Source organism: Salvelinus namaycush, chromosome 13 (assembly GCF_016432855.1).
Source record: "Salvelinus namaycush isolate Seneca chromosome 13, SaNama_1.0, whole genome shotgun sequence".
NCBI classification, from domain to species: Eukaryota; Metazoa; Chordata; class Actinopteri; order Salmoniformes; family Salmonidae; genus Salvelinus; species Salvelinus namaycush.
In genome coordinates, this window is record NC_052319.1 from 26,375,218 (window position 1) to 26,444,262 (window position 69,045).

The window sequence follows — 69,045 nt, forward strand, 5'->3', positions numbered from 1 at the left end:
TTGGATTCTTTACATACAATAAAAATAAGCTGAAACATAAACAAAAAAAAGAAGAAAAAATAAAGAAAAATAAAGAAACTGGTTCTGGTCTGCTGAGTTTATTGACTTGTATATGAACCAGAAATAAAACAGCGAGTGGGATGTCTCGCTTCCTCTTCCGTCTCTGACACGAATTTTTTTGAAGTGCTTTTCCGAAACAATTAATCAATTACATCACATTTTTAAGTAATGTGCTATCTGTAATTTGTAGATAATGTTTGTTGTAGTCACGAGAAGTCCAGAGCAAGCAGAAATAAACGCATAATCTTCTTTACTACATCTCCCGTAATGCACGGTGTTACCGGGGTCGAGTCAAAGGTCAAAACTCAACGCTGCAATGTTGTGAACGAAGTGGAAACTGATGGGAAAACAGCTGAGAAACGCTAACTTACTTCTTATTAAACATTTGATAATAATTAGATTCATGCTTTTACGACAGTAAGTCTGGTATGCATTTTTTTAGTTGATCAAGGTCGAATTTGTTTAGCTGTATAACTTACTTTTACAATGACTTTGGTGACAAGCTAGCTCGTAAGCTAACTAGCATTTTCTAATTTATCTAGCTGCCCATATCTGCACTCCTGTGGAGTTTGTGGAAATGTATCTAGCTTCGTTTTAAGTATGAACTGAATAACGCGACCTACGTACAATTATAAAAGACTACTTGCAAGCAGTGATTTATCATTTTGGTCACATAGCTAAAAGCTAGCTATCAACAACATAGGTACAATGACACTTGCCCCGAAGGAGCTCTCCAACCTCTTGGGAATCATCTCAGAGGAAGCTTGCACCAACACTTTCGAAAGTCTATCATCCGCCTTTCATCATTACTTCGCGAAGGCCGAACATTTCCGAGTAGGATCGGTTTTGGTGATGCTACTGCAACAGCCGGACCTTCTGCCAAGCTCTGCACAGCGCCTGACTGCCCTCTACCTCCTCTGGGAGATGTACCGCACAGAGCCACTGGCCGCCAATCCCTTTGCCGCTGTCTTTGCGCACTTGCTGAACCCCTCCCCAGTTGGGGATGAGCAGGAAAAACAACTGTCTGGTGAGTGTCTGCTAAAATATCAAATGTAATCCATTTGGATAGTAAGAAGTATTGTCCAAAGTTTTTATCAGCAGTGTGTTGCTTTCATCATATCAACTCAAGTATATCCTGATCATGTGACTGTTCATAGGATTCCTGCCACCCATTACACAGCCCGAGAAGTTCTTCCTCTCCCAGCTAATGCTGGCGCCTCCAAGGGAACTCTTCAAGAAGACCCCCAGACAGGTGTCCTGCATGGACGTGGGGAACATGCCACAGTCCATAGACATTAGTGGGCTGCAGTTGGCATTGGCAGGTACAGTACCTGAATGTATGCACTTCGCATGTATCTTGTATGGAGGATGGTTACAGAATCTCAGGAATTTTAGACAACTCAAAAATAGTTACGTATGATGGGGAATTGTACATTTCTTGGTTAGAAATCCACCTATTGAGATGTGCTTGTGTTGAGACATAAAACCTCTCATATCCATACTGTAGTACAACAGACAGTTCTTTACACTTTACTATGCAGCAATTCTAACACTTCATATATAAACTTTCTTATTCCTCTCTCTCCCCTTTAACCTGCAGAGCGCCAGTCAGAACTACCCACCCAGAGTAAGGCCAGCTTCCCCAGCATCCTCAACGACCCGGATCCAGATTCTTCCAATTCTGGGTTCGACAGCTCAGTGGCCAATCAGATCACAGAGTCTCTGGTCACTGGGCCTCGACCTCCACTGGAGAGTAAGTGGAGCATTTCATCATTCAGTTTGTTATTAGTCTGTCTGTTATGTTTATGGATGACATAAGTAAGGTGTATGTTGACACAAAAACATGCACTATATACAGTTGAAGTAGGAAGTTTACATACACTTAGGTTGGAGTTATTAAAACTAGTTTTTCAATCACTCCACAAATTTCTTGTTAATAACAAGCTATAGTTTTGGCAAGTCGGTTAGGACATCTACTTTGTGCAATTTTTCCACCAATTGTTTACAGACTGAATTATAAGTGAAATAATCTCTGTGTCACAATTCCAGTGGGTCAGAAGTTTACATGCACTAAGTTGACTGTGCTTTTAAACAGCTTGGAAAATTCCAGAAAATGATGTCATGGCTTTAGAAGCTTTTGATAGGCTAATTCATAATTTGAGTATATTAGAGGTGTACCTGCGGATGTATTTCAAGGCCTACCTTTAAACTCCGTGCCTCTTTTCTTGACATCATGGGAAAATCAAAAGAAATCAGTTAAGACTTCAGAGCTTTTTTTTTTTAGACCTCCACAAGTCTGGTTCATCCTTGGGATCAATTTCCAAACGCCTGAAGGTACCACGTTCATCTGTACAAACAATAGTACGCAAGTATAAACACCATGGGACCACGCAGCCGTCACACTGCTCAGGAAGGAGACACGTTCTGTCTCCTAGAGATGAACTTACTTTGGTGCGAAAAGTGCAAATCAATCCCAGAACAACAGCAAAGGACCTTGTGAAGATGCTGGAGGACACAGGTACAAAAGTATCTATATCCACAGTAAAACAAGTCCTAAATCGACATAACCTGAAAGGTTGCTCAGCAAGGAAGAAGCCACTGCTCCAAAATTGCCCCAAAAAAGCCAGACTACGGTTTGCAACTGCACATGGGGATAATGACATCTGGTCTGATGAAACAAAAATTGAACTGTTTGGCCATAATGACCATCATTATGTTTGGAGGAAAAAGGAGGAGGCTTGCAAGCTGAAGAACATCATCCCAACTGTGATGCACAGGGTGGCAGCATCAAGTTGTGGGGGTGCTTTGCTGCAGGAGGGACTGGTGCACTTTACAAAATAGATGGCATCATGAGGTAGGAAAATTATGTGGATATATTGAAGCAACATCTCAAGACGTTAGTCAGGAAGTTACAGCTTGGTCGCAAATGGACAATGACCCCAAGCATACTTCCAAAGTTGTGGCAAAATGGCTTAAGGACAACAAAGTCAAGGTATTGGAGTGGCCATCACAAAGCCCTGACCTCAATCCCATAGAACATTTGTGGGCAGAACTGAAAAAGCGTGTGCGAGCAAGGAGGCCTACAAACCTGACTCAGTTACACCAGCTCTGTCAGGAGGAATGGGCCACAATTCACCCAACTTATTGTGGGAAGCTTGTGGAAGGCTACCTGAAACGTTTGACCCAAGTTAAACAATTTGAAGGCAATGCTACCAAGTACTAATTGAGTGTATGTAAACTTCTGACCCACTGGGAATGTGATGAAGGAAATACAAGCTGAAATAAATCATTCTCTCTACTATTATTCTGACATTACACATTCTTAAAATAAAGTGGTGATCCTAACTGGCCTAAGACAGGGAATTTTTACTCTGATTAAATGTCAGGAATTGTGAAAAACTGAGTTTAAATGTATTTGGCTAAGGTGTATGTAAACTTCCGACTTCAACTGTATACAAAAGTATGTGAACACCACACCCCTTCAAATTAGTGGATTTGGCTATTTCAGCCACACCCATTGCTGACAGGTGTATACAATTGAGCACACAGCCATGCAATCTCCATAGACAAACATTGGCAGTAGAATGGCCTTACTGAAGATCTCAGTGACTTTTAACGTGGCATAGGATGTCACCATTCCAACAAGTCAGTTCGACAAATTTCTGCCCTGCTAGAGCTGCCCCCTTCAACTGTAAGTGCTGTTATTGTGAAGTGGAAACATCTAGGAGCAGCAACGGCTCAGCCGTGAAGTGGTAGGCCACACAAACTCACAGAACGGGACTGCCAAGTGCTGAAGCACGTAGCGTGTAAAAATCGTCTGTCCTCGGTTGCAACACTCACTACCGAGTTCCAAACTGCCTCTGGACGCAACGTCAGCACAATAACTGTTTGTTGGGAGCTTCATGAAATGGGTTTCCATGGCTGAGCAGCCGCACACAAGCCTAAGATCACCATGTGCAATGTCAAGCGGAGGATGGATGGAGCAATGGAAGCGCGTTCTCTGGAGTGATGAATCACGCTTCACCATTTGGCAGTCCGATGGACAAATCCGTCTTTGGCCGCTGCTAGGAGAACGCTACCTGCTCGAATGCATAGAGCCAACTGTAAAGTTTGGTGGAGGAGGAATAGGCCCCTTAGTTCCAGTGAAGTGAAATCTTAATGCTACATACAATGACATTTTAGACAATTCTGTGCTTCCAACTTTGTGAAAACAGTTTGGGGAAGGCCCTTTCCTGTTTCAGCATGACAATGCACCCTCTTGTAGTAGCAAAGGGAGGGGACCAACTCCATATTAATGCCCATGATTTTGGAATGAGATGCTCAACGAGCAGGTGTCCACATACCTCTGGTCATGTGGTGTAGTTTAGTTTTATTAATATGACCATTTTAAAAAAACAAGCACACATAAAACTTAAAAGCCATACATGCACATGAATAAAATCATCGAGGATAACACACAATAAAGTCTGGGACTTATTTCCATTGTGGTCCTCTTGAGACAAGATGGCTATACAAGATCGAACACAGTATGGCAGTGAAATAATAAAACAAAAACATAAAAGAAGAACAGCTATCTCATCATTCCAGTTACATCATAGGGGTTATTCATATGGGCACAGAGGACATCAAACATATTTTTACTTTATTTTTAAAGCTGTCCAGAGAGGATGTTGTTTTTATAGGCAGAGGCAACTCATTCCATTCTGAGGCTCCAGTATACAAGAAAGTACCTTTCCCAGCATTACTCCTGAACCTGTATAAGCACACATCAATCAGCAACATCTGATCTGGTGCTGTGATTGTGTGCATCCCTAACACGAGGAAAGTAATCACTTAAATATCTGGGCGCAGGACCATAAATACTCCTGTAAACCAAACCTAGTCTAATCTGGGACACCCTAGCCTCAACAGGCAGCCAGTTTAGTTCCTGAAAGCAGCTCCTGCCTATGTGAGTACGTGGACTCACCTTCAATACTATCCTGATCAACTTATTCTGGGCTATCTGGAGCTTCCCCTTCATAAGTTTAGATAAGCCCCCAAACCAGGAAGTACTAGCATAGTCAAAATGGCATTGAATGAGGGCAGTAGCTAGCACTTTCATGGAGTCCTTATCAAGAAACTTGGACTTTCTAGCCAAAATCTTAATCCTGGCATTAACCTTCCCTAGCACCTTATTGGCCATGCTCACACCTCCCAAGCTTCCATCAAGGATACATCCCAAGTAGCTAACAGAGGTTTTAGTAGTCAGCACCTCACCCCCTAACTCCACTCTGATTTCAGACAACCTACACAATTTAGGTCTGGATCCAAAAATAATTGCTTCAGTTTTCCCTAAGTGCAGAGATAGCTTATTATCTCCAAGCCATTTGCTAATGTTAGTAAGCTCTGTGCTAAGTATGCTTTCCAACAGTTTTACTTTTGTGAGACACCAGAAGTGTAGAGTCATCTGCATAAAGAAAAAGACGGCAAGAACAAGCATCTTTCATACCATTAATATACAATAAAAACAGCAGAGGCCCAAGCACGCTCCCCTGCGGAACGCCACAACTCATTGGTTTTGCCTGAGACCGTGAACCATTAACCTCTACTACTTGCTCCCTTCTTGATAAATAGGACTTTACACAGCCTAGAGGGATACTTAACCCCAGTGCCTCCAGTTTGGAGATTAGGAGACAGTGGTTAACTGTATCAAAGGCCTTCTGTAGGTCAAGCAGTACCATTCCACACAGATTTCCCTCATCAATCTCTTTCCTGATGAAGTCTGTCAAGTAAAGTAGACATGAATCAGTGGAGTATGTTTTTCTAAAACCCGACTGAAAATCATACATTAGACCCTGTTTGTTAACATATTCATACATTTGCTCATGTACAATTCTCTCCAGGATCTTTGATGTTACACAGAGGATAGATACAGGCCTATAATTCCCAGGGTCAGACTTTATCCCCTTCTTATACAGAGGTATAACTTTAACTTGTTTCATGTCCCTGGGAAAGGTGCCTTGTTCAAGAGAGAGATTAACAATATGCGTAATACAAGGGCCAATTTGCTCAGCAGAATCTATTAGAAACCTTGCAGGAATATTATCCAGGCCTCTGGCTTTGGAGCATTTAAGCTCTGCCAGCATACTGACTATTTTGGCTGTTGCCACCTTTGCAAAAGAAAAAGAGTTTGGCTGAACCCCTAACTCTACCTAATACTTCTTGACTTGGTTGCTTCCATACAAACCAGAACTGGTGGGCAGCTTGCTAACCAGCTTGCTGGCAACAGAAGTAAAAAGAGTTGAATTCATTGGCAACCTCTGCCTTTTCATATACCATCTCCCCTTTGATGTTCAGTCCAATACGGTTTAGTTTGTTTTTAGTACTACTACAGCCTAGTTCCTTAAATGATTTCCAAAGCTTTTGTATGTCTTTTCATTAGCTTGGTATTGTAATGACACAGGAATGATACTGTGAAGTATATACCATGTCCCAAGTATCATGTAAGACAAGCCATATATCCAGCCTGTAATGCCTCCCTGTGACCCTACCTCCCCCAGGTCACTTTCGTCCAGAGTTCATCCGGCCGCCTCCTCCCTTGCACGTGTGTGAGGATGAGCTGGCTTGGCTAAACCCCACGGAGCCCGACCACCGTGTGCAGTGGGACCGCTCCATGTGTGTGAAGAACAGCACGGGTGTGGAGATCAAACGCATCATGGCCAAGGCATTCAAGAGCCCACTGTCTGCCCAGCAGCAGTCACAGGTGAGTAGACAGGTACACTGTCTACTCAACTGTATTTTATATATTTCAAACATGACATTCGCTTGGGAGTTCAACCTGAATGTCTCTCTAAATATTGCTCTCTCCCTACAGCTCCTGAGTGAGCTGGAGAAGGATCCGAAGCTGGTGTACCACATCGGTCTGACCCCGGCCAAGCTGCCTGACTTGGTGGAAAACAACCCTCTGGTGGCCATCGAGATGCTTCTCAAACTGATGCAGTCCAGCCAGATCACGGAGTACTTCTCCGTCCTGGTCAACATGGACATGTCCCTGCACTCCATGGAGGTGGTCAATAGGTGTGGACTTTGGATAGAATTTGATTTATACAATTCAGTTGTCTACAATCTGTTTTAAAATGTGTTTATTTTTCTGTTTATTTATGTGAGGTTATTCTTTGTGTGCACAGGCTGACAACTGCTGTGGACCTCCCTCCAGAGTTCATTCACCTGTACATCTCCAACTGTATCTCCACGTGTGAACAGATCAAAGACAAGTACATGCAGGTAAGGAGGACTGTGGAAGGGCCTTGACAGGAGCCTGATGTTTGGCCTTTCAGTAACATTGAAATGCTTGTCTTACCAGAGGATGCATGCCACTTTCTCAGAAATTTGTAACAGGAAGTTCATTTGTGGGTTCTCCCTGCTCAAGATGACTGTTTATTTTACTAAAGTTAGTCAGTGCTCCACTGTGTTAGTCAGTGGTCCAGATGTGTATGTAAAACCTCTGTTTCCATTTGCAGAACCGCCTGGTGCGCCTGGTGTGTGTGTTCCTTCAGTCTCTGATCCGGAACAAGATCATCAACGTGCAGGACCTGTTCATCGAGGTGCAGGCCTTTTGCATTGAGTTCAGCCGCATACGGGAAGCAGCTGGCCTCTTCCGCCTCCTCAAGACCCTGGATACAGGAGAAATCCCCCCAGAGGTCAAACCTGCCAAATAACGGTTTCATAGTACATAGAACGTGGCAAGTAGCCTGTTGTGCCAAATAACACCCCCCAGGTAGTAAGCCCACAGAGGCACAACCCGCTAAATAGCGTCCCAACCAAGAGAAACTGACCAAGGCTGTATAACCACCCAGACAATCCTCACGATCTCACCAGTACCCGCCTGGAGTCCAGCTTTGAACTCAGTTACTGTTTTTCATCTCTCTTTTCTGGACAAAGATGGACATATTTTGAAAATAGATTTTGAAACTGTTTTTTCCTCCATAGATTGATGCTTGTTGCTTTTGTTTCATTAAATGGATATGTAATGAACCATCTGGGTTGTTGGATTGTATTTTCTACTGAACATGGTGAGACATACAGTACATGCAGATACAGGAATGTTGGATTCTCTTTTGAATGAGGGAACTAGATGATTTATGACATGAATAGGTTCTCAATGCAGAACAACTATTTGTAAGGGAACTGCTCATACTGATGTACAGGTGTAGTGCATGTGCATTATAATACATGTGAACAAAACCAAGACGCACAACATTTGTTTTAAATTATTTTATAAAATCTGTTTCCTTGATATCTTTTCACAAATGTTAGTCTGAAAGCAAAATGGTCACAATTTGAAATTAATAGCATCAAGTAAAGAAGTTTCTATGTAAAAAAGAGCTAAATCTTATCAAAATAAGATGCTACATTAAATTAAAAAAATATATATATTTCCAGTATAACTCCAGGTACAGTATTATTATTTGTTTTCTGCTCTTCATTATCAGCCCTGAGTTTTGAATCACTGATTTCCAGACATACTAGCTACATTACTGAATTAGTATTGACCTAGTGAGCTGATATCTTCTGTAACCTGATTCTGGTTGTTCTACTGATCACCTCTTCATGTGATGTGTTCTGTGGGGTTGTGACCACTACACCCTCTTCATGCCCCGGGCCATCAGGCAGGCGAACACTGTCATCACCATCTTAGGTTTCACCTCCACTAGGTCCTCAGGCAGGGCGTACACCCGCGCTCCGATTTTCCTGGCCATGGAGATGGCATACCTGACAATAGGCAGGATTTAGGGGACATCTTAGCTGTTGTCCTGAACATTTAATTTCATCAAGCTAGTACTCAAATGTTATCATCACATGGTACGTACTTGGCATTATTGAGCTTCTCTTCCTCAGTCAGGTCCTCCACCTTGATTAGATCATAGCGGATGGAGCCTGGCTGGATGGCATCAATCAGGTCCAGGACTGGCATACTGGTGGTTATGGACCCATCCTACAGAGGTACACACACACTGAGCTATTGCTGTGGTTGATGCTTTATTTTTTACTTATTCTACTTGGAAAAGTAGAATGAAGTCTAGTACTTCAAAAAAGGTACCATGGTCAGGAAAATGTTAAACAGCAGAGTTACAGCCTACCTTGAATCCAGAGATGGTGCCTTTGCCAGCCTGTGTGAGTGTGTCGTTGACCCAGGTGACGATGGTGTCGTCATTCACCTTCTGCCCGTCACCAAGCTCCTCCAGAATGTTCAGCGTGTACCTGAGAGAAAGAGATGGATCCTTCTAAATGTGGAATTATGGAGTTGGCACTGGGCCTGCTTATGAGTTTTTCCTGATCACATGACCTGAACAGGGGAAAAAATATCTAAGGCATTTTTAATAATGTTCTGTTGCATTACCTTCTCATCAGCTGCCACAGCAGGGCCTGGGTGAGTTTTCGGTTGCCCTCGTTCAGGTCCTGTCCAGCAATGCCCACCAGGGAGAACTTAGCCTCATTCTTCCCCAGCTCCACTGCATAGTTACAGTTCTCCAACTGGCACAGACAAACGCATAATAAATCAATGAATAATAATTCAATCAATTGATCAGTTTAATCATGATCGCACTGTGGGAGAACACTTATTGTTTGTAGTCTCACCTTCTTCATGTTGCTGCCCAGTTTGGAGTAAGGGGGTTTGTTTACTCTGTCCCAATCCACTGGCACATTGATCTTCTCATAGAGCTGGAAGATGACCAAAGCATCATCTATGTCCCTGTAAAACATGCACACACATTACATTAGTGTGGTTTCCAAATTATTGTAAATGGTTGGAAATGGTGTATAATAAGATGGAGTGACCTGTACTGTACTTACACATAGAGGTGGTTGACACGAGGGTTGACCCCCAGGGAATTCATCCAGTTCCTGAAGGTGCGCTCCTCTCTGGTCTCACCTGTAAGTGACAGATAACATTACACACTGGTTCAGGCCTTGTACTGTATATATGGTTTATATTATTTAATCAGGAAGAGGGGATGCTCAGGAACTAGGTTATGGTTTGGGATGGTCCCAACCCTGACCCTCGATGGAGCTCCAGTCAATGTCCTGGTTCTCTGGCTTCTTCAGGGCAGGATACTTATTAAACAGGTTGGCAATGTATGCCAAGTTCAGCTTGGGGTTGCCGCGGACTACGTCGGTTGCTGTGACGAACTGTCGGCAGCCAAGACGGTCAGCCTGCTCCAACATGCACTCTGCTCTCTTTATGTCCTCTTTCTCCTGCAGGGGGCGGTAGGGAGAGATTTAACAGCAACATCTACTGTATCTATGATGCATCACTCATTGATAATATGGTCACTTTTAGGCACTTTTAACCAAAAAAGAAGAACAGCACTGTCTGTTGATCAGGTTGCCTAAAATGGAATTGTAATGGATGATGTTTTCTAGGGTGGGATGACCATGTACCCTTATCCCTGAAATGTCGATGGCAATCAGAGGGATTCCCTCCTCATCTCCCTTAGGGGCCACTTGGTTCAGGATGTTGTAGTAGGCCTTAGAATCCTGTAATGCAAAACAGAAAATGTATACAATCACAAATGCACAAAAAGATCCCGGACCGACACAGTCATATGACGATCCAGGACTGACACAGTCATTATGACGATCCAGGACTGACACAGTCATATGATAATCCAGGACAGACATGGTGCGTATGACCCACCTTGATGTCAGAGCTGAAGTTGTTGATCTTGGAGCAGCCGGCCTCCTCCAGGTGGTAGTTGGCCCAGCGCAGCAGCAGCTCCTCTGGGGAAAGCTTCATCAGGTCCTCCAGGCTCTCCCCATCCCTCAGCAGGGCTATCAGAGCTGCACACACACATCATTGAAATAACACACTCATTAACATACATAGCTACAGAGATCAAGTGATGTACAGTACTATAGATATACATACACACTCACATGTTATAAAGTTATAAAACACACCAAAACATTGAAAATCCATATTCAAATAAACATTTAACACACACACCTTCGTTTCTGCTGATCTCAATGTCTGCAAACAAGCCGATCTTGATGACCTGCCAGAGCAGGCCTAGGACCAGATGCTGCCTGCCTTCCTTCAGGTCCTCTGCTCCGATGTTTACCACGTGGCAGCCGATGGCCGACGCAGAGTTAAGAGCCAGGTTCAGATTCTCCTGTTAGAGCACACAAAACAGTATAGATACCTGTGCATGGCATACAGTATATACTGTATATAATGACAAAGAAATGACTGTCAATGGGTTATACAAAGCTGCAGTCCTCTGAGTCAGCTGGTGTTGAACAGTCTGTAAAAGGTTACCTGGATGGTGAAGGGTGTGAGCTTCTTCTTGTTGATGGTTCTCTCATCGATGGTGTCCGGAACAGACTGATTGATCATCTTACTACCAGGTGAAGGAGAGGTGCATAGGTTGATATCAATGGAATATTTCTGTAGGGATTGATTTATATCATCAAGGTTGCACATACTCTAAAGTAAGTCCATGAGACCAGTTAGAAAGTACCATAGAACGATCCCATCTCCGACAGCGGTGAACAGGTCGTTAGTGGTGGGGTCCATGGGGAGGACGTGCTTGCAGTCTGGGTCTTTCTCCAATGCCTTATTCACCCAGTTCACAAAAGCCACCTTCTCCTCCTCTGTCAGTGGAGAAATGTGTGGGCATGGGGGGAATGCACAACATTATACATGTAGGAGTATTTGTATTTATGGAGAAATATTTGTATATATTGGCCAATCAGAGACGTATAGATGTGTAACTTCACAGACCAGGAAGTCTTGTTGTACTGATGGATTGTTCCACATATAGAGATAGATATGGTTCTGTATGCCTCATTTGAATGATAAGTGCTTCCTGTGTGATGTTGGCTACAGATGTATCTAGACAGACTGAAGTAGATATCTTGGGGGTATTCTCAGCCAGTGAAACAAGTAGGGACAGTCACCTGAGTAGGAGTGCTGTGTGCCTGAGCTAGACTGCTCTGAGGTTCCTGCTACAGCATAGATGCCCTCCTTCTTGTTGATAGCTTTCTTGAAGGTCTTAGCCACCTCTGTGCTCTTCAGTCCATGGACCACCTTAGTGAATGAGAAGAGATGAGACCATGTATCTCTGGTGTCATGTCAAGATGTCTCAAAGTATGGTCTGCTCTTCTTTGACATTGACTTTCTGTAACTGCCATTGATTTTGACCTATTGACCTCTGAACTTACATTGGCAAACTCGTTGAAGGTGACTTTGCCGTCATGCAGGTCTCCTGTCTTGGTAAGATCCTGGATGATCTCTCGGACTCTGTATCCTGGCAATGGCAGGTTGGCAGCTTTGAACAGGTCATTGAGCTCATCTGTGCCAATGTGGCCGTGAGAATCAACATCTGGAATAAGAAATATAGGTCAAAGGTCACATAGAATGTAGCCTTGTTGAATGCAAAAATAATCAGGGACCCAGGATAAGAGTGAAGTGAGTCTACAAAGAATTTCCCTGTCAGGCTCTCACCGATCTTAGCAAAGGCTTCTCTCAGTTCCTCCAACTCATCCTGAGAGATCTGTGCTGGAGCAGCCATCTTGTGGAATCTGAAACCAGTTACACATAACTTCACCTTTTTTCACTAAAACCATACGGTACTGAACATACTCAACAGGGAGGAACTAGAATAAATATTCAATTTCAGCATTTTGTCATTGTGATAATTTCAAAAAAATGTGCTCTACCCAGATGTTCTGGGCTCTGATGTCTATTTCTTTGTGAAACATCCTGCTTCTAGCGAGCTACTTCCTTCCTACTTCTGCTAAGGTGGTGAGGTCATTCACACGATTCATATCTTTATTCATGTCTTTATTTCATCTGCCTTAGGACTGAGTATACATTTCAGGCCCCAGTCTGAGTTGAGAGGGGAGTAGATGTAGTTGTAGTGATAACAGACAGGAAGAATGGCTGCCATTCACTGTGTGGTTTCAATGAGGCCGCTAAAGCTGTATACCACAGATACAGCGAGAGATATAAGGTCATGTTAGAGACAGAGACCTACTTCAAACTAGGTCTGCTCTGCTTGCCTCAGAGGTGTGAAGTTTGGAGATGAGTAACAAATGTTTCTCTTTCCATTGTCACCCATCGCATCAGGACAAATCAGCTTGGCTCCTTGAGATTGCATCGATGGTTTTCTAAACATATAGTGTGGAGAAGGGTCTAGAGACCATTATTCATCTATATTCAACAATGTACCCACTGGACACAGATATCATTTCAACGTCTAGTTTTGATTTAATTTCAGTTGAGTTTCTGTGACTTCAATGTGAAATCAACAAAAATGTCATCATGTCATTGGATTTAGGTTAAAAGTTGGGTAAAAACATTTTTTTATATCCCTTATGTTGATGACTTTTTGCAAATCCAATTAGTTTTCCACGTTGATTCAACATAACATTACAATTTTTTGTTGAAATGATGTGTAAAAAAGTTGATTCAACCACTTTTTGCCCAGTGGGTATGTAGTAGCACAGTTTTGAATGCTCAAATAAGTAAAAACAAGGAAATCCGGGTTTTGTTCCCTTTCTCACACTATAGCTATAGAGGTCAGAAACAGAAGTGAAACTGATGTCTTTACACACCATGGCTCAAAATTACCAGCTTTGTCACTTTGTAAGCATTACATTCCAATCAGCACTGAAACACACTCTGATTATTCAATAAACCACACACTGGATGGCACAGTGTAATGTTCACTAATCTAACTATAGGATATTACTGCCTTTTTAGGGCTGACATTTACCCAGACTTTACTTTAAAAAAAAAATAATAATAATGAACCTTTATTTAACTAGGCAAGTCAGTTAAGAACAAATTCTTATTTACAATGACGGCCTACCGGAGAACAGTAGGTTAACTGCCTTGCTAAGGGGCAGAACTACAGAGACTCGATCCAGCTACCTTTCAGTTACTGGCCCAACGCTCTAACCACTAGGCTACCTGCCTTTTAGATGATGAAGTAAATGTGTCTTTGCAATTTGATCATGAGGGGTGTTATCTTTCCTCAAGCAAATCCAGTTCCTTGATTTGAAATCCTTAAAACCATCATCAATCATCAAGGATTACCTGTGGTCTCAGCCACTAAAATCATCAAGGGCCTTTATGGAAGTAAAACTGCAATACCCACAAACATCAGTCATGGTACCGCGGATTTCACATGCAAATCTTGGTCATTACTGTTTATTTAATGAAAATAACCTCCTTTGGCCCTTGAAATGCTCAGTCTGATCATGTGGATGTTAGGAAACAAATGTTAAGATATTTACATGCACAGCCCTGATCGGCTGATAGGATGGTCTAGAGCCCACCACCTTACCCAGATGAACAGTCATTGGTCTATTATAATCAAGATGTGGGCCAAAAGATTTGCACCACCTAAACAGGCTGAAATTTCAGGCATAAAAAAAAAACAGCTCTTACACAAAAAGGGCATTATCACCTTTTGCACAATTTAAGAGTGTTATTTCGACCTCATAGTTTGTAAATATCGTTAAAAAAAGGAAAATTAAGTTAACTGCACTGCCCCTTTAAGTGTAGTGTGTTATTAATTATTCAAGCACTATTGAAAGACAACATACAGTATGTATTATTTATTGTTCATAATTTCTAAATGAATACAGCAGTGGTGAGTTGAAGATTACAGATGTGTATGTGCCAGCAAATTCCGCATGCTTAACATGTAAGCACACGTTATTGGATGACTAGTGATGATATGTTGGAAACTTTTAGAAAATGTAAATGTTTAACTATGTTACTGTTGGCTTTCACATGTTAGAATTTTCAGCAGTTGCAGCAAGGCTAACCACAACCCAACTAACTTCCTGTTTAAACACTATGCAATGATTTAGACTACTTCTGCTCTCTGCCACCATGCTGATACTAAAACTAAAGTCATGACATGGCAATGCTTCTCCTGTGAACATCAGAATTCACTATAGGGCTATATAACAATTTTTGTAATACTGTATCAATGTATTATGTGACTGTGTAACAACAATCCTTGGATGATAAAGTAGCAAGAGGATACTTTATGATTATTAAGCATATTGTTAGGCTACTGTAAATCAATGCAAACTACAGATGCTGCCCTCAGATCCAGGAAGACACCATCTATTAACACACAGGACCATCTGTGAACACTTGTGGACTGTTAAAGCAACAGAAACTCATCATCCTTATCATCATCATTCATCTTCATCCTCATCCAAATCAACATGCAGTCACAGACCATCTTCCCAGTAGATTCAATGAAATACTGACACATGCAGAGGCACACACAGACACTGACACAGAGAGGCCCCAAGGTCAGGAGATTGAATTACCTTAGGGAGGTGAGTTGACTGGAAGGCCTGTCTTTGTGGTCTCTGACTCACTCTCCTTCCTTCAGTGTGTCTGCTGCTCTCACTGCTTGACAGGCAGTGCACTGTCTCTCCCTCAGAATCAACTGACAACGAATCTATTCAAATGTACTAGGAAGGAAGTGACATGCAACCTAGGACAACTTCACTAAGAGAAATGAAAGACGTTGTGTCTTTATATGGCAATCTGCTGCCTGCCACGGAGTTATCAAGGTGGGAGCAAGCTGGGCCTGCTCTGAGGTTGCCCCAATGAAAAATAAAAATAAAAAAAACTGCAAAATATTCCAGTAGCCTAAAACTGATTTATTTGGTTCCTCCACATTGCTTAAGTGAAAGATAGATAATTTATGGCATTTATGGCAGTCGTGCAAGTTGAGCCTGCTCTGAGAATTTATTTGACTCATAACTACCTAAAACTGATCTTTCTGGTTCCTCCCCATTGTTTAAGTGAAAAAATGACAAATTATGGCATTTATGGCAGTTGGGCAAGTTGAGCAACTCCAGCACCTGCAAAAATGTACCTGGATGTGCATATGTTCTTCAGATTTTGTCAGGCAAGTTGAGCTGAGAATATATTTTACTGATAAAAGCCAATACTTATTTTTCACACTTCATATAACATTGTCATACTGTCACGGCCGTCGTAAGAAGTGGATCAAAGCGCAGCGTTGTGAGCGTACATATTCCTTTTATTAGAAATGACGCCGACAAAAACAATAAACAATACAAACACAACCGTGAAGCTTAAGGGCTATGTGCCACAAACAAAGTTAACTTCCCACACTGAAAGGAGGGAAAAGGGCTACCTAAGTATGGTTCCCAATCAGAGACAACGATAGACAGCTGTCCCTGATTGAGAACCATACCCAGCCAAAACATAGAAATACAAAATCATAGCAAACAAAAACATAGAATGCCCACCCCAAATCACACTCTGACCAAACCAAATAGAGACATAAAAAGGCTCTCTAAGGTCAGGGCGTGACACATACATACCTTTTCTGCCATATTTGCATTGGCATACTCTCAGGGTTGGGGAGTAACGGATTACATGTAATCCGTTTCATGTTACGAAAAACAGTAACTGTAATCCGTTAAGTTACCAGCAAAAATCTTGTAATCAGATTACAGATACTTTTGAAAAACTATATGATTACTTTGAGGATTACTTTTAAATTCAGAAAGGATGCTTGCGAAAAAAAATCTTTGACACTTCTCGGTTTTCTCAAAGACATTCATATCAGCATTGACAAAAAGGGCAAGTTTAAGTTTGTTCCACCTGAATGAGTCTGACCACAAGTCAGAGACCACTATGATGACACACCAAATGTGTTTGATGGATCGCGGGAAAAGAGCAGGAATAGGCTTTTGTAGGCTACAGTCCAAGCTATGGCTTCCAATGGTGCAACGGCTGTCGGCATCCAAAGATTATCCAACTTGAATAAACGCTTGGAGGTAAGGATGACAGCGGTGTAGTCAACGGTGATACGGATATCACTTATTATTTATATCTACATAGCGCATTGATGTGAATCACACTGCTGCTCTCACATCAACACGCCAGAAACCCTAGATCCACTCCAATTCGCATACTACCCCAAAAGATCCACAGATGACGCAATCTCAATCGCACTCCACACTGCCCTTTCCCACCTGGAGAAAAGGAACACCTATGTGAGAAGGCTGTTCATTGACTACAGCTCAGCGTTCAACACCCTAGTGCCCACAAAGCTCATCACTAAGATAAGGACCCTGGGACTAAACACCTCCCTCTGCAACTGGATCCTGGACTTCCTGACGGGCCGCCCCCAGGTGGTAAGGGTAGGCAACAACACATCTGCCACGCTGATCCTCAACACTGGGGCCCCTCAAGGGTGGGGCTTAGTCCCCTCCTGTACTCCCTGTTCACCCACGACTGTGTGGCCAAGCACGACTCCAATACCATCATTAAGTTTGCTGATGACACAACAGTGGTAGGTAGGCCTGATCACTGACAACGATGAGACAGCCTACAGGGAGGAGGTCAGAGACCTGGCAGTGTTGTGCCAGGACAACAACCTCTCTCTCAATGTGAGCAAGACAAAGGAGCTGATCATGGACTATTGGAAAAGGAGGGCCGTACAGGCCACCATTAACATCGACAGGACTGAAGTGGAGCGGGTCGAGAGCTTCAAGTTCCTTAGTGTCCACATCACAATCAAACTATCATGGTCCAAACACACCAAGACAGTTGTGAAGAGGGCACAACAACACCTTTTCCCCCTCAGGAGACTGAAAAGATTTGGCATGAGTCCCCAGATCCTCAAAAAGTTCTACAGCTGCACCATCGAGAGCATCCCGACTGGTTGCAATACCGCCTGGTATGGCATCTGACCGGAAGGCGCTACAGAGGGTAGTGCGTACGGCCCAGTACATCACTGGGGCCAAGCTTCCTGACATCCAGGACCTATATACTAGGCGGTGTTAGAGAAAATCCCCAAAAATTGTCAAAAACTCCAGTCACCCAAGTCATAGACTGTTCCCAAGTCATGGACTGTTCTCTCTGCTACCGCACGGCAAGCAGTACCGGAGCGCCAAGTCTGGGACCAAAAGGCTCCTTAACAGCTTCTACCCCCAAGCCATAAGACTGCTGAACAACTAAACTAATCAAGTAGCCACACGGACTATTTACATTGCTGCTACTCGCTGTTTATTATCTATGCATAGTCACTTTACAAATTACCTCCATTAACCTGTACCCCAGCACATTAACTCGGTACCCGTACCCCCTGTATATAGTCTTGTTATTGTTATGTACATTTCTTGTGTTGCCTATTGATCGATTCGATTTTTTTACTTTAGTTTATTTAGTAAATATTTTATTAAATGTATCAAATTTTATTGGTCACATACACACGTTTAGCAGATGTTATTGCGAGTGTAGTGAAATGCTTGTGCTTCTAGTTCCGACAGTGCAGCAATATTTAACAAGTAATCTAACAATTCCACAACAACTACCTAATCCACACAAATCTAAGTAAAGTGATGGAATAAGAATATGTACATATAAATATATGGATGAGCAATGACAGAGTGGCATAGGCAAAATGCAATAGATTGTATAAAATACAGTATATACATAAGGGATGAGTAATGCAAGATATGTAAACATTATTAAAGTGGCATTATTAAAGTAACTAGTGATCTATTTATTAAAGTAGCCAATGATTTCAAGTCCGTGTGTAGGCAGCAGCCTCTCTGTGTTAGTGATGGCTGTTTAACAGTCTGATGGCCTTGAGATAGAAGCTATTTTTCAGTCTCTCGGTCCCAGCTTTGATGCCTCTGTACTGACCTCGCTTTCTGGATGGTAACGGGGTGAACAGGCAGTGGCTCGGGTGGTTGTTGTCCTTGATGATCTTTTTGGCCTTCCTGTGACATCGGGTGCTGTAGGTGTGCTGGAGGGCAGGTAGTTTGCCCCCAGTGATGAGTTGTGCAGACTGCAAAACCCTCTGGAGAGGCCTGCGGTTGCGGGCGGTGCAGTTGCCGTACCAGGCGGTGATACAGCCCGACAGGATGCTCTCAATTGTGCATCTGTAAAAGTTTGTGAGGGTTTTAGGTGACAAGCCACATTTCTTCAGCCTCCTGAGGTTGAAGAGGCGCTGTTGCGCCTTCTTCACCACACTGTCTGTGTGGGTGGGTGGACCATTTCAGTTTGTCTGTGATGTGCACGCCAAGGAACTTAAAACTTTCCACCTTCTCCACTGCTGTCCCGTCGATGTGGATAGGGGGGTTCTCCCTCTGCTGTTTCCTGAAGTCCACGATCATCCCCTTTGTTTTGTTGACTTTGAGTGAGAGGTATTTTCCTGACACCACACACCGAGTGCCCTCACCTCCTCCCTGTAAGCTGTCTTGTCGTTGTTGGTGATCAAGCCTACTACTGTTGTGTCATCTGCGAACTTGATGATCGAGTTGGAGACGTGCATGGCCACGCAGTCATGGGTGAACAGAGAGTACAGGAGGGGGCTGAGCATGCACCATTGTGGGGTCCCAGTGTTGAGAATCAGCGAAGTGGAGATGTTGTTTCCTACCTTCACCATCTGGGGGCGGCCTGTCAGGAAGTCCAGGACCCAATTGCACAGGGTGGGGTTGAGACCCAGGGCCTCAAGCTTAATGATGAACTTGGAGGGTACTATGGTGTTGAATGCTGAGCTGTAGTCAATGAACAGCATTCTTACTTTGGTATTCCTCTTGTCCAGTTGGGATAGGGCAGTGTGCAGTGTGATGTCGATTGCATTGTATGTGGACCTATTGGGGCGGTATGCAAATTACAGTGGGTCAAGGGTGACAGGTAAGAGGGAGGTGATATGATCCTTGACTAGTCTCTCAAAGCACTTCATGATGACAGAAGTGAGTGCTTCGGGGCGATAGTCATTTAGTTCAGTTACCTTTTCCTTCTTGGGAACAGGAACAATGGTGGCCATCTTGAAGCATGTGGGGACAGCAGAATGGAATAGGGAGAGATTGAATATGTCCGTAAATACACCAGCCAGCTGGTCTGTGCATGGTCTGAGGACGCGGCTAGGGATGCCGTCTGGGCTGCAGCCTTGCGAGGGTTAACACATTTAAATGTCTTACTCACGTCGGCCACGGAGAAGGAGAGCCCACAGTCCTTGGTAGTGGGCCGCGTTGGTGGCACTGTATTATCCTCAAAGCGGGCAAAGAATGTGTTAAGTTTGTCTGGAAGCAAGACGTCTGTGTCCGTGACGTGGCTGGTTTCTTTTTGTAGTCCGTGATTGTCTGTAGACCCTGCCACATTCGTCCACATACACCTGTTGTATTCGGTGCATGTGAGAAATAAAAATTTATTTGATTTGATTTAGCTATTTGCGCCTTACGGATTTGGGTTGTTACGGGTGACTGTTCACAAATCTAAATGTGTATTTGAATTCAATAATGGTTGAATTCAAGAAGTTTAAGCTGCCTATCAATCATAGTTTTTGAAACCAGTGGACAGCCAGTGAAATATGTGCTCTTGCAACAAATGCATAGTGCAGATCCCAGCCTATGGAATAAAAGTGGGGCTTTTATTGGTTACATTTCTCCAGGCCCATCCCTCAGCTTTTTACTAAAACAGGCGTGGCAACTGTTTTGTTATTGTTTCATCTGTAGATTTGCCATTTAAACAGCTGCCCGCAAGATGTCAAAGTGTCACAAACAAAAAGGTAAACAATAGGCCTATAGCAAATACAGCACATGGCATTAATTTTTCACATGTAAATAGCACTTTTCAGTAGTGCTCAAACATGCCATTCCATGAGCACAGCATTTATTTTTCAACTCGAATCAATGAGCCCAATCAGTCCTCCATGACAACAAAATCATAAACAACAGAGTAGGGCTGGCTAATAAGTCCTTCGTTTTCTGGTTATGCTCAGGTAAAACAATTTGGCTAATCTATACTTCCATATTTCCAAGTCCTATTCTTGAAGATCAAGGGGTATCATATTTATTGGAATGACTGGAATTCTGATAGACTTTTGTTTTTAATGTAAAATTACAATTTAATCGTATTATTATTATTAAAAAGCGATGGGTTAGAAGAAGCCTACATAACCATAAAGTAAAATTTAACATCCATATATTGCCAGCTATGTAAACTTTAACATAGATTTATCCTGCAATAGATGTCGTTCAATTGGTAACATACATTGTTGTCTTCTTCTAATGCCTCTTAATGGGAAAGTAATCTAAAAGTAACTGAATGTAATTCGATTACATTACTGAGTTTGGGTAATCCAAAAATTACGTTATTGATTACAATTTTGGACAGGTAAGTAGTAACTGTAACGGATTACATTGAGAAAGTAACCTACCCAACCCTGCATACTCTAGTGTAGTAGACAATCAAGCATACATAGAGATCCTATTAAATTACTATTTTCATTCTTAACTGATTTATATGCACGCACCCAATTTGACTCAGACTCTTGATTTGTTTGACGGTTGTTATGGCGGTTGCCAAGGGCTCTGCTGAATCGGGAGGTCGACTCTCCACCATTTACATAGAGGCCAGGGAATCTCAGCGGTAAGTTTGCCTCCAAAAAGGGACAATATGATGTAGCTAAGCTAGCTAGCTAACTAAATGTGAAATTAAGAATGTGATGTTTATATTGAACGTGTTTCAAATGTCATTATTTGGTAGATTCATAGCTACTGGTTGCTATTATTATATGACTGGTTGTTTGTGGTTGGTTAGCTTAGCTCTCTGCTTTCTTAATGTTGCCAACAACTAGGCTTGCCAGTTTTGCTCCCTGTGATTAGCCTGCAGCCTCCTCATGAAGATCGGTGTCATTGTCAGACATTTATGCAACTGTAAATGTATACAGCAAACTTAGCTACTGTACTTTTTGCCAGGAAATAGAAGTTTTCACCGTGGAGTCGCTATGCCATCAGAACGTGCAAGGCTTCTTCGGAGGCCTTTGCCCCCTAAAAAGATTCCCCCCATTGTGAAATCACTTCCTTCGCCTATACTTTCAGGTAGGTTACAGGGATTGAATACAGGGATTGCCCTATTGCCTGGGACAAGTGAATTGAGCAGTCCCGCAAATTCAGCCGGCTCGCAGGTTGCCCCATTGAACGATACAAAAAAGTGAAACTGAAAAGTCATTCCAGCAGTTTAAAACCGATCTTTCTGCCCAGTTGACAATTCTAGGGAGAGGGAACGTATTTGTAATGTTACCCCCAATGTTCCCCTAATGTTTGAGTGTCCAGTTTTCTGTTAGTTAGGGGAACAGCATTCAATCTATGTTAGCACAAAACTTCTGAGAACCGTTTTAGAATGTTTTGGTGTTAAAGTTAGGAGAATGTTCCTTTAATGTCAAGCAGAATTGATCTAGAACGTGGTTACAATGTTCTCAGAATATACACTGAACAAAAATCTAAAAGCAACATGCAACATTTTCGGGATTTTACTGAGTTAGAGTTCATATACGTCAATTTAAATAAATTCATTAGCCCCTAATCTATGGATTATCATATGCTTGGGAATACGGATATGTATGTGTTGGTCACAGATACTTTGGGTCAGAAAACCAGTCAGTGTCTGGTGTGACCACTATTTGCCTCATGCATCGCAACACATTTCCTTCACATAGAGTTGATCAGGCTGTTGATTGTGGCCTGTGGAATGTTGTCCCACTTCTCTTCAATCTCTGTGCGAAATTGTTGAATATTGGCGGAACTGGAACATGCTGTCATACACGTCGATCCAGAACATCACAAACATGCTCAATGGGTGACATTTCTGGTGAGTATGCAGGCCATGGAAGAACTGGGACATTTTCAGCTTCCAGGAATTGTGTACAGATCCTTGCGACATGGGGCTGTGCATTATCATGCTGAAACATGAGGTAATTGTGGTGGATGAATGGCATGACAATGGCCCTCAGGATCTTGTGATGGTATCTCTGTGCATTGAAATTGCCATCAATAAAATGCAATATGTTCGTTGTTCGTAGCTTATGCCTGCCCATACCATAACCCCACCGCCACCATGGAGCACTCTGTTCATGAGCGTTGACATCAGAAAACCGCTCGCCCACACAACTGCCCAGTACAGTTGAAACCGGATTAATCCATGAAGAGCACACTTCTCCAGCGTGCCAGAGGCCATCGAAGGTGAGCATTTGCCCACTGAAGTCGGTTACGACGCCAAACTGCAGTCAGGTAAAGACCCTGGTGAGGATGACAAGCACGCAGATGAGCTTCCTTTAGACGGTTTCTGACAGTTTGTGCAGACATTCTTCGGTTGTGCAATTCCACAGTTTCATCAGCTGTCCGGGTGGCTGGTCTCAGATGATCCCGCAGGTGAAGAAGCCAGATGTAGAGGTCCTGGGTTGGCGTGGTTACACATGGTCTGCGGTTGAGGCCTGTTGGATGTACTGCCAAATTCTCTAAAACGACATGCTAGAGAAATAAACATTAAATTCTCTGGTAACAGCTTTAGTGGACATTCCTTCAGTCACCTCACATTTTAGAGTGGCCTTTTATTGTCCCCAGCACAAGATGCATCTGTGTAATAATCATGCTGTTTAATCAGCTTCTTGGTATACCACACCTAACAGGTGGATGGATTATCTTGGCAAAGGAGAAAATTCTCATGAACAGGGATGTAAACAAATTTGTGCACAACATTTAAGAGAAATTTGCTTTTTGTGCGTGTGGAACATTTCTGGGATCTTTTATTTCAGCCCACATGAAACATGGGACCAACACTTTACATGTTGCGTTTATATTTTTGTTCAGTATACAACATTAATGTTCTTGATGCATTTCATGGAACGTTGCAAGAACATTCATGTGCCCAGTTTTTTTCAGGGTAGGAGAATATTCCATTAACGTCCCACCAAACATACACAGGACATGGTTGCCATGTTCTCAGAATATACAATATTAATGTTCTAGACACGTTTTATGAAAAAATTGCAAGAACATTCCGAAAGACAGACAATTTATGTCAATCGGGCAAATTGCGCATCCTCTGAGAACAACCAAAATACAAAGAATTACAGTACTGATCTTTCTTATTTCTCCCCTATGTGTAGGTGAAAGGCAGGCAATATATGACACTTATGCATGTAAAAAGCGAATTAACATTTTCGGGCAAGTGATAATAATCTTCGGGCAACCAAAAAATATTCCTGATTTGATGGGCAAGTGCTTGTCAATCCCTGGGTTATATTACCTTCATTTAGCATGTCTCATTGCACTTGATAACTATAGAAATTATATAGACAATTAGCAGGAAGCATGCCATTCTTATCCTCCTTCATCTATGTTTTGTGCTGAGCGATTAGTGCTTTTTGAGGTCGGTTCGGTTTCGGGTTTGATTATTAAAAAATAATCATGTTTTTGATTCCGATTAATTGGGTTGAATGCTGTAACAGCACAGAATAAAACAATTAATAAAAGTCCCATGATGGTAGTGACTGCCCATTACTGCTTATCACTTATTAACCATTTGTTCACATTACTTTATTTTAATAAAATATTTAAGTTGTGTAAATCACATTTGTTCTCACTGCTGCCTATGCTTTCTGACAAAATCACAATTTTGTAGTTCTTCAAAGTAAATAAGGCATACTTTTATGTCTGCTGAATACCAACTATTAATCACTTAGATCATGTATTTTCAGGTAGAGATACCTTGCGTACAACTGCTCTCTTATATCCCCTCACAATTGCGCATTTGTAAAAGAAACACAGACTGGACAAGCAGATGCGCAATGGATTATGGTCATTGTAGTTTATTACCACGTTTTATGAGCTAAACTATGGAGAATATTGGCCTGTTGGAAACTACAACTCCGTACAACATCACACAGTTCAGGCTGGATCTGATTTATCTCTAGAGAGACTGTGCAATGTGTGCATTGAGCTCACAGAATAAAAATGAATGAAATGGAATTCAAATAATTGAATCGTTGGTCAATTAGTTGTTTAAAAAATGAAAAATAACAAAAATATTGGTCAGCACTATCTACGTTTGATCCAACTGTTATCCCAATTTGCCATGGGAAATTTGTTTCTTCCAGGTACAATCATAGACTCATTGCCCTCAACAGAGAGAAGGGATCTGAAGGACAGTGCCACCGAGCGGAGTGAGTCAAGCTGCCACATGCTTCCTCTTTGGGACTATGACCCTGCAGCCTTTAGGGCGGCTCCCACTCCCCTGACCTCGGTCCCATCCATGCTAATACCTAAAATAATTGAGGGCTTCCCCTGTAAACCGCCACGCACTCTCCCCAAAATCCCCCTCCTTGACCTCCTCAAGACAGACCCCAGATACATCCCCTTTCCCCCTAGCTTTAGCTTCAATGACTTTCTGCGGGACCCTAATGGCGGCTGTGGGGCTCAGTCACTAGAGGGCCTGAAGAAAGTGGCCCTGTCTCGCTGCAACTACAGGAAGCTGGTTGGGCTTTTCCTGATGGAGCTGCACAAAGGGCAGCAGACTGAGGTGTCCAAGCAGCTGATGTCCACTGAGAAATTGCCAGAGGCCAAGACCAGGATCCCACAGAAGCAAATCATATGCGGTACATACTGCATATAATATGTTAAAAGATTATCTACCATTGTAGTAGGCTATAATCCAGATTGTGGTGTGTTCATTATGCACCAGTACTAGTGTATTATTTAGTGAGTATTGTGTGACAAGGATGCTTGCTTGTGTAAGTTACAGTGGTGTACTGTTTCTTCATGCGTATTGTGTGTGTTGTTAGCATTTGTTGTGTGTTATCTGATAAGAGCTGGCAGCATTGATCCGTATGGAGGTGCAAACTCAGATGATGTGTCGGCGGAGCTGTTTGGGAGATGGGACCTGCAGGTCTGAACAGAAGTCTGTGGAGATCTGGGTACCCCCAGGGGAAAGACAAGCTGTTCAGAAGCAGGAAAATCTATACCTAGGCAAGAACATGTTTGCCTTCTAACTTACTATGACAAAACTAACACTATTGAGTTGTTTGTACAAAGCCAAGTTCTGTTTTTCTTGTAGCAAATAAATCAACTTTTCCTTTGAGCAGGAACGGAGGTGATCCTGAACTCTGTGACTACCAAGCACTTCCAGGGCTCTCGGCGGACCCACTCCCCGTTCAGGCACTCTGGAGAGGCCATCAACCCATCTGAGCTGGCCATACTGGACTGTCTGACAGAGGGGGGCAAGGCACTCACCCTGAAGGTGCTGTGTGTTGCTTACTGTGTGTGTGTTTGTGTGGGTGTGTGTCAAATTCTACAAGTCTCTTTGCCAATTATTTATATATCATTTTCTTATTGTTTTATAAGTTATTCCTTATGTATTGAAAACCTTTGTTCTCAGACTCTTTGCAGCATTCTTGAGAGCGACAGAAACACAGACATCACTTATTCTGACTAACATTAAAAGGAAATGAAACAACTGTCTCTCAAATTTAGCATAACAGGAAGTTGAAGAGGAATATGTAAGCTAGAGCTTCCCTTTTTCTCTGAACCTTGACTGAGGAATTTACTGTGTGTTTTCTCAGGCCCACTTCATTGCCCTGCTTCCTGATCTGACTCCTCTGGCCCAGAGCCTGCTCTACCTCAACCTGTCCTTCAATGACTTCACTATCTTCCCAGTGGAGGTGAGATGCCTTATGAACTGAGGCAAACCATGAGCATGTCTTTCCAATATACTGGGGTAATTTTAGAGCAGTGATCATCAACTAGATATTTGACCTAAACGAATAATTTCAAACCTTGCTTACATTTGTATGCGATCACATACAGTATATCTCTCTATTATGTTTTGGAATACTTTGAAACAGATTTCCAAAATTAAAATCACTTGGAGCTGATTTGCTGGTGTTGTTACAGTCTTTTATGTCCAACAATAAAATAAAAAAATAAAATGCTCGGAAAAGTTGGGGGGCCAAATAAAATCACCCGTGGGCCAAATTAGGCCCGCAGGCCGCCAGTTGGGGAACCCTGTTTTAGAGCCTATTTATCTGAAAAGGGGGTTCTGAAAGCATGTTGCAAAATGTCATTGCAATTCCATGGCAAGACAACTTCCAAATATCTCTTCTCCTCTCTCTCTTTAAACAGGTGTATGAGCTCATGCAGTTGGAGGTGCTGAAGATGAGAGACAACCCCATAGAGGAGATACCCACCGGCATCCACAGACTCACCAGGCTCAAAACCTTTGTCATCTCCTTCTGCAAGATCACCTCCCTGCCGTCAGAGTAAGCCACAAGGGAGCGCTACAGGGTTGGGAACTTGTTATACACAGTGTTATAAACCTACCCTGCTGTTAGAAGTCTCTGTCGGTCTCCCAGATCTGAGTCCTGTGCTGTTGGTCCTACCTACAGGCTGTACCAGCTGCCCACCCTGCAGTTTCTAGATGTATCCTACAACCTTCTCTCATCCCTATCAAATGACATCAGAAAACTCAGGTACAGTCTAGAGTAGGCAGTAAGCCTGCAAAGACCATGATATGGAGCTTTTTCCAAGGTCTTATATTGTATGGGGGTAACTCACCTACCACCACCACCTTTGTATAGTACCCACCTTGTGTTGTTATTTAAATGTAACAGAACACCTCTGTCTGCAGGACTCTGGAGTACCTGAATGTGGAGGGGAACCAGCTGCCTGGCCTGCCCTGTGGGGCCCTGCGCCTCTCCCTCACCCAGCTCAGGATCTCCAACAACTACATGCACCCCTACTTTTGGAAGGGCTGCAGCTGGAACTCTCCCCAGGATCTGCAACACTCAGCCACTATGACCCTCTCTCTCACAGACACCTGTCTGCGCTACGCCAGCCTTCCCCCTGAGGCACAGTTGGCCCTTAGCAGGTAGCCTATTTACACGACCCTGATCAGATTCAACTAAATAAATACACAGTATAAAGGATGAACTCCATGTTTTTTTTTTTAAGGTAAAAGAGATGACTGTTTCATTGATAGTGTGTGTGTTTTTTTTTGTCCCCAGGGTGGGTGTGTGTGACTGCTGTAGGGGTCCTATGTACGGACCTGGACTCAAGGTGATCCGGCCCTGCTACAATATCTTCGGACTACACAGGGTGCCCTTCATCTTCTATGCCTGCACCCCAGCATGCCACTGGAACTTCAAGAACCAGACCAAGAGTCTCTCCAGTCTTCTGTATGGAGAAGACACAACTCACAATAGTGAACGACTAACATGACTATGAAGGAACCAATACTGAGGCTACTGTATCTTGGCCTTAATAGCCAAAGACCTCTGAATATCTATCTCATCAGCTCTACTAATCTTGTGGCAAATTGTAACCTTACCATAATGTCTACTGATGTCACTGTCTTTATATAGCCTTGAGTAGTTGTCTGCAAAACATGTAATTTGCACAGCAAGCGCATGTGAAAACTCCCATAATTATGGCACTTTTAATGTCTTTAAATTTTCCATTGACCTCCAATTAAAATAAAGTATTTCTGAATACTAGTTGTGTCGCTTTAAGTCTGACTTGTTATTTAAACAAACAAAATATGGACCAATCACAGACATGCACCTCAACAGATAGCTTGACAAATTATTTTTTGAATGACTGAAGGAGTGAGACGAGTTTTGTAACTCTTTTTTATTAGTAGTGTAATGGCATTTAAATTTTTTTTTTTTTTTACCCCCGTCCAGGTGGTGGCGGCAATACAACATTAGTTGTAGTACGCTATAAAACCTTAGAAGAAAAAGAGAAGAAGATGTATGGTTGAGAGGGATGAGGCCAAAGTAATGGCAAATAAGTGGCTGCACAACTGATTGGCAAACACTGAAAATTGAGAAATCATCTAACTAAACTGAATAAAAAGAAGAAACTACACTATGAAACAAAGATAAATGACAAAGAATGATAGGGAAAAGTTTTGGAGCACCTTCAATGAAATTTTGGGCAAAAAGGCAAACTCTGCTCCATCATTCATTGAATCAGATGGCTCATTCATCACAAAACCCACTGGTATTGCCAAGTACTTTAATGATTTTTTCATTGGCAAGATTAGCAAACTTAGGCATGACATGCCAGAAACAAACGCTGACTACCCATCCAAGTATATCTGACCAAATTATGAGAGACAAGTATTGTGATTTTGAATTCCGTAAAGTGAGTGTGGAAGAGGTGAAAAAATTATTGTTGTCTATCAACAATGACAAGCCACCGGGGTCTGACAACTTGGATGGAAAACTACTGCGGATCATATTGCCACTCCTATTTACCATATCTTCAATTTAAGCCTACTAGAAAGTGTGAGTCCTCAGACCTGGAGGGAAGCAAAAGTAATTCCTGTACCTAAGAATAGTAAAGCCCCCTTTACTGGCTCAAATGGCCAACCTGTTACCAACCCCTAGAAAACTTTAGGAAAAAAATTGTGTTTGACCAGATACAATGCTATTTTATAGTAAACAAATTGACAACAGACTTTCAGCATGCTTATAGGGAAGGACATTCAACAAGCACAACACTTACACAAATGACTGATGATTGGCTGAGAGAAATTGATAATAAAAAGATTGTGGGGGCTGTCTTGTTAGACTTCAGGGCAGCTTTTGACATTATCGATCATAGTCTGCCGCTGGAAAAACGTATGTACTATGGCATTACACCCCACTGCAATATTTTGGATAAAGAGTTACTTGTCTAACAGAACACAGAGGGTGTTCTTTAATGGAAGCCTATCCTACATAATCCAGGTAGAATCAGGAATTCCCCAGGGCAGCTGTCTAGGCCCCTTACTTTTTAAAATCTTTACTAACAACATGCCACTGGCTTTGAGTAAAGCCAGTGTGTCTATGTATGAGGATGACTCAACACTAAACACCTCAGCTACTACAGCGACTGAAATGACTGCAACACTCAACAAAGAGCTGCAGTTAGTTTCAGAATGGGTGGCAAGGAATAAGTTAGTCATACATTTCAAAAACTAAAAGCATTCACTAAACCTAAACTAAATCTTGTCATGAATTCGTCACCAATTTGTAAGTCGCTCTGGATAAGAGCGTCTGCTAAATGACTTAAATGTAAATGTAAATAATGTGGAAATTGAGCACATTGAGGTGACTAAACTGCTTGGAGTAACCCTTGATTGTAAATTGGCATGGTCAAAACATGTTGATACAACAGTAGCTAAGATAGGGAGGTCTGTCCATAATAAAGCACTTATCTGCCTTCTTAACAGCAAGGCAGGTCTTACAGGCCCTAGTTTTGTCGCACCTGGACTACTGTTCAATCGTGTGGTCAGGTACCACAAAGAGGGACTTAGGAAAATTGCAATTGGCTCAGAACAGGGCAGCAAGGCTGGCCCTTAGATGTACACAGAGAGCTAACATTAATACTATGCGTGTAAATCTCTCCCGGATCAAAGTGGAGGAGAGATTGACTTCATCACTACTTGTATTTGTGAGAGGTATTGACATGTTGAATGCACCGAGCTGTCTGTTTGAACTACTGGCACACAGCTCAGACACCCATGCATACCCCACAAGACATGCCACCAGAGGTCTCTTCACAGTCCCCAAGTCCAGAACAGACTATGGGAGGCGCACAGTGCTACATAGAGCCACGACTACATGGAACTCTATTCCACATCAAGTAACTCATGCAAGCAGTAAAATTAGATTTAATAAAACAGATAACAATGCACCTTATGGAACAGCGAGGACTGTGAAGCAACACAAACATAGGCACAGACACATGCATACAAACACACGATAACATACGCACTATACACACACGTTCACATGGGTTTTGTAGATATTTTGTAGATATGTGGTAATAGAGTAGTGGCCTGAGGGCACACACTTAATGTGTTGTGAAATCTGTTGTGAATGTATTGTAATGTTTTTAAAATTGTATACCTGTCTTAATTTTGCTGGACCCCAGGAATCCATGACAAATACAAATAGCTAGTGAATTCACACTCCAGAACAGTATGCAGACACAGCCCACACAGTAGGTGGAGGCATGCACCGCTAACTTAGAGTATGTTTGCAGACCGCCATAATACCATAGAAGAGGAGGGGGAGCAGACAGCTACAGGAAAAGGCGAACATCTTCGGCTATCACTAACGTTACTTACCACAGCGGCAAAGTCAAAATTGGCTATATCGTATAAATTCTTTAAAATTAACATTTTCTTTTTGGTCTTACTAGCAGTGTGGTTAAGGTTGGTGTTCGGTTTCAAATCACGTTTTAAGAAGATTAATTGTAGAAAAAGTGTTGAAGTTTATGACGGTGGCTGTAACGACATATTTTTGAGAAAGCTTTACAACCACTTCCGGTGTCAAAGTTTGTGTTGTGTTGTCAAGATGGTTGGCCATGATCATCATCATGACTATCTGTCTCTGTGCTTATGTGACTTAATCAGGTAATAATCAATGAATAAATTATGCTGCTTTGTTTCTGATACCTGTCTAACGTTACAGTTCTCGCAACAGAAACTGGATATGAATAAAGAATGAAGTGACCGTCATAACTACCTAACGTTAGTTAGTAGCCATATCTATGAAGAGAAGACATTTTACAATCGGAGTAATTTGTATAGACAAACCATTGTCAAAAACGAGTTTAATTCCTAGTTGGCTAGCTAGTCAGAACCAGTCAGCCAGCCACCATGGTGTTAGTTAGTATTATAACCTTAATTATTTTTGTCTTGAAAACAGATTACTGTGGTCCATGGTGCTGCCATGCGTGTATCTGAGCTTGGTGCTGGCGCTGCTCCTGTTTCTACTCGTCATGGGTGTCCGAATATGGCTGCAGAGGAGTCGGAAAGCCCGCCTGGCTCAGAACAGCTCCCCAACTGTGGCCTTCTTCCACCCCTACTGCAATGCAGGAGGGGGCGGGGAGCGGGTGCTCTGGTGTGCCCTCAGAGCGCTTCAGAATAGGTAGGTTTACGCAGTCTGAGCCTATAGTTAGATTTTAATGCATTCGTGGAGTGCTCATGAGCTTAATAACCTATCTTCTTGATATGCTATGTCTCTTCTGTTTCTTCCCTCCCGTAGATACCCAAACGTTTCATTCGTTGTGTACACCGGTGACCAAGGGGTGACAGGGGAGCAGATCCTCGAGGGCGCCCAACAACGCTTCAACATCAGGCTGCCTCATCCAGTGACTTTCATATTCCTGAAGAACCGTCTCCTGGTGGAGGCTAGCTCCTACCCCCACTTCACCTTGCTGGGCCAGAGCATGGGCTCAATGTTCCTGGGCTGGGAGGCCCTCACTGCCTTCGTACCAGACCTCTATATGGACTCCATGGGCTATGCCTTCACTCTGCCCATCTTCCGCTACCTGGGAGGATGCAGGGTGGGCAGCTATGTGCACTACCCCACCGTCAGTACTGACATGCTGTCTGTGGTGAGAGAGAGAAACCCAAGGTCAGAACTGTTTATTTTAATTGCATAAAGCATGTTGATATGGTTATTTATTGTGACACAGATAATGTATTCTTTAATAGTTTGGTTAATGTTTTTGTTATCAAACTTGTGATTTGCCTCTGCAGTATTTGTGATGATACACTCCCTCCTATAATCCCAACAGGTTCAACAATGCAGACTACATCTCTGCTAACCCACTTCTTAGTATGGCCAAGGTGATGTACTACTGTGCCTTCGCTCTGATCTACGGCCTAGCTGGCTCCTGCAGCGACGTCGTCATGGTCAACTCTACCTGGACACTGGGCCACATCCTGGCCCTGTGGCGCGCACCCAGCTGCACCGGTGTGGTCTACCCTCCCTGCGACGTCCGCTCCTTCCTCAACATCCCATTGGAGGATGAGGTGGAAGGGGAGGGGCTCGATGACAAGAAGTGCCATTCGATAGTGTCCGTGGGGCAGTTCCGACCAGAGAAAGACCACCGGCTGCAGATTAGGGCCTTCCGGAAGCTTCTGGACAGGAAAGGGGTAGGTCCAGGAGGGCGGGATTCTCTAAGGCTGGTGTTGATTGGTGGCTGTCGTAACCAGGAGGATGATGATAGAGTGCTGATGCTGAGGGGGTTGTGCCAGGAGCTGGGTGTGACAGAAAGGGTTGAGTTTAAACTTAACGTTCCCTTTGACGAGTTAAAGAGGGAGCTGGTGGACGCCACCATTGGTCTGCACACCATGTGGAATGAGCATTTTGGCATAGGTATGAATTTTTATCTATACCATCTTATTATCTGTTTTTAATAGAAGTGTTGTACATTCCAAACTTATTCATCTGATCCCAGTTCCTACTCTCTGCATCCTCTCTCTCCTGTCTCAGGTGTGGTAGAATGTATGGCTGCAGGGACAGTCATCCTGGCTCACAAGTCCGGCGGCCCCAAGCTGGACATTGTGGTTCCCTATGAGGGCGGGCAGACTGGCTTCCTGGCCGACAGCGAGGACAGCTACGCTACTGCCATGGAGACCATCCTGGCACTGTCGCCGTCGGCACGGCTGGAGATCCGGCGCAATGCTCGACGGTCTGTAGACCGTTTCTCCGACCAGGAGTTTGACACCAGCTTCCTGTCTTCCATGGAATCTCTGATGGGAAAGCTGGAGTGATGAGGGACAACCAATCACTACCCCCTCACAGACTGAAACTCTTCCTCTCTGATGCACTCACAGGCCTGATTGGCTGGGAAACTGATGGTCTATCAGAGCTTTGCTGGCTTTATTCATAGGAATAAGTAAGGATGCTTGTCTAACTTGCTCTGTCTTGCTAGAGTTCCAGTGAAGTGACTTGCTGGAAATTCTATTGATGTTTACACTCAAAAAGCACTTGGTCCTTATATCTAGTCCAATACGGCAGAGGGATCAAACATTGTGCTATTTTTTTTCTTACTGTGATTTTTTTCTTGCTCTGTATGGGACTATGGCTCAGAATTGTAGATATTATACAAACAATGCTTTATTTTGGAAAAAGGAAATGTTTTGTTAATTTGTCTGAATCTTAAATGTAAACTTGTTGTACTTTGTATATCATTTTTATTTACTCTTTAAAGTTCCTCCAAGCAACAACGATACCGAAACATTTTCAATGCCCAAATAATTGACATCTTGTCCATGCTTGCTTATGTTATACTTTAACCTGTGGCAAGAATAGGTAGCCCTTGGTCAAAATTTTAACCTGCAGTTTAGAAAAATGCAAGACGCAAGATGCAAGTACTTAAAGCCAAGAGAAAAAAAATGCAAGTCAGTTGATCAATTATAAGGATAGGGCTTTTGTCTTTCATAGAAAAGCATCCATTTCCTAGGTCAAGGTCTTGTCATGGTCTCACAATAAAGAATAATATGAACACTAATTTTCCTGCTTTTGCTTATTATTGTCCTCAGTCTTTGTTGACTGAGGACACAATCTCTGTTTTGTAAAGTTTACGTAGCTGACATCAGGCAGACCTTTGTGAAACAAGAACCTTGTATCAGTGTGGGTATCAGCCGAGCGTCACACTCGCGTGTCGTCGTCATCCGACCTGGGCTCCAGACGTTCCTTGTCCACTTCCACATCTGATTTACCATCCTCCTCCCTCTCTTCTGCTCCCCCATTCTCAGTCAAGGGTTCTAAGAGGGAGAAAGGGAAGCAAGAGAATTGATTCACTGTCCTAACCTTTCATGGCTCATAGTTGAAGGTCTTTCATATGTAATAAAGACTGCACAGAATGATGTCTTTGTGAATCTGTCCCTGTAGTGGGGTAGAGAGTCCATGGTGGTAGTTGGTGCAGCCTGGCAGAGGGCATGGAGCAGGCTGTCTCCTCACCCCTATAGCCTCCCCTTCTCCCTCTGCAGTGCCTAGGGGTAAGAGGAGAGTACTGCACTGACCCTTTAAAACACTTACACTAAATTACAGCCAAAACTGGAACTGCAACAATGTGTGTGCAGGTGTACCCTCACTCACCCAGTTCAGGCACAGCCATGGTGGTACACACTGATGACACGTCCATCTCAGCCAGGGCATCCAGTAGGGTCTGTGGTGCTGCCTGGCCCTACCTCTTCCTCACTTCTGACCTGGGCGTGCCTTCAACCTGCGCCAATCATGCCCGGACCAATCCCTGTGCCTCAGCTCCTCCCCTGCCTGGAAGCTCATAGTCTTGTTCAGTGGGTCAAGCTCCTAGAGACGCATGCATGCACACGGTCAAGTGTGAGATGCTTGAGAGCCCTATCATTATTCAAAGTAAGGCACCATGTTGAAATGAACATACTCAGGCCACATGGTGACATGGAATCTTTTACCTCTTAATCAGCTTTTTTTTAAATCACAAACTATTATTTTATTGTCCATTTTCTCTTATTTCTCTTCATCCTCTTGAATAACTTCATCATTTAACTTGACCTGTCGTTCTGCCCCCGAGCAAGGCAGTTAACCCACTGTTCCCCAGGCGCCGATGACGTGGATGTAGGCAGCCCCCCCAACCTCTCTGATTCAGAGGGGTTGGGTTAAATGCGGAAGACACATTTCAGTTGAATGCATTCAGTTGTACAACTGACTACGTATCTCCCCTTTCCTTTCTTGTCTTTGTGCTCTGTAGTTCTTTCCTCTCCCGACTGTTCATCTGAATGATCTGTCTCAAGGTTCCTTCAATATCCTAAATGTTGCAGATAGAAATGTAATATATAGAGCTGAAATGGTTATTTCTTGAGCATGACATCTCTTTTCTACACAATACATTTCTATGTGAAAGTAAGGCATTAAGCCCCTGGTCTTACCTGGGCAGGTTGGGGTGTCTCTATGTGTTTGGGCTCACTTGTGGCTAGGGCTGAAAATATATGCCTGTTCTGTTAATATCAATAACCACGTTTCCATGCGTGCAAAGTCATACTGTATAAAACAAATCACTACAGCTGTGATGGAAACAGTTTCGGGTAGAATTGTATAAATAATGACAGATAATTCGTTCGTTTGGCATGGTGGGATCTTTTTATCTCTTCAAATTAATTTTGCGAGAAATGGTGGTGGAAAAGCCTGCATGCGCAAATATTGATATTAAAACCATATCGAAGGTAACTTGGAATCACAATGATATGATGTGTGTTGTCCTCCCACTACGACTCGGAAAACCATGCAGTTTATTAGGCTACAGACCAGCGGCGTAGCCACGGGGAGCCTGGGTCGTGGTCGTAGCCTACCCAGTTTGATCTCAGGCCTACCCCAAACAAGTTATTATTTTTCAATATACAATTTTATTTGTATTTATTTTATTAATTTAAAAAAAAAGAAATGCACGTGATATTCATTTTCTATGGGTCATTTTAATATAATGTATCAAATAAATAGTCCGCGACAATCAAGTTGTCTTCCGACTATTGGTTACATTAAAAAGAAAAATCATACGGTGGTTTACCTGAACAGCGTCAAGTGGTTAAACTTTGTAGCGCATAAGATAGCAAGCTCTACCGCGCTAGCTTACTGGAATTGACTCACCAGCCCAGCTAAGGTAATTTAGTAGTTCTAGCAATGGCAAACCAAATGTCGATCGCTAGGTTTTTCAAAGAAAGACGTCTGTAGGAAAAATTGTGTGTGCCAGAAAATAATTTGGATCAATCTACCGATAGCTTCCAGAATGAGACCAACCGCTAATGCCACGTTGAGTCAGGCATGCTTGCCTACCCCACCGTCTCCTCTCGTTCTTGATGCTGCGGGCGGGGGTGAACCTGCAGTAGGTCTACGGATAGATTTGTCTGCGGTTGATGAACCAGCCTGTCAACCAAAGCTAGTAAAGTTCCCTTCAAGTATGATAAATGGCAAATCACGCTGCTTCTCTTCAAGGTGGTATGACCAGTTCGTGTGGATTGAGTATAGTAAAGCAAAATATGCAATTTATTGTAAGTTTTGTAGGCACTTTCCTGGGGCAAATGTCTAATTCAGATTTGTACGAGATGGATTTAAAAACTGGATACTCACAAGAATTGCTTGCTGCAAACACGAGAATAGCAAATTACATGCTAGTGCCCTTACAAAATGTGAATCCTACAAGGCGAACCATGGGCCTAGAAATCGAGGGATTATGTTGAACCAAATACATGATGATGCAAACATGGATTTTATAGAAATAAACCGTGTACATGTTAAAGTGGTCATAGATATATTTATAATGTGTGCAAAGCAGGACATTCCACTCAGAGGACATAGAGCAACCGAAGAGGCAAAATACAAAGGTAACTTTTTAGAAATCTCCAATTTCATCTCAAAGTATGACTCAGAAATACAAAACAGGCTTAATGCTACCTCGCAATGCCACTCTTATGAGCCCCGAAATTCAGAACGAGTTGCTGGAGTGTGCAGCGTCATTGTTACTGTGCAGGATAAAAGATGAAGTTCATTCTGCGCCTTCCACGTATTTTGCCATACTAGCAGATGAATATAAAGAATAATCTAAACGAGAATTTATTGCTGTGTGCATCCGATACATTCATGCTGGACTGATTAAAGAAAGAGCTGTTGGGTTTATGGAAACCGCTGATTTGTCTGCATAAGGAATTTCTCTGAAAATACTTGAAGTGCTGCAACCCCTGGAGTTGGATCCCACTCTGTGTGTGGGTTTTTGTTTCGATGGCGCTTCAGTCATGTCAGGGAACAGAGGGGTACATGTCCTACTAAAGCAAACATTTAAGCAAGCGGTATATGTGCATTGCAACTCCCACCGTTTGAATTTGGTTCTGTGTACCACGGCAAAAGTGTCGGGACATGTCAGTACTTTTTTTTGACACAGTAAACCAGCTACACACTTATGAGTGGATCCCACAGACATGCTTGATTCATAGAAGTACAGAAAGAGTTACATCCCGATAGACCATGTATCGAGCTAGAAAGATCCACAGATGTACGTTGGAGTTCAAAATCAGGGTCAGTGAGTAAAGTGCTGTTACTGCTAGATGTCATTTTAGAGGTTCTTGCAGATTTTTCAGAGGCTTGTGGACAAGCCAAATTAGAAGCCGATGCCCTCTTACAACAAATCTAGAACAAGACGTTTTTATTCCTGTTAGTCACGTTTAGTAAATTGTTTGACACTAGTGATTTTGCTACAAAGGGATTACAAAGCTCTACATTATCTGTGATGGACTGTATTGGTTTAATTGAAATCCTCAAAAGCTGCTTTTCTACGTTCAGAGATAACTCAGGGGGAGACTTTGATAAAGAGCTCAAGCTAACTCAAGAGATGATGATTAAGCATGATATTAGTAATTGGGATGTGAGCGCATCACGGCAGCGAAAACTGCTTGTAAAATTGTCAGACAGTGTAGGCACAATTTCATTAGGGAAAACATCCAGCATCAAGAGTGCCAGAGCTGCCCTGATGATATTTTCCCTAATATAAACTCTCTGTGAAGGATCATTGCCACACTTCCAATGACATCATGCAGTGTGGAGAGACTTTTCTCAACAACAACTAGGATTTAAAAAATCATCTTCGCACATCAATGACAAGCGCCCGGTTGAACCACTTCAGTTTGCTGTCTTTTGAGCGTGAATTGACAGATACATTGGATTATGATGAAATCATCACCATATTCAACTCAAAGCCTCGCGGTCTGCGCCTTGTGATGTAGGTCACGCCTTATGATATGTCTACTTACGCTTCGAACACACCGACTGTGTCATTGCGTTTCGATACACCAGAAGTACATTCATTTCCAATGGAACGCTGCATTTGCCTTGCAGCATTGCGTTGCAGAGGCAGTTGCAGTACGTTCTGTGTGGTGCATACGTTCGATAAATCGAACGTATGCATCAAATTGTATGAGTGGACTTGACAGAAAGTAGCAAAATATGAATGTAGATTTTTTTTTTGCACACATTCAGTAAAAATTTGGGATTACATAAAAACAGTTTGATTGCATAATTTCTTTACATTTTTTATTTATTTATTTGCCAAGTATATTATTTATTCGATGACATCCTCAAATTAATTGTGAGAGCCTATAATATAATTTCCCTCCAAAATGCAGTTTTGGAGCGAAATGCAATAATAAATAGTCAAGATAGGCAGAGTAGGCTCTTTCAACAATGAGACCAACCTTGAGGAAGGTGGTATGACTATTTCTTTCACACACACCTCATTGGCTAGGTTAGCTAGCTAACGCTAACTAGCCACATCTAGCACAAGCTCACTACTAAACTGACCTGGCAATCCTACTATCGTGGACACTTGTCTCCAAGCAGCATTTTTTGTGTTTATGTCCCTGTAGCTGTCAGCAGTTGTGTCAAAAAGACACGGTTTTGAGGATACTGCGAAAATGATTCTCTCCTCCATGTGTCCAACCGCATGCGACCATTTGCAAAAGGTACCTGCATCAGTATAGTTGCCTAGCTGCGCAAAATGTTATGCAGCAGTGATGCAATGACACAGTCGGTGTGTTCGAAGCGTAAAGGTAAGGTACCTTTGTATAGTACTACTGCCCGCCGTGGTATAAATGGTAACATCAAATATAGGCTTGTTTGCCCATCGAGATTAAAGTGTGCCTGAAGATGAGTTTTATGTTGATGGCAACTGGTCTAAAGTTACTGTCTTATTTTAATATGCTGGGATATGTAATTATTTGTATATGTAACGAGGGTGCTCCAAGTACTATGCACTAGTATAACACTATTGCATTACAAAATAATATACGGTGCACATCGCAAAATAAATGTAATAAACAAGTAGAAAAAAATGACTATCCAAATTTTTCTAGGCCTATACAAAAAAATTAATTCTGTCTACGCCCCTGCTACAGATGAAATAACTTAGGAACTTCACTGGGTGGTGAAAGTGCACGGTGATCTTGATGCTCCTTTGCAATAAATATCCAGGGTCTGATTCTAGTGGCATGACAAGTACAAATATTCTCGCTCTTATCCATAATAATGTGTAGACTAGCCTACACGCACTGTATCTGTGAGCTGTTGGCTAGAGCGCAAGTGCTAAAACCAGAGTCGACACATTTGCTATTTAACGCAGCAGTTTCTGTGACAAAACTATCCGTAGAGTAAAACATGCGGTGGAACCACATTGAAATTTAGATTTTTATTTGGTACATGAAAACTGAAGCAAAAAGGTACAGTTTTTGTGCACTATGCCATCACGCACTGATTTTTATCTGAAACAAGTCAGTTTGGTGGAAACATCACTGGTGGATTTTCATTATGGATTTTAGAATATTCGCATGGAAATTGGTCGCCAATTGGATGGAAACCTAGCTATAGTCAATATAAACTGAGTGTACAAAGCATTAAGGAAACCTGCTCTTTCCATGACAGACTTGACCAGGTGAATCCAGGTGAAAGCTATGATCCCTTATTGATGTCACTTGTTAAATCCACTTTTTAATTAGTGTAGATGAAGGGGAGGATACAGGATAAATAAGGACGTTTTTTAAGCCTTGAGACAATTGAGTATATGAGTATATGTGTCATTCAGAGGGTGAATGGGTAAGACAAAATATTTGAGTACCTTTCAATGGGGTATGGCGCACCAGTTTGTGTCAAGAACTGCTAAACTGCTGGGTTTTTCACGCTTAACAGTTTCCTGTGTGGATCAAGAATGGTCCACCACCCAAAAGACATCTAGCCAACTTGACACAACGGAACTAGAAGCACAAGCATTTCGCTACACTCTTATTAACATCTGCTAACCATGTGTATGTGACAAATAATATTTGATTTGATTTGATTTGAACTGTGGGAAGCATTGGAGTCAACATGGGCCAGCCTCCATGTGGAACGCTTTTGACACCTTGTAGAGTCCATGCCCCAGAGGGGGGTGAGAACAGATATGCAACTCAATATTAGGAAGGTGTTCCTAGTTTGGTATACTCACTGTATAGACTGTGTTATGTTAACAACAGTGAGAATGGTATTAGAAATGTGTAGTGGTGTTATGCAAATCAGTGGTGGAAAAAGTACTACATTCTCATACTTGAGTTAAAGTAAAGATACCTTAATAGAAAATGACTCCAGTAAAAGTGAAAGTCACCCAGTAAAATACTACTTGAGTAAAAGTCTAAAAGTATTTGGTTTTAAATATGCTTAAGTATTAAAAGTAAAAGTATGAATAATTTAAAAATTCCTTCTATGAAGCCAACCAGACGGCACACTTTTTAAAATTTTTACGGATAGCCAGGGTCACACTACAATATTCAGACATCGTTTACAAACAAAGCATTTATGTTTTAGTGAGTCCGCCAGGCCAGAGGTGGTCGGGATGACCGGATGTTATCTTGATAAGTGTATGAATTGGACCATTTTCTGTCCTGCTAAGCATTCAAAATGTATGGAGTAAAAAGCACATCATTTTCTTTAGGAATGTAGTGAAGTAAATGTTGTCAAAAATATAAATAGTAAAGTACAGATACCCAAAAAAACAACTTAAGTAGTACTTTAAAGTATTTTTACATAAATACTTTACACCACTGATGCAGATATCATGTAGTTGTGATAAAGAATGGTAGGGCATAGGGAATGACAGAGAAACATTCATGTCAATATGTTGTCGTCTTTACCTCAGCGTCAGCTCTCTGTCATCTCATTGTAATATTGCTGTCTGATGTGCTGCAACTGCCGCAGATACTACACATATATGAACCTGAATGCTTCACAAATAAAAAAATAAATCACATAACTCACTTTTGTACACCTTCTCCTTCCGTTCAGTTTTACCTGCTGCCCATCCTGCCTCTTAACGTGGGGTATGTGTGGGTGTGCAGAACGCCTTGCCCCTTGGTCCTGCTCAGGCTGTCGGTACCGCTCAGCGTCTGCTGTGGAGGGCCGCAGGCCCTGTGGGTCAAAACAGGAAGGTTCAGGGGTCAGATTCACAGATTTTTAGTTACCATACATCTGCAGCATATCCAGTTTTTCTAGTATTTAACAGAAGCCAGCAAACCGCTGTTTCAGTGTAATCCAGCCTGAAACCCTCTAGCTGTTTCTCTGCCATTAGCTTGTACTGGTTGGCCTCCTGTCTCCTCTGGAGGGATTCATTACGAGCAGCAGCCACCCTGCAGGCCAAACATACACACATTAACAAATGTGAAGGCTTGAAGAACACTTCATTGTTCTATGGTTATGCTTGATTGAACACTCACAATTGATAAGGTTCTTTGCGGTTCTCTCTGTCATCAGAGTGCTCCACAGGTCTCTCCTGAACCACTGGAGGATGATGAGAAGAAAGAGGAGGATGAGGACGAGTAGGAAGAGGGGGCATCTCCTCTGGATGGCTTCCAGCTGGGCATGGTAGTGGTCATAGGAGTTGACTTCAGCCTGACCGTTCCATCTGCGGTCCTGTTGACTGTATTGTCTGGCCGATGGATCCACGAGCTGCACACCTGTGCAATCAAGTTTATTTTATTTTATATAGCCCTTCGTACATCAGCTAATATCTCGAAGTGCTGTACAGAAACCCAGCCTAAAACCCCAAACAGCAAGCAATGCAGGTGTAGAAGCACGGTGGCTAGGAAAAACTCCCTAGAAAGGCCAAAACCTAGGAAGAAACCTAGAGAGGAGCCAGGCTATGAGGGGTGGCCAGTCCTCTTCTGGCTGTGCCGGGTGGAGATTATAACAGAACATGGCCAAGATGTTCAAAATGTTCATAAATGACAAGCATGGTCAAATAATAAATCAGGAATAAATGTCAGTTGGCTTTTCATAGCCGATAATTAAGAGTTGAAAACAGCAGGTCTGGGACAGGTGGCGGTTCCATAACCGCAGGCAGAACAGTTGAAACTGGGACAGCAGCAAGGCCAGGTGGACTGGGGACAGCAAGGAGTCATCATGCCCGGTAGTCCTGACGTATGGTCCTAGGGCTCAGTTCCTCCGAGAGAGAGAAAGAAAGAGAGGAGAGAATTAGAGAGAGCCAAGATGTTCAAAATGTTCATAAATGACAAGCATGGTCAAATAATAATCAGGAATAAATGTCAGTTGGCTTTTCATAGCCGATCATTAAGAGTTGAAAACAGCAGGTCTGGGACAGGTAGGGGTTGCATAACTGCAGGCAGAACAGTTGAAACTGGAACAGCAGCAAGGCCAGGTGGACTGGGGACAGCAAGGAGTCATCATGCCCAGTAGTCCTGACGTATGGTCCTAGGGCTCAGGTCCTCCGAGAGAGAGAAAGAAAGAGAGAAGGAGAGAATTAGAGAGAGCATACTTAAATTCACACAGGACAAGACAGGAGAAGTACTCCAGATATAACCAACTGGCCCTAGCCCCCCGACACAAACTACTGCAGCATAAATACTGGAGGCTGAGACAGGAGGGGTCAGGAGACACTGTGGCCCCATCCAATGATACCCCTGGACAGGGCCAAACAGGAAGGATATAACCCCACCCACTTTGCCAAAGCACAGCCCCCGCACCACTAGAGGGATATCTTCAGCCACCAACTTACAATCCTGAGACAAGGCCGAGTATAGCCCACAAAGATCTCCACCACAGCACAAACCAAGGGGGGGCGCCAACCCAGACAGGAAGATCACGTCAGTAACTCAACCCACTCAAGTGACGCACCCCTCCTAGGGACGGCATGAAAGAGCACCAGTAAGCCAGTGACTCAGCCCCTGTAATAGGGTTAGAGGTAGAGAATCCCAGTGGAGGGGAACCGGCCAGGCAGAGACAGCAAGCAACTCTTGGAGGAAATGGCTGAGGAACAAAAAAACAACAAAAAGATTAGATGGAATAAGATCAAATTGGATTAGGAACATGCTTCCATGTAGTAGCTATGGAGAAACAGGAAAAACGTCTCTGCACACTTCCAGTGAAATGCACATTTATTTTTACATTAACTAAGCTTTCGGTCTGTCAACCTTCATCAGATGATCATTTTCCTGTTTCTCCAGTTTCCATTTAGCCTCCAGTACCTTCACAAATCAGTTTTGGGTGTGTGGTAGATTTGACCTATTATCATGATACAGACTAGGTTACTGCAGGAGTGCAGTAACTGATATAGTGGTAGTTCTAACAGGTAAGCTACTTTATGCCGTGGCATGACTCTGTAAGGGGGTTTCCAGTCTGATTTGAGGGGCAGTCCTTTACCGAGAGCCCAAGCTTTGGCCAGGGTGGAGGCCTCTGGCTTTGGGGACTATTTCTGGACCCAACATGGGATGAAAAATTAAAAAGTTACAAATAAAGAAGAACATTTTGATAGTTACATAATTGTGATGACACTTTGACACTCCCAGTCTACTCAACACTCTCTGAATGTTGCTATGATGTTAGCATAACATTACAGGTGCCAGAAAGGAGATGTCAGCACTGGCATGCTTCCATAGAGAATGACAACAGTCTAATGATATTCACCTGATGATTGTACTCTGAGATTTAGAGATATGGCTGACGTAATTTACATTTCATGCCCAGGAATCTTTGAAATGGGCTCACATTTCAGTTCGGTGTAACTGGTTTTGATGCCAAAAAGCTAGAGCGAATGGAATATGATGAGGATCTTCAGATAATGGAGAGCAAGCTATGATACTGACCACCAGGTGGTGCTACTGTCAACATTTCCCCACAGCTACTGTGAAGCCAAGCCCACTGAATGCAAGAAGGAAACTATAGATTTTGGGTAATGTGTGGCTGAAACTAAGCAGAGAAAAGCTAATGATTCTGATAAGGGGAGGTTTGAACACAGATCTTTTAGCGTTATGTCCCTAATGTGTGTGTATCTGGGGTCTGTGCTGGAACGGCCCATACTCTAGCCTGTGGGCCTACAGCAGCTCTCTTTCTGTGCAACATCATGTGGCTGAACTCCTCAATCACCTAGAAACATCCAGAACAGAGTGAGGAAACAGCACAATACCCTGAAGTGAACACACACACACCCCCGCACGCAAGCTAATTATATCTGTTCTTAACAAGAAGTCACAAGACTTCTGCAAAGTGTGAGGAGTTAGCACATTTGGCTTGTGCAAGTTTTGTTTAACTGTTTCAACCAGAAAATATTTGAATGTTAATTTCTGTAAGGAGAAAGTCACCTCACTGTTTATGATGATCTCATATCGCTGAGTCTACCTGTCGGAGGAGGAAACAGAGAAATACCAGAGATACAGTGCATTCAGAAAGTATTGACTTTTCCCACATTTTGTTGTTACAGCCTGAATTAAAAATAGATTAAATTGAGATTGTGTTACTTGCCTACATACAATACCCCATAATGTCAGTGAAAATATGTTTTTCAAAATGCCTCGCAAAGAAAGGCAACTATTGGTGGATGGGTAAAACATTTGAAAAGTAGACATTGAATATCCATTTGAGCATGGTAAAGTTAATAATTACACTTTAGATGGTGTGTCAATACACCCAGTCGCCACAAAGATACAGGAAGGAAGGAAACCGCTCAGGGATTTCCAATGGTGACTTTAAAACAGAGTTTAATGGCTTTGATAGGAGAAAACTGAGGACGGATCAACAACATTGTAGTTACTCCACAATAATAACTACTGTAAATTACAGAGTGAAAAGAAGGAAGCCTGTAAAGAATAAAAATATTCCAAAACATGCATGGTGTTTGCTATAAGGCACTAAAGTAAAACTGCAAAAAATGTGGCAAAGAAATGAACTTCATGTCCTGAATACAAAGCATTATGTTTGGGGCAAACACAACATCACTGAGTACCACTTTTCGTATACTTGTCATCAGCAAGGACTACAGAGTTTTTTTTAAAGATAAAAATAAACGGAATAGAGCTAAGCACAGTCAACATCCTTGAGGAAAACCTTGTTCAGTCTGCTTTCTAACAGACACTGGGAGATAAATTCACCTTTCAGCAGGAAAATAACCTAAAACACAAGGCCAAATATACACTGGAGATGCTTTTCAAGATGACATTGAATGTTCCTGAGTGGACTGGTTACAGTTTTGACTTAAACCACCTTAAAGATGTATGGCAAGACTTGAAAATGGCTGTCAAGAAATGATCAACAACCAACTTGACAGAGATTGAATAATTTCAAAAAGAATAATGTGCAAATATTGTACAATCCAGGTGTGCAAATCTCTTAGACTTACCCAGAAAGACTCACAGCTGTAAATGCTGCTGAAGCCAATACTAACGTGTATTGGCTCAGGGGTGTGAATACTTACAGTATGTAGATTAGACATCTCTGTATTTAATTTTCATTAAATTTGCTACAATTGAAGAAAAAAAACATGTTTTAACTTTGTCATTATGTGGTGGTTGTGTGTAGATGGGTGAAAACATTTATATTTAATCAATTTTGAATTCAGGCTGTAACAACAAAATGTGGAATAAGTAAAGGGGTATGAATATTTTCTGAAGGCACTGTGTGTGTGTGTGTGGCAGTGCTTACTGGATGTCTGAGGGTACAGAGCTCATACAGGACAGCCCAGAGACCAGATATAATTATGTTGACTGGTCTTGTCAATACCTGCACAGGATGCACAAAAATACAAGGTACTCTGCGACTTGTACAGTCTTTCATACAATTGTCTACCTGGAGTCAAATACCATGAGTGTCATATTTCAACGGCCCGCAATTATTTGAGGGTTATTTAGATTTTATGGCAATGTTACACTTCTTTCAATGGAATATTCTGGCCATGTTGAATCAAATGTTTAGCATTTGTGCAAAATTACCAAATGAAAGCACAGTTCATTTCTGAGATAGATGAAGTAACAGGAGCCCATCCAAACGATTGGTGTCAAACTCAAAGAGCCTAAAATTAGTCATACAAATATATTGTGTTTTCAGTTATTATTACATGGTTAATGAGAGACAATTGTATTGCAATAAAATGTTAGACGCCACAACATAAATATCAATACATACCTTGACGACATGGCTGAATCAATGATTGATGGAATGTACACTACACAGAGTGTAGAAAACATTAGGAACACCTGATCTTTCCATGACTTAGACTGACCAGGTGAATTCAAGTGAAAGCTATGATCCCTTATTGATGTCACTTGTTAAATCTACTTCAATTAGTGTAGATGAATGGGAGGAGACGGGTTAAAGAAGTACACTGTATATACAAAAAGTATGTGGACACCCCTTCAAATTAGTGGATTCGGCTATTTCAGCCATACCCGTTGCTGACAGGTGTATAAAATTGAGCACACAGCCATGCAATCTCCATAGAAAAAACATTAGCAGTAGAATGGCCTTACTGAAGAGCTCAGTGACTTTCAACGTGGCACCGTCATAGGATGCCACCTTTCCAACAGTTGGTCAAATTTCTGCTCTGCTAGAGCTGCCTCGGTCAACTGTAAGTGTTTATTGTGAAGTGGAAACGTCTAGGAGCAACAATGGCTCAGCCGCGAAGTGGTAGGCTTATTCTATCTCTAATTTATCTTAGGTCAAGGGGTATGAATACTTTCTGAAGGCACTATGTACGTGTGTGTGTGTGTGTGTGTGTGCGTGCGTGCGTGGCAGTGCTTACTGGATGTCAGGGTGCAGAGCTCTCTGAGCAACAGAAAGAACCAGTATTATTGGAAATGGCAAAAAACACATAGCATTACACTGTGGGTGTTGGTGACAGTGAAACTCTGTAACGCCAGCTAGTATCAAAACAGCCCAGTCCTGGAGAGCAGAACAAAGGTTTGATGTAGCTACAGCCAAATAGTTGATTGATCAGACCGCTAGCTAATGCTCTACAGTCCCTCCTGCCCACACAACCATCAGGTAAAATATCACCACCTACTGATCTTATACTGATCGTATACTTTTTAGGTTGTCTAAACATATAACAGAATAACATTTTATTTTTATTTCACCTTTATTTAACCAGGTAGCCTAATAGAGAACAAGTTCTCATTTACAACTGCGACCTGGCCAAGATAAAGCAAAGCAGTGCGACACAAGCAAGAACACAGTGTTACACATGGAATAAACAAACATACAGTCAATAACACAATAGAAAAAAGTCTATATACAGTGTGTGCAAATGGCGTGAGGAGGTAAGGCAATAAATAGGCCATAGTAGCGGAGTAATTACAATTTAGCAAATTAACACTGGAGTGATAGATGAGCAGATGATGATGTGCAAGTAGAAATACTGGTGTGCAAAAGAGCAGAAAAGTAAATAACAACAATATGGGGATGAGGTAGGTAGATTGGGTGGGCTATTTACAGGTGGGCTATGTACAGCTGCAGCGATCAGTTAGCTGCTCAGATAGCTGATGTTTAAAGTTGGTGAGGGAAATAAAAGTCTCCAGCTTCAGTGATTTTTGCAATTCGTTCCAGTCATTGGCAGCAGAGAACTGGAAGGAAAGGCGGCCAAAGGATGTGTTGGCTTTGGGGATGACCAGTGACATATACCTGCTGGAGCGCATGCTACGGGTGGGTGTTGTTATCGGGACCAGTGAGCTGAGATAAGGTGGAGCTTTACCTAGCATAGACTTAGCGATGACCTGGAGCCAGTGGGTCTGGCGACGAATATGTAGCGAGGGCCAACCAACTAGAGCATACATGTGGGCGTGCCAGGTAGACCCTCCATAATTCACTTCACCAAAACACTGACATTTTGGCTTTCACTTTGTAGGCCTAGACACAGAGAGAGAAAAAGAGGGGAGGATGATACAGTACATATGTTTTGTTGTTGTACGGTCTATTCTCACAGATCTCAGGATAAAGGTAATATGGCTTCCCAACACAGGTCCTGGCTAGCTCTATGGCACTAACCAATCACAATAAAACAAACTTGGACTCATTAGTCAACAGTTTCATCTAAAAATATATAAAAGTCATAAAGTGATCCAGACTCATTATTTGCACACCAATGTTCTTTTCACACCTTATAACAATATAACTGTATGGTTGTACAGGCAGTAAAATGTTAATAGCATTTCTCAACCACGTTGCAGCTCTCTGTAATCAACAATCGTGGAGAAAAGTAATGGGGAAAATACCAGTAGTCTTCCCTAGCTGCGCGTCTTCTGCCACTATCATAGTAACTCACTAGTTTAACATTCTTGCGATGCCAAAGTCTCCCAGCTTGGCTTTCATCCCACAATATATTCTAGAGGAAAGCAATACAGAAACAAAACAATGATTAGTGTAGATCAAGTCGTTATAAGCTGTATCTGTGCTTTGATATTTCAGTGGCTTTTAACTGAATATGACAGCTGTTTAATACCTGTGCTTTCATGTCGCTGTGCAAAATCTTCCTGTTGTGGATGTGCTTCAGTCAGAGAGATCTGTACGAACCATTCCACTATCTGAGAGTGGAAACAAAATAGTTTACATGAGTCTGTGTGTGTGTGTGTGTGTGTGTGTTTGGTTTTACTATCCTTGTGAGCACCAGAAGTCCTCACAAGGATAGTAAAACAAGGAAAATTAAGACAAGTGGGAACATTTTGCCAATCCCCTCAATGAAAAAGGCAATTTTAGGCTCGGGGGTAAGTTTTAGGGTTAGAATTAGGGTTATGGTTAGGGATTAAGGTTAGGTTTAGGGAAAATATGATTTTTAATGAGAATCAATTGTTTGGTCCCCACAAGGATAGTACAACAAACATGTGTGTGTGTGTGTGTGTGTGTGTGTGTTTCTGTACCTACTCCTCAGTAAACAGAACCCCTCTTTGCATACTGATCTTCATCAGATCTCCTCCATTACAGTACTCCATCACTATGTACAGGCTAGTCCTCTCTATTTCAGACCGGAGAAACCATCACACACTCAAGATTGTGCACACACATTTAATCTGGATACATAACACCACACCTAAGGAAACAGTGGGAGAGATGTTGTGGTTTTGAAAACCCCCAGCTATCATACATTTGCAATTTATTATTGTGGTCTCAGCAAATGAGACGACCTCTCATAGAGTAAGTACACACATGGGAATGGTTTGGATTTTATAATTTATCATTCCATTCCACATTTAGTTATAGATAGATGTAATGGCGGATGCTAGCCAGTGCTTCTCCTGTAATTGCATTGGTTGGCGATGGGACAAATCAGCTGTCAAAACCGATGATACAGTTGAAGTCTGAAGTTTACATACTTAGCCAAATACATTTAAACTCAGTTTTTCACAATTCCTGAAATTCAATCCTTGTAAAAATTCCCTGTCTTAGGTCAGTTAGGATCACCACTTTATTTTAAGAATGTGAAATGTCAGAATAATAGTAGAGGGTGATTTATTTCAGCTTTTATTTCTTTCATCACATTCCCAGTGGGTCAGAAGTTTACATACACTCAATTCGTATTTGGTAGCATTGCCTTTAAATTGTTTAACTTGGGTCAAACATTTCAGGTAGCCTTCCACAAGCTTCCCACAATAAGTTGGGTGAATTTTGTGTAACGATTCTCTAGCTCTTCCTCCTCCTCGGACGAGGAGAGGAGAGACGGATCAGATGACCAATATGCAGCGTGGTAGTTTGACATAATGACTTTATTAAACAAGATGAAAAACGAACTATACTTGATACTAAACAAAATAACAAAACGAATGTAGACTGACCTGAACGTAAGAACTTACATGTAACGAAGAACGCACGAACAGGAAAAACAGACTACACAAAACGAACGAACGAACGAACGAACGAACGAACGAACGAACGAACGAACGAACGAACGAACGAACAAACAAACCGAAACAGTCCCGTTTGGCGCAACATACACAGACACAGGAGACAACCACCCACAACAATCAATGTGAAAACACCTACCTTAATATGGCTCTCAATCAGAGGAAATGAAAACCACCTGCCTCTAATTGAGAACCATATCAGGTCACCCTTTAACAAACATAGAAACACATAACATAGACTACCCACCCAAACTCACGCCCTGACCGTCAAACACATACAAAATAACAGAAAACCGGTCAGGAACGTGACATAACCCCCCCCTCAAGGTGCGTACTCCGAACGCACCACCAAAAGTCTAGGGGAGGGTCTGGGTGGGCGTCTGACCACGGTGGTGGCTCAGGCTCTGGGCGAGGTCCCCACCCCACCATAGTCAATCCCAGCTTACGTCTCCCCCTTAGAATGACCACCCTCATATTACACCCACTTAATTTAAATGGTAACCTTAAGATAAGGGGCAGCACCGGGACAAGGGGCAGCACCGGGATAAGGTAGCTCAAGACAGAGAGATAGCTCAGGACAGAGAGGTAGGTCAGGATAGAGAGGTAGCTCAGGATAGAGGGGCAACTCCGGACTGAAGGGCAGCTCCGGACAGAGAGACAGCTCTGGACTGAGGGGCAGTTCTGGATAAATGGCAGCTCTGGGCTGAGGGGCAGCTCATGACTGGCTGACGGCTCTGGACGCTCATGGCTAGCTGACGGCTCTGGACGCTCATGGCTAGCTGACGGCTCTGGACGCTCATGGCTGGCTGACGGCTCTGGACGCTCATGGCTAGCTGACGGCTCTGGACGCTCATGGCTCGCTGACGGCTCTGGACGCTCATGGCTGGCTGACGGCTCTGGACGCTCATGGCTGGCTGACGGCTCTGGACGCTCATGGCTGGCTGACGGCTCTGGACGCTCATGGCTCGCTGACGGCTCTGGCAGATCCTGTCTGGTTGGCGGCTCTGGCAGATCCTGTCTGGTTGGCGGCTCTGGCAGATCCTGTCTGGTTGGCGGCTCTGGCAGATCCTGTCTGGCTGGCGGCTCTGGCAGATCCTGTCTGGTTGGCGGCTCTGGCAGATCCTGTCTGGTTGGCGGCTCTGACAGATCCTGTCTGGTTGGCGGCTCTGGCAGATCCTGACTGACGAATGGCTCTAGCGGCTCCTGACTGACTAACGGCTCTGACGGCTCGGGACAGACGGGCGGCTCTAATGGCTCGGGACAGACGGATGGCTCAGACGGCACTGGGCAGACGGATGGCTCAGATGGCGCTGGGGAGACGGATGGCTCAGATGGCGCTGGGGAGACGGATGGCTCAGATGGCGCTGGGGAGACGGATGGCTCAGATGGCGCTGGGGAGACGGATGGCTCAGATGGCACTGGGCAGACGGATGGCTCTGGCCGGATGAGGCGCACTGTAGGCCTGGTGCGTGGTGCCGGAACTGGAGGCACCGGGCTAAGGACACGCACCTTCAGGCTAGTGCGGGGAGCAGGGACAGGGCACACTGGACTCTCAAAACGCACTATGGACCTGGTGCGTGGTACCGGCACTGGTGGCACCGGGCTGAGGGCACGCACATCAGGACGAGTACGGGGAGAAGGAACAGTGTGTACAGGGCTCTGGAGACGCACAGGTGGCTTAGTGCGTGGTGCCGGAACTGGAGGCACTGGGCTGGAGACACGCACCATAGGGAGAGTGCGTGGAGGAGGAACAGGGCTCTGGAAACGCACTGGAAACCTGGTGCGTGGAGTAGGCACTGGTGGTACTGGGCTGGGGCGGGGAGGTGGCGCCGGAAATACCGGACCGTGCAGGCGTACTGGCTCCCTTGAGCATTGAGCCTGCCCAACCTTACCTGGTTGTATGCTCCCCGTCGCCTGACCAGTGCGGGGAGGTGGAATAACCCGCACCGGGCTATGTAGGCGAACCGGGGACACCATGCGTAAGGCTGGTGCCATGTATGCCGGCCCGAGGAGACGTACTGGTGGCCAGATATGTAGGGCCGGCTTCATGACATCCGGCTCAATACTCAATCTGGCCCGGCCGATACGAGGAGCTGGTATGTACCGCACCGGGCTGTGCACACGTACAGGAGACACCATGCGCTCTACTGCGTAACATGGTGTCTGCCCGTACTCTCGCTCTCCACGGTAAGTACAGGGAGTGGGTGCAGGTCTCCTACCTGACTTCGCCACTCTCCCTTCTAGCCCCCCCCCCCAATAAATTTTTGGGGTTTACTCACAGGCTTCCAGCCACGTCTCCTTGCTGCCTCCTCAAACCACCGCTCCTGGGCTTTAGCTGCCTCCCTCTCTTCCCGAGAGCGGCGATTCTCTCCTGCCTTAGCCCAGGGTCCTTCTCCATTCAATATCTCCTCCCATGTCCACGAATCCTGGTTTCGCTGTAGCGCTCTCCCATGCCGCTTGGTCTTTGGTTGGTGGGTGGTTCTGTAACGATTCTCTAGCTCTTCCTCCTCCTCGGACGAGGAGAGGAGAGACGGATCAGATGACCAATATGCAGCGTGGTAGTTTGACATAATGACTTTATTAAACAAGACGAAAAACGAACTATACTTGATACTAAACAAAATAACAAAACGAATGTAGACTGACCTGAACGTAAGAACTTACATGTAACGAAGAACGCACGAACAGGAAAAACAGACTACACAAAACGAACGAACGAACGAACGAACGAACGAACGAACAAACCGAAACAGTCCCGTTTGGCGCAACATACACAGACACAGGAGACAACCACCCACAACAATCAATGTGAAAACACCTACCTTAATATGGCTCTCAATCAGAGGAAATGAAAACCACCTGCCTCTAATTGAGAACCATATCAGGTCACCCTTTAACAAACATAGAAACACATAACATAGACTACCCACCCAAACTCACGCCCTGACCGTCAAACACATACAAAATAACAGAAAACCGGTCAGGAACGTGACATTTTGTCCCATTCCTCCTGACAGAGCTGGTGTAACTGAGTCAGGTTTGTAGGCCTCCTTGTTCGCACACAATTGTTCAGTTCTGCCCACACATTTTCTATAGGATTGGAGGTCAGGGCTTTGTGATGGGCACTCCAATACCTTGACTTTGTTGTCCTTAAGCCATTTTGCCACAACTTTGGAAGTATGCTTGGGGTCATTGTCCATTTGGAAGACCCATTTGCGACCAAGCTTTAACTTCCTGACTGATGTCTTGAGATGTTGCTTCAATATATCCACATAATTTTCCTACCTCATGATGCGATCTATTTTGTGAAGTGCACCAGTCCCTCCTGCAGCAAAGCACCCCCATAAAGTGATGCTGCCACCCCCGTTCTTCACGGTTGGAATGTTGTTCTTCGGCTTGCAAGCCTCCCTCTTTTTCCTCCAAACATAACGATGGTCATTATGGCCAAACAGTTCTATTTTTGTTTCATCAGACCAGAGGACATTTCTCCAAAAAGTACGATCTTTGTCCCCATGTGCAGTTGCAAACCGTAGTCTGGCTTTTTTATGGCGGTTTTGGAGCAGTGGCTTCTTCCTTGCTGAGCGGCCTTTCAGGTTATGTCGATATAGGACTCGTTTTACTGTGGATATAGATACTTTTGTACCTGTTTCCTCCAGCATCTTCACAAGGTCCTTTGCTGTTGTTCTGTGATTGATTTGCACTTTTCGCACCAAAGTACGTTCATCTCTAGGAGACAGAACGCGTCTCCTTCCTGAGCGGTATGACGGCTGCGTGGTCCCATGGTGTTTATACTTGCGTGCTATTGATTCTACAGATGAACGTGGTACCTTCAGGCATTTGGAAATTGCTCCCAAGGATGAACCAGACTTGTGGAGGTCTACAATTCTTTTCTGAGGTCTTGGCTGATTTATTTTGATTTTCCCATGATGTCAAGCAAAGAAGCACGGAGTTTGAAGGTAGGCTTTGAAATACATCCACGGGTACACCTCCAATTGACTCAAATGATGTCAATTAGCCTATCAGAAGCTTCTAAAGCTATGACATCATTTTCTGGAATTTTCCAAGCTGTTTAAAGGCACAGTCAACTTAGTGTATTTAAACTTCTGACCCACTGGAATTGTGATACAGTGAATTATAAGTGAAATAATCTGTCTGTAAACAATTGTTGGAAAAATTACTTGTATCATGCACGTAGATGTCCTAACCGACTTGCCAAAACTATAGTTTGTTAACAAGAAATTTGTGGAGTGGTTGAAAAACTAGTTTTAATGACTCCAACCTAAGTGTATGTAAACTTCAACTGTATATATTTTTACACACTTATACATACATAATAGATGACTGATAGGGGGCGCTTGTTGAAGCCACCGTGCCGACAACTTGGCACTCCCTCACCGTTGTAAAACATATTTTGAAAGGTATAGAAATTAATTAATTATTTTCTACATTAGTTTTTGGCACATTTATTCTACTACAGATGCCTTAGTGCATACTTGGAAAAAATGTGAGCTAAACAAAAAATTAAATATACTTTTTTTGAGATGACTAATGTTACTGTCCCCACTACAACAAAAACAAGAAATACTTAAATTCATGTTACTTTGTCATCTAAACATTTATTGGAAATACTGTATAATTCCATTCATTCCTAAGGAGGACTGCTCCTACTGGGGAGTGACAATATGGCCGACCGGTGGCTTCAAAGCCTCAACTGCCAATACATTGAATTAGCAATCCAGGTTTCATATACATCATTGGCCAAACCTGGATTGCTAATTCAATGTATGCTAATTCACAAGCCTATTACCATGGCAACAAATACACAGAGACTAAATGTACTAGACAGCTAGCTAGCAACTTTCTTTGGTGTACTATTGGGTTTTTCTTCACATTTAAAACAAACAAATAAATGCTCTAAAAAAGCCAAGAGACAACAGCCCCTTTCAAATACATATTGGAGGGAACACTGTGGTGATGTGTGTCAAGAACTGCAACGCTGCTGAGTTTTTCCATGCTCAGTTTCCCCATTTGTATCAAGAATGGTCCACCGCCCAAAGGACATCCGGTCAACTTGGCACAACTGTGGGCCAGCATCTGTAACGTCCTGACCAGAGTTCTTATGTGTTTTGCTTGTTTAGTGTTGGTCAGGACGTGAGCTGGGTGGGAATTCTATGTTGTGTGTCTAGTTAGTCTGTTTCTGTGTCCAGCCTAATATGGTTCTCAATCAGAGACAGCTGTCAATCGTTGTCCCTGATTGAGAATCATATATAGGTGGCTTGTTTTGTGTTGGGGATTGTGGGTGGTTGTTTCCTGTCTTTGTGTTTTGTCTGCACCAGCTAGGACTGTATCGGTTTGCCACTTTTGTTATTTTGTATCATTGTAAGTTTTCACTGTTTCGTGTAATTAAACATGTTGAGCACTGGCTACGCTGCGTGTTGGTCCGATCCCTGCTACACTCTCTCTTCTAGTGAAGAGAGGGAAGGCTGCCGTTACAGCATCCCTGTGGAACGCTTTCGACACCTTGTAGAGTCCATGTGAATTGAAGCTGTTCTGAGGGCAAAAGGGGGTGCAACTCAATATTAGGAATGTGTTTCTAATGTTTAGTACACTCAGAAAAATAATTGCATTATTAATATACACTATCTCTAATTTATCTTTGACTGGTAATCTGGTATGAGCATGGTGGGAAATACATTTTTGGGTCCACCAGCCACTGTGGCAAGCCACCTGGTATATATTGTGGCAAGTATATACCAGTCAAAATATATACATTTTTGCCATAATTACACCCCAAAAAATTGGATAAGCATGCTTTTAAAATGTTTCTAAAACAAGGTATTGTTAGTAAGAAGTCATGGGGCATATTGCTAGTTCCAGCGTCTTTTAACCAATTTATGTTAAAATAAATGATTTAGATAAAAAGATAAGTTCTACAACTGAACATCAAGAATCAACAAAGTGCCTGCCCTGCCACAAAATTCTGAGTGATATGGCTTATTTATTATTATAGTTCAGGACTCTGACATTTTTTTAAACAAGGAGTATATGTGTTGCTAATTAGAAATGTAGAATTACACAAATAAATCTGGGAGAATAATTAAAATATTTTAGTGTTAAATGATACAAAATGACAAAGTTCATTAACTTCTACTTCATCACAATCCCGGATCCGGGAGCACCCCCATCAGTAAAAAAGCTGACTAGCATAGCCTAGCATAGCGTCACAAGTAAATACTAGCATCTAAATATCATTAAATCACAAGTCCAAGACACCAGATGAAAGATACACATCTTGTGAATCCAGCCATCATTTCTGATTTTTAAAATGTTTTACAGGGAAGACACAATATGTAAATCTATTAGCTAACCACGATAGCAAAAGACACAACTTTTTTTCCCACCATTTTTTTCCTGCATAGGTAGCTATCACAATTTCGACCAAATAAAGATATAAATAGTCACTAACCAAGAAACAACGTCATCAGATGACAGTCTGATAACATATTTATTGTATAGCATATGTTTTGTTAGAAAAATGTGCATATTCAGGTATAAATCATAGTTTACCATTGCAGCCACCATCACAACTCTCACCAAAGCAACTAGAATAACTACAGAGACCAACGTGAATTACCTAAATACTCATCATAAAACATTTATGAAAAATACACAGCGTACAGCAAATGAAAGACAAAGATCTTGTGAATCCAGCCAATATTTCAGATTTTTTAAGTGTTTTACAGCGAAAACACAATATAGCATTATATTAGCTTACTACAATAGCCAACCACACAACAGCATTGATTCAAGCCAACAATAGCGATAACGAATAAACCAGCAAAAGATATAAATTTTTTCACTAACCTTCTCAAACTTCTTCAGATGACAGTCCTATAACATCATATTACACAATACATATAGAGTTTGTTCGAAAATGTGCATATTTAGCGGCACAAATCGTGGTTATACAATGAGAATAGTAGCCAAGCTGCCAACAATATGTGAGAGGCACCTAATTTAATCAGTAACTAATCATAAACTTGACTAAAAAATACAGGTTGGACAGCAAATTAAAGATACATTAGTTCTTAATGCAACCGCTGTGTTAGATTTTTTAAATTAACGTTACTACGACATACAGCGTGCGTTAAAGCGAGACCGCACCGAAATTAATGGCGGAATATGAGTTTTACATTTTTCAACAGAACAACGAATTAACATCATAAATAGTTCTTACTTTTTGATGAGCTCCCATCAGAATCTTGGGCAAGTTGTCCTTTGTCCAAAAGAATCGTTGCTCGGTTGTAGATTGTCGCCTTCAACTTTGGAATTAGCAGTAAACATTAGCCATGTGGCCCAGACGTGCCCAACTCACTAGAACGAAGCACAAATAAATATCCGAAAATCGCAATATACTGATATAAACTGATATAACTCGGTTTAAAATAACAACATTATGATGTCTTTAACACCTATATCGAATAAAATCAGAGCCGGATATATCTAAGGGCTATAACGGGAGCTTTCTAGAACGCCATCCTGAGGTCTGTCTTGCGTCATGGCGAATGAAGGAAAGAGAGGACCCCACGTACCCAGCCCATTTATATGGCCTCAGATCTGCCTAGCAACTCCATTCCAATTCTCACTATTTGCTGACATCCAGGGGAAGGCGTATGCAGTGCATCTCAACCAATAGAAGACATGCAAATTAATAAACCGACCTCAGAACAGCCTGGCTCATTTCAGATTTCTCACTTGGTGACAGGAAGATTGCTCCAACTCGAGTTCTGTTTTACTCACAGATATAATTCAAACGGTTTTAGAAACTAGAGAGTGTTTTCTATCCAATAGTAATAATAATATGCATATTGTACGAGCAAGAATTGAGTACGAGGCAGTTTAATTTGGGAACGAAATTTTTACAAAGTGCAAACAGCACCCCCTATTGAGAAAAGCACCCCCTATTCATACAATCATTAAGTGAGACAAATGTTCAGCTGCGACTTTAAGGGCCGGGCTGTTACCGTGGTAACTTGGGCACTGTCTGGTCTGTGAAAACACCTTAAATAAAATTATGGGAAAAAAAGCCAACTCGGCTCCTTCATTCATTGAATCAGATGGCTCATTCATCACAAAGCCCAATGATAAACTACTTTAATGACTTTTTCATTGGCAAGATAAGCAAACTTAGGGATGACATGCCAGCAACAAACGTTGACACTACACATCCAAGTATCGGAGCAAATTATCAAAGACAAGAATTGTACTTTTGAATTCCGTAAAGTCAGTGTGGAAGAAGTGAAAAAATTATTGTTGGCTATCAACAATGACAAGCCACTGGGGTCTGACAACCTGGATGAAAAATTACTGAGGATAATAGCAGACGATATTGCCACTCCTATTTGCCACATCTTCAATTGAAGCCCACTAGAGAGTGTGTGCCCTCAGGCCTGGAGGGAAGCTAAAGTCATTCCGCTACACAAGAATAGTAAAGCCCCCTTTACTGGCTCAAATAGCCGACCAATCAGCCTGTTACCAACCCTTAGTAAACTTGGAAAAAATTGTGTTTGACCAGATACAATGCTATTTTACAGTAAACAAATTGACAACAGAATTTCAGCATGCTTATAGGGAAGGACACTCAACAAGCACTTACACGAATGACTGATGATTGGCTGAGAGAAATTGATGATAAAATGTTTGTGGGGGCTGTCTTGTTAGATTTCAGTGCTGCTTTTGACATTATTGATCATAGTCTGCTGCGGGAAAAACGTATGTGTTACGGCTTTACCCCCCCTGCTATAATGTGGATAAAGAGTTGTCTAACAGAACACAGAGGGTGTTCTTTAACTTTTTATGGCTGCAGGGGCAGTATTGAGTAGCTTGGATGAAAGTTGCACAGAGGTGCCCAGAGTAAACGGCCTGCTCCTCAGTCATAGTTGCTAATATATGCATATTATTAATATTGGATAGAAAACACTCTGAAGTTTCTAAAACTGTTTGAATTATGTCTGTGAGTATAACAGAACTCATATGGCAGGCAAAAACCTGAGAAGTTCCACTTCCTGTTTGGATTTTTTCTGAGGCTGCTAGATTTTCAACCAAGCTCCCAATGAAATTACAGCGAGATATGGATGAGTTTTCACTTCCTACGGCTTCCACTAGATGTCAACAGTCAATAGAACTTTGTCTGATGACTCTAATGTGAAGGGGGGCCGAAGGAGACAGGAATGAGTAATCACTGCCATGAGGTGACCACGCATTGAACACGTTCACGTGATAGGCAGCTCCGTTCCATCTCTCAACTGAAGTCAATGTAATTCTCCGGTTGGAACGTTATTCAAGATGTATGTTAAAACCTGTTATGGCTGCAAGGGAAAGTATTGAGTAGCCAGATAAAAGATGCCCATTTCAAACGGCCTCGTACTCAATTCTTGCTCGTACAATATGCATATTATTATTACTATTGGATAGAAAACACTCTCTAGTTTCTAAAACCGTTTGAATTATTTCTCTGAGTGAAACAGAACTCATTATGCAGCACTTTTCCTGACCAGGAAGTGGAATGTCAGAAATATATGCTCTGTTCAACTTCCTGCCTATACATGGTCATGACACGTAAGAGTCTACGTACACTTCTTACGCCTTCCTCTGGGTGTCAAGAGGATGTGAGAGAAGAAATTTTGTGTTTATCTTGGTCTGAGGTGGAATAAAAGCTATTTCTTTGACGTGACCGTCCACTTCCGGTACTCTGAAGCGCGCGACTTGGACATGGATATGCGTTCTGTTTTGCTCCCGTTATGGACGACTAACATCTCCGTCTTAGATTTTATTTGATACATGTCACCATATCATCGTAACGTATGTTTTTTCAATATAGTTTCATCAGATTATTGACATTTTTTCGGGAGTTTTGCCGTGTTCCGTTCTCTTCCGTTTGTTTACATGGAGAGATCCGTGCAACCCGGCTAGCACGCTTGCTAAATGGAGAGAGAAAGTTGCCATTCTGAATCCAAACAACGACTCATCTGGACAAAGGACACCTTGTTCAACATTCTGATGAAAGATCAGCAAAAGTAAGACCCAATTTATGATGTTATTTCATATATCTGTCGTGCATGTGAACTGGTCGTCGGCGCCCAAGTGTTTCTGGCTATTGTGGCTACGCTAATATAGCGCTACATTTTGTTTTCGCTGTAAAACACTTAATAAATCGGAAATATTGTCTGGCATCACAAGATGCCTGTCTTTCATTTACTGTACACTATGTATTTTTCAGAAATGTTTTATGATGAGTAATTAGGTATTTGACGTTGGTGTCTGTAAATATTATGGCTGCTTTCGGTGCAATTTCTGATTGTAGCTGCAATGTAAACTATGATTTATACCTGAAATATGCACATTTTTCGAAAAAAAACATATGCTATACAATAAATATGTTATCAGACTGTCATCTGATGAGGTTGTTTCTTGGTTAGTGGCTATTTATTTCTTTATTTGGCCGAATTTGTGATAGCTAGTGATGGAGTAAGAAACTGATGGTGTAAGAATAGTGGTGTCTTTTGCTAACGTGGTTAGCTAATAGATTTACATATTGTGTCTTCCCTGTAAAACATTTTAAAAATCGGACATGTTGGCTTGATTCACAAGATGTGCACCTTTCATCTGGTGTCTTGGACTTGTTAATGTGTGAAAGTTAAATATTTAAAAAAAATATCTTTTGAATTTCGCGCCCTGCACTTGAGCTGGATGTTGTCATAAGTGTACCGGTGTCGGGCTGCAGCCCAAACAGGTTAACAACATTCTTAAGATTGATTCAATACATCGTTTGACATGTTTCTACTGACTGTTACGGAACCGTTGGACATTTCGTCACGTTATAGTGACGAAATGTGGCTTTGTGACTTTGGAATTGTTTACCAAACGCGCTAACCAAAGTAGCTAATTGGACATAAATAACGGACATTATTGAACAAATCAAGCATTTATTGTGGACCTGGGATTCCTAGGACTGCATTCTGATGAAGTTCATCAAAGGTAAGGAAAAGCATATTTGAAATCGGACACTTTGGTGGGATTAACAACAAGATTACCTTTAAAATGATATAAGACACATGTATGTTTGAGGAATTTTATTATGAGATTTCTGTTGTTTGAATTTGGCGCCCTGCACTTTCACTGGCTGTTGTCATATCGATCCCGTCAGCGGGATGCAGCCATAAGTTAATGGAAGCCTATCAAATATAATCCAGTTAGAATCAGGAATTCCCCAGGGTAGCTGTTTAGGCCCCTTGCTTTAATTTATTTTTTACTAACGACATGCCACTGATTTTGAGTAAAGCCAGAGGGTCTATGTATGCAGATGACTCATCACTATACACGTCAGCTACAGCGACTGAAATGACTGCTACACTTAACAAAGAGTTGCAGTTAGTTTGAGTTTGCGGCAAGGAATAAGTTAGTCCTAAATATTTATAAAACCTAAAATCATTGTATTTGGAACAAAACACTCACTAAACCCTAAACCTCAACTAAATATTGTAATAAAAAGTGTGGAAATTGAGCAAGTTGAGATGACTAAACTGCTTGGAGTAACCCTAGATTGTGAAAACTTATTGATGCAGTAGTAGCTAACGCGGAACCCAAACTGGCTGCGCGCATGCGTCATCGTGCGCCATCGTGCATAAATGTATTTTGTCCCCCCACACCAAACGCGATCATGACACGAAGGTTAAAATATCAAAACAAACTCTAAAGCAATTACATTCATTTGGGGACCGGTCGAAAAAGCATTAAACCTTTATGGCAATTTAGCTAGCTAGCTAGCTTGCACTTGCTAGCTAAGTTGTCCTATTTAGCTAGCTTGCTGTTGCTAGCTAATTTGTCCTGGGATATAAACATTGAGTTGTTATTTTACCTGAAATGCACAAGGTCCTCTACTCCGCCAATTAATCCACACATAAAACTGTCAATCGTGTAATTTCTAGTCATCTCTCTTCCTTCCAGGCCTTTTCTTCTCTTGACTTTATATTGCGATTGGCAACTTTCATAAAGTAGGTGCATTACTGCCACTGACCTCGTTCGTCTTTCAGTCACCCACGTGGGTATAACCAATAAGGACATGGCACATGGGTACCTGCTTCTATAAACCAATGAGATGGGAGAGGCAGGACTTGCAGCGTGATCTGCGTCAGAAATAGAACTGATATTTTAGCCCTTGGCAACGTAGACGCTCGTTGGCGTGCGCGAGCAGTGTGGGTGCAATAATTGAATAACATAGATTTCTACATTTATTTTGCTACGCGAGCGGTGTGGTCAGCCTGTTAGATAAGAAGTCTGTCTATAATAAAGCAATGCTCCGCCTTCTTAACAACACTATCAACAAGGCAGGTCCCACAGGCGCTAGATTTGTCGCACCTTGACTACTGTTTAGTCTTGTGGTTAGGTGCCACAAAAAAGGACTTAGGAAAATTGCAATTGGCGCAGAACAGGGCAGCACGGCTGGCCCTTGGATGTACACAGAGAGCTAATATTAATAATATGCATTTCAATCTCTCCTGGCTGAAAGTGGAGGAGAGATTGACTTCATCACTACTTTTATTTATGAGAGGTATTGACATGTTGAATGCACCGAGCTGTCTGTCTGAACTACTGGCACACAGCTCAGACACCCATGCATACCCCACAAGACATGCCACAACAGGTCTCTCTCTTCACAGAGATGGGAGGCACACAGTACTACATAGAGCCATGACTACATGGAACTCTATTCCACATCAAGTAACTGACGCAAGCAGTAAAATTAGATTTAAAAAAAACTGAAAAATACACCTTATAGATCAGCGGAGACTGTAAAGCAACACAAACATTGGCAGACACATGTATGCACACATGTTACGCCCCTGAAAAAGGGGAGAAATTATCACGAGAGTGGTACGGTATTGTTTACTCATTGAAACCTTTAGTGCAAATCCTTTTACAAAAGTAACACATTACAGAACAACAGATCTACAGGAAATAGATAGGTTTGTAGGGTACAAGGCTTATTCAAGTCACAACAGTATACGCTGTAATTCACTGAAACAGATACTAATTTCAATATAACTGTCAAGCACAAAGCTTTAACTCAGTAAACCATAACTCAATTTATCAACAGGCAATAAAGTGTTTGAAAAACCATTATACAAATAACACCGCAAAATATCTTATTAACAACGCACATGTTCATTCACAATCGACATCAAATGGCAGCTACTCTCAGTACGAAATAGCTTCGCTGCAACCGAGCAGGGCTCATGTTACTCTCTGCAAATTTAACTAACTTCCTCAATATGTTACTAAGACACACCTTAAACACTCTTGACATGTTAGCGAGTTATTACATTTAAATTACTCTTTTTTTATCATCAATAACGTAACTGAAAAAGGGGAGAAATGATCACGAGAGTGGTACGGTATTGTTTACTCATTGAAACTTTTAGTGCAATGAGAAAAAGACCGCAATTTCTCCGGGAACTTGAGTGGAGACCAGAGCAATCGATCTCAGGCTCATAGATTAAGAGCATTTAGTAGATCACAGATTAACACTTTTACCCACGACAAAATAAAGTAATCAACATAACGTTTACACATTCCTCTCACAATTCGTACCCTTTGTACCCTTGACGGATTTTAACACAATTATATGAATGTTATCAATCTCTATCAACTAATACTGAATGCATGATCTTCTTAACCTTAGATGTTTTAAGATCCTCACATACTATGAACTTACTAATACTTTTTAATGTATAACAGGCTATGAGTATTTCCTTTAACCTGTCACACTGTCCCCGACAAAATAAATGTTGTCCCAACATTACCAACATTGTCTTCTTCAACAGTCTGTATGCACTGGACCTAGAAAATCCTCTTCTGTAAGGAAGTACTTGAGCAGAGGTCAAGGGTCACAGTTCAAATATAACTAACAAGTTATATTCACAGTCCATATCTGTTGACCAGCTGTATAACATAAACAGTCTTTTCTCATACTATTGATCAACAGGCCATCAATTTTAATTATCTATATGCATAGTCTGCAAATTGTCTCTTGTGACAGTCTGTGAAATCAGTCAGTAGTCCATGGTCAAACATGTCAACTCTGTAGCCTCATGTTTGCTGAAGCCCATACATGTAAGGTGGCTGAAAGTAACATTGCTGTAGTGATGGCCGCCATGGAACCAGTCCTGGTGCAGAGTAGACAGGGAACAACTGTGGCTGTGGCTGGATACTGTAGCAGGAAGGGATACCAAGCTGATCATAGGTGATACGTCTTAGAGGGTGTCTCTCTCTTTGTGGCAGCTGGTAGGCTGGTTCCTCAGGTTCAGCAGCATCAGTTAATGAAGGAAAAGCACTTGGTGGACGATCATCAGGCAAATTTTCAGCAGGCAAATTCATCTCCTCAGCAGGCAGGTCTTTAACTGTTGTTGTCTCCTCTAGCCTCTTTTCAACAAGAGGCTGTGCTGGTAGCGTATCAGGGACTGGCACCGCAACTGTCTGTTTCACTGGTGGGGGCCTGTGTTCCCACTCTCTCGCTGGTTCAGCATTCCTCTCCTCAGGTACTGTAGGAGATGTGGGAACCTGTAGCGGCTCATGATGAAGGTCATATTCATCCCCGCTGTCTTCATCAGAATCTAGAGGCTGTGATGCAGGCTGATGTCTCCTTTTTCTCTGACTTTTGTCATCTTTGGTCATTTCTGGTTGTGTCTCAAAAGGTAAGTGGTCACAGGACATGAGCAGGTTTCTGTGCAGGACCCTGGAGCGTCCCCTACCCTTTTCTGGTATCAATTCATAAATCGGCAGGTCTGAACCCATTTGTCTCACTACTGTGTGAATTGTCTCACTACTGTGTGAATTGTATCTTCCCAATAGTTACGGAGTTTGCCTGGTCCTCCTCTTGGTGTCAGGTTTTTAATCAGAACTCGCTCGCCAGGCTGTAGCACTGAACTCCTAACTTTAGTGTCATAGTACTTCTTACTTCTTTCAGCGGCTTTCTGAGCATTTTAATTTGCAATGGCGTATGCTTCTTCCATCCCTCGTTTCCAGTTCTCAACGTAGTCTCGATGGTTACTGGAACCTGCCTCTGAGCACAATCCAAAGAGCATATCAACTGGAAGCCTGGGTGATCTCCCAAACAGAAGATAAAATGGTGAATAGCCAGTCACTTCGCAACAGGTGCAGTTATAGGCATAAACCAGTTTGTTCAGAGACTCCTTCCAATTTGACTTTTGTGTCTCAGTTAGTGTCTTTAACATTTGCAACAATGTTCTGTTCATGCATTCCACTTGACCGTTCCCCAACGGGTGGTAGGGTGTTGTTCTGGACCCCGCCATGCCACTGAGTTTCTTTAACTGATGGAACAACTGATTTTCAAATTCTCCCCCTTGGTCATGGTGGATGCGGGATGGGAACCCAAACTTCAGGGCAAAGTCATTGAAGATGAGATTTGCAGCAGTTTTACCTGACTTTGATGTGGTGGCGTAGGCTTGAGTGAAACGTGTAAAATGATCAACAATCACGAGGATGTACTCATATCCCCCTTTGCATCTGTCGAGATGAAGGAAGTCTATACATACCAGTTCAAATGGCTGTGTTGTCACAATGTTTGTCAGAGGAGCTCTTGTTTCATGGGCTGGCTTTTTCTGCTTGACACAGCTACAAGTTTTAGTCACATAGTGCTCGATGTCAGATTGCATATATGGCCAGAAGAAGGGTCACGTACTAGTGATACAGTGCGGTCAGTACCTTGGTGTCCCATGTTATTGTGCAACTCTTCCATCACTTTACTTTTGTACTGCTCTGGTAGAACTAACTGCTTGCGGGCTGTAGTGATTCTGTACAGAATGCCATCACTGTCTATTGTCAATTTGTCCCATTCTCTGAATAGGCAATTTGTCTTTGGACTGAATTCCTTTTGCTCTTTAACTGGTGGTTTGGAACCAGACAGTTTGAAATTGAGCACAGGACGGATGACCGGATCAGATTTGTGCTTCTCTTATCCCATCTTTTGGGATCGAGCTGGTTGTTGCAGTGGTTGTCTCACCTTCAGCTGATACTGACATAGCTGCAGCTGAAAGTGACCAAGGTACAACAGCCTCTTTCTGTACCTCAACTGTTTGTATCGTGGCGGCAATGGTGTCTGGTGGAAGCTCCTCAGAACATTCTCTTATCAGTGACTCTACATCCAGTGGCATCCTTGACAAAGCATCTGCATCACCGTTCTCTCTGCCAGGCCTGTACTTTATTGTAAAGTGGAAATCAGCCAATTCTGAAACCCACCTGGAAGTGGTTGCGTTCAGTTTTGCAGTAGACAGAATGTAGCTGAGCAGGTTATCGCTGTATACAGTGAAGGTCGGAGCATAGTACAAATGATCATGGAACTTATCAGTGATTGCCCATTTTAGAGCTAGAAATTCTAGCTTGCCCGAGTGGTAGTGATAGTTCTTCTCAGCTGCTGTTAAGGTTCGAGAGCCATAAGCAATGACCCTAAGCTTTCCATCTTGCTTTTGATAAAGAACTGCTCCCAAGCCTTGGTGTGACGCATCAGTGTGTACAACAAATGGCTGAGTGAAATCAGGGAAACCTAAGACTGGTGGGTGAAGCAAACACTCAATCAGCTGTTCAAGTGCCTGTTGATGCTGGTCAGTCCACAGGATTGGCTTGTTTGAGGGCACCACATGACTTACTTTCATTGTTTTTGTTTTCCGTGGGTGGTCAGGTAATTTCTCTGAATCTGCTTTCAGGAGGTCATACAGGCAGCTGGCCCTCCTAGAAAAGTCTTTGATGTACTGTCTGTAGTAAGTGAGTAAACCAAGCATTTGTCTGAGCTGGCCCACAGTCTCTGGTCTGATTTCTTTCAATGCTCTTACTGCTTCAAAATCGTCTAGGTCAACTCGGCTGCCCTCTGCAGACACTATTCTGCCCAAATAACGGACCTGGGGTTTAAAGAGATCACACTTACTTGGTTTGAGTTTAATGCCATACTCTCTGAGACGCTGCAAAACTTTTCGCACATCATTCACATGGCTGCCGAAAGTTTTACTGAAAACTAGCGTGTCGTCCAGATAAGGAATGCAGATGTTATCCCGGAGCCCTTCCAAACACTCCTCCATACACCGCTGAAAAGCTGCAGGAGCGTTCATGAGGCCAAATGGCATACGTATCCCACTCATAGAGTCCCCACGGGGTCACAAATGCTGTCAGTGGTCTGCTTTCTTCAGAGATGAACCGCTGGTGATACGCTTTTCCCTGATCTAAGAGGGAGAACCAGGAATTACCACCTAAACTGTCCTAAATTACCACCTATGATGTCTTGGACCCGAGGGATGGGCTGGCGGTCAGGATGTGTCTTTCTGTTCAGGTCTCTGTAATCTATACACAACCGGAGGGTCCCCTCCTTCTTACGAACGCACACGACAGGTGAAGAATATGAAGAGTTTGACTTCCTAACCCAGCCCTGTGCTATGAGGTCATAAAGGTAACCCTTCATCTCCTGATACAGTGGCCTGGGCACTGACATGTATGTGCGCTTGACTGGTTCAGAGTCCTTTAGAGAAATAGTCATTTTCAATCGTTCAATGCAGCCAATGTCATTGTCTGATCTGGAGAAGGAGTGACACTCTTCTCTAAGCATTTGCCTAACAACCTCTCTCTGCTCTTCGGTTAGGTGAGTTGTTCAGTAGCAGCCACTGTTCAGTCGCAGTACATGGAGTTCGAACGCTGGTGTGATTCACTGTGGCTGGGGTGACAGTTTTTTCAAAGACTTGGGCAGGTAACACAGTCATAATGGTTTGTACTGTACCGATTATTGTGCGTCCTAGCAGGGCAATGTCGTGGTCAGTGGGGTTAGAGACATCAAGCCTGATAACTGGAAAAACACCTTTCCTGACTCTGACTAGTGTGTCAAAGAACTCAAGGTCGTCTGGCCACTGCGGGTTCAGGTCTGGCTGGAAAAGCATTGTCATGTCCTCTTTGAAAGGCTGGGAAGCTACACAGCACTCAATCTGAATGCTACTGTGTTTTGGTACAGCAACCTTCTCTTTCTTGGTTTTCACTGCGTATTCATCTGTCTGTTCTGCGCTAACAGCCTGTATAAAAGCTCTCACCTTGTTTCTTTTGAGGCTTGGGAAAGCTGTTTTTACTGTACTGTATCGTTTAGTCTTTTCGGTCATTGTCAGGATGTGCTCGATAACATTGAAACCTATGATGGGATGAGATAGGTGACAGCCTTTCATTACCAGCACTGGGATGATCAGTTCCTTTGTTTCGTCAGTTTCAGAGGCTAGCCGAAAAGTTGTTTCAATCCATCCCAGGTACGGCATTTCAGTCCCATTTGCTGCAGTCAACCTTAGATCAGCAGGTGAGTCCAGGATTCCTCTTTCCATCGTTCATCAATGACCGATACCTGAGAGCCTGTGTCCCATAGAGCTTGGAGGTGGTGGCGATTCAGGTGACACTCAATAAGGCACTGTCTGCCGACTAGCGAGGTGACCTTACGGGGGTGGCAACCTTGAGCTAGGGATGGTAAGGAGTGGGCATTTTCCTCTGTGCAGGAAAACCTTTCACTGGTAGAGTCAATTTTCAGGTGAGTGCATTTTTCCTTATGTTTAATCCAATGTTCGTTTTGACATACTTTGGAACAGTACAGTGTCTCT

At 42.7% G+C, this 69,045-nt stretch overlaps 4 protein-coding genes across 5 annotated transcripts; 3 read left to right on the plus strand and 1 right to left on the minus strand.

The window, feature by feature from the left end:
- Positions 1-363: 363 nt before the first annotated feature.
- On the plus strand, positions 364-8,095 carry cnot11 (CCR4-NOT transcription complex, subunit 11). Its single transcript, XM_039006997.1, has 7 exons — positions 364-1,087; positions 1,218-1,382; positions 1,661-1,813; positions 6,600-6,802; positions 6,914-7,116; positions 7,227-7,323; positions 7,560-8,095. The coding sequence occupies exons 1-7, from the start codon at positions 769-771 to the stop codon at positions 7,755-7,757; spliced, it is 1,338 nt and encodes a 445-aa protein (XP_038862925.1). The 5' UTR covers positions 364-768; the 3' UTR covers positions 7,758-8,095.
- Positions 8,096-8,304: 209 nt separating this feature from the next.
- LOC120058376 (plastin-2) lies at positions 8,305-15,505 on the minus strand. Its single transcript, XM_039006996.1, has 16 exons — positions 15,400-15,505; positions 12,548-12,624; positions 12,265-12,425; positions 12,001-12,130; positions 11,562-11,694; positions 11,360-11,441; positions 11,048-11,213; positions 10,739-10,881; positions 10,483-10,578; positions 10,101-10,296; positions 9,895-9,973; positions 9,679-9,793; positions 9,440-9,573; positions 9,180-9,300; positions 8,910-9,034; positions 8,305-8,811 (listed from the first exon to the last, which is right to left on the minus strand). Exons 2-16 carry the CDS (start codon positions 12,612-12,614, stop codon positions 8,679-8,681), a joined length of 1,881 nt encoding a protein of 626 aa, XP_038862924.1. The 5' UTR covers positions 12,615-12,624; positions 15,400-15,505; the 3' UTR covers positions 8,305-8,678.
- A 9,585-nt stretch (positions 15,506-25,090) lies between these two features.
- On the plus strand, positions 25,091-28,122 carry LOC120058055 (leucine-rich repeat-containing protein 63). Its single transcript, XM_039006536.1, has 7 exons — positions 25,091-25,505; positions 25,992-26,146; positions 26,469-26,567; positions 27,028-27,164; positions 27,291-27,374; positions 27,533-27,772; positions 27,909-28,122. Exons 1-7 carry the CDS (start codon positions 25,091-25,093, stop codon positions 28,120-28,122), a joined length of 1,344 nt encoding a protein of 447 aa, XP_038862464.1.
- Positions 28,123-30,967: 2,845 nt separating this feature from the next.
- On the plus strand, positions 30,968-34,200 carry LOC120058378 (GDP-Man:Man(3)GlcNAc(2)-PP-Dol alpha-1,2-mannosyltransferase-like). 2 transcript variants are annotated; one of them, XM_039007001.1, is made up of 5 exons: positions 30,968-31,108; positions 31,605-31,826; positions 31,944-32,315; positions 32,479-33,062; positions 33,180-34,200. In XM_039007001.1, exons 2-5 carry the CDS (start codon positions 31,618-31,620, stop codon positions 33,458-33,460), a joined length of 1,446 nt encoding a protein of 481 aa, XP_038862929.1. In that variant the 5' UTR covers positions 30,968-31,108; positions 31,605-31,617; the 3' UTR covers positions 33,461-34,200. The 2 variants fall into 2 exon arrangements, with proteins under 2 accessions (XP_038862929.1, XP_038862928.1); XM_039007000.1 differs by lacking the exon at positions 30,968-31,108 and adding an exon at positions 31,129-31,309.
- The last annotated feature ends 34,845 nt before the right edge of the window (positions 34,201-69,045 follow it).

Coding starts and splice junctions, on each gene's coding strand:
- cnot11 (XM_039006997.1), top strand. CDS start 769: ATGACACTTGCCCCGAAGGAGCTCTCCAACCTCTTGGGAATCATCTCA. Junction 1,814..6,599: donor GCCTCGACCTCCACTGGAGA/GTAAGTGGAGCA, acceptor TACCTCCCCCAG/GTCACTTTCGTCCAGAGTTC. Junction 7,117..7,226: donor TCCATGGAGGTGGTCAATAG/GTGTGGACTTTG, acceptor TTGTGTGCACAG/GCTGACAACTGCTGTGGACC.
- LOC120058376 (XM_039006996.1), bottom strand. CDS start 12,614: ATGGCTGCTCCAGCACAGATCTCTCAGGATGAGTTGGAGGAACTGAGA. Junction 12,426..12,547: donor AGAAGCCTTTGCTAAGATCG/GTGAGAGCCTGA, acceptor TTCTTATTCCAG/ATGTTGATTCTCACGGCCAC. Junction 12,131..12,264: donor CCTTCAACGAGTTTGCCAAT/GTAAGTTCAGAG, acceptor TCATTCACTAAG/GTGGTCCATGGACTGAAGAG.
- LOC120058055 (XM_039006536.1), top strand. CDS start 25,091: ATGCTTCCTCTTTGGGACTATGACCCTGCAGCCTTTAGGGCGGCTCCC. Junction 25,506..25,991: donor ACAGAAGCAAATCATATGCG/GTACATACTGCA, acceptor TCCTTTGAGCAG/GAACGGAGGTGATCCTGAAC. Junction 27,773..27,908: donor GCACAGTTGGCCCTTAGCAG/GTAGCCTATTTA, acceptor TTTTGTCCCCAG/GGTGGGTGTGTGTGACTGCT.
- LOC120058378 (XM_039007000.1), top strand. CDS start 31,251: ATGGTTGGCCATGATCATCATCATGACTATCTGTCTCTGTGCTTATGT. Junction 31,310..31,604: donor TGCTTATGTGACTTAATCAG/GTAATAATCAAT, acceptor TCTTGAAAACAG/ATTACTGTGGTCCATGGTGC. Junction 31,827..31,943: donor CTCAGAGCGCTTCAGAATAG/GTAGGTTTACGC, acceptor TCCCTCCCGTAG/ATACCCAAACGTTTCATTCG.